Below are 72,089 nucleotides of genomic sequence, written 5' to 3'. Positions count from 1 at the left end.
TGTATGCTAAAACACAGATGCTCATTAAGATTTAGAGTAGCCTTTGCTGGGTAAGTTAATTTTTGTATTATGTTTTTGGATTTGATTAAGAGACCCTTATTAGTCCCACAACAGGGAAATTTCACCTCCGTATTTAACCTATCTGTGAAGTGAAACTCCACGTACACTCTAGTGAGCACACTTGCTCAGAGCAGTGGGCAGCCCAATCCGCAGCTCCCGGGGAGCAGTTGGGGGTTAGGTGTCTTGCTCAAGGACACCTCAGTCATGTGCTGTCGGCTCTGAGGATCGAACCGGCGACCTTCCAGTCACGAGGCTGGTCCCCTAACCTCCAACCTAGTCCCAATAATTTGTTTTATTTTATTATATGTGTTAATATAAATGGGCATGCATGACTGATTTCATATGTATGGATGGTTTTAATCTAGTATGGGGATGTATGTTTTAAGTATTGACATGGTCATGGATATTTTTATTGTAATAGATGCTAAAACAATGACCCTGAAGTGCAACTGATATCCTGGATAATGCTGTTTGAGATTTAGAGTAGCCTTCGCGGGGTAAGCTCATTTGTTTTATCTTACTAAATTTTTTTTAATAATGTATATTTAAGTGTAATGTTTATTTTTGAATTTTAAATGTTTGTTTTATTAAGTGCAATGTATTTATTTTATGATATGGCTAATGGTTTCTGTTTATGTGCTGAGGGCTGAGGGTCACGTTTTGTTCCCTTTTTTTAGCTTCCTTGTATGTATTCACTGAATTGATCATGGTAACTGAACTTATTTTACACTTGGCATGGTTTCACTTTTAAGAATCAAATTGAGTGTGTGGTGTGAAGTTTGCATGTGTGCAGAGTTTTTCATATTAAGAGAGAACAAGTGCATATTTTTAAGTAATATTTGTTATTAGCATGGAGCAGGGAGCTGTTTGAGATTCAGCGTGAGAAGAGGGGCATCATTGGATAGGCCGAGTGTAAGACTTGTGGTGGTAATTTGGTGGCCAAAAAGTATGTATAAAGAAAACGTGGATTAAACAGTGCTATGCTATGTTTATTGCTATATGACGATGACATAAAAAAAATGGCATATTCTTATTATTCTCCTTCTTATTATTCTCACTGTGTCAGGACTTTTTTTTAAGCAAAGTATTTGTAATGATCCATAATGAATTTACTCCCAATATGATGTGGCAAATGAACTGGAAAGCTCTCATCACTGCTATTGTTTGGAGCACATAAGTCACTGTTGCCACTCATCTGTGATAAAATGCACCGTTACGGTGAAATAAGATCCAGAGGCAATAAATGTTCACGCAGCACACGTTACAGCTATCTATAAACAGTGCATTTGGTTTCCTGACAAGTTAAATATGCAACGGGACAGTGTCAAACACTAAAGTTGTGAAGTTGAAGTCTCTTCTCTCTCAAATTTTCCTGTTCCACCTTAAATGGTGCCACGTTTACATTTGGCAGTTTGGTCAGAATTTAAGGTGGAACAGGAAAATTCGAACAAGAAGCTGGAGAATGAGAACTGACTTCAGCCTTGTAAAAGTCAAATGTTGTGAGACATTTTACAAGAAAATGATACTGTTCTGGTGGCACGGTGGCATGGTGGGTAGCGCTGTTGCCTCATTGCGAGGAGGGCCTGGGTTCAATTCCTGGGTCCTCTCTGTGTGGAGTTTGCATGTTCTCCCCATGTCTGCGTGGGTTTCCTCCAGGTTCTCCGGTTTCCTCCCACAGTCTAAAGACTAAAGTCAGGCCAATTGGACATGCTAAATTGCCAGAGTGTGTGAGTGACTGTCTGTGTCTGTCTGTCTGCCCTGTGATGGACTGGCGACCTGTCCAGGGTGTATCCTGCCTTCCGCCCAATGACTGCTGGGATAGGCTACAGCACCCCCCGTGACCCTGACAGAGAAGTGGCTTGGAAAATGGATGGACTAGGACTAGGACATGGCACACACTGGCCATAAATGTTGTGGCTGCCAAGGTTATATATACAGTGCCCTCCATAATTATTGGCACCCCTGGTTAAGATGTGTTCTTTAGCTTCTAATAAATTGAGGGTTTTTTTAAATAATATAGGACCACGATGGAAAAAAGAGCAAAATCCAACCTTTATCTCAAGTGCATTTATTCAGTAGGAAAAAAATCCCACATTAAGAAATAATTGTTTAACATCAAATAATGTGTGCCACAATTATTAGCACCCCTGATGTTAATACTTTGTACAACCCCCCTTTGCCAACAAAACAGCACCTAATCTTCTCCTATAATGTTTCACAAGATGGGAGAACACAGAAAGAGGTATCTTCGACCATTCCTCTTTGCACAATCTCTCTAAATCATCCAGCGACCTGGGTCCTCTCCTCTGCACTCTCCTCTTCAGCTCACCCCACAGGTTTTCAATGGGGTTAAGGTCTGGGGACTGAGATGGCCATGGGAGGAGCTTGATTCTGTGTGTGGTCAACCATTTCTGTGTAGATCTTGCCATATGTTTAGGGTCATTATCTTGCTGAAAGACCCAGTGACGACCCATCTTCAGCTTTCGGGCAGAAGCCACCAGATTTTGTTTTAAAATGTCCTGGTATTTCAAAGCATTCATGATGCCATGCACCCTAACAAGGTTCCCTGGGCCTTTGGAAGAAAAGCAGGCCCACAGCATCACTGATCCTCCCCCGTATTTCACAGTGGGCATGAGGTGCTTTTCTGCATACTCAGCTCTTGTGTTACGCCAGACCCACTTACAGCATTTGTTGCCAAAAAGCTCTATCTTTGTTTAATCTGACCAAAGCACACAGTCCCAGTTGAAGTCCCAGTACTGCTTAGCAAACTCCAAACATTTACGTTTATGATTGTGAGTGAGAAAAGGTTTTTTCCGTGCATGCCTCCCAAACAGCTTGTTGGCGTGTAGATAGCGTCTGATGGTTGTTTTGGAGACTTCGTGACCCCAAGATGCTACCATTTGTTGCAGTTCCGTAACAGTGAGCTTTGGAGAACTTTTTATTTCTCTTATCATCCTCCTCACTGTGCGTGAGTGGCAAAATAAACTTGCGTCCTTGTCCAGACTTGTTTACCACTGTTCCAGTTGTTTTAAACTTCTTAATAATTCCTCTGACAGTAGATACGGACAGGTGTAGGTGAGTGGCTATTTTCTTGTAGCCATTGCCTGACCTGTGAAGGTCAACACACATCTGCCTTACTTGAATGCTATGTTCCTTTGTCTTTCCCATGTTGAAGAGAAATGGCCTCTGTGTCACGTCATAATTATACCCCAGGGAAACAGGAAGTTGTGAATTGCTAATTAAATGTTCCTACATACTTTGATTAACTTCGTAAACTACTGTAGAAGTGACAGAAATTCTTTAATTACATTTATTTCCTAAGAATTGTTAGGGGTGCCAATAATTGTGGAACAGGTGATTTTATGAAGAAAAATTATTTCTTAGTCAGGGATTTTATTTTCCCCCTAAAACTCTACTTGAGTTAAAGGTTACATTTTTCTACAATTTTCAGTGTGACAGTATGTTTCCACAATAAAAACTGAATTTATTTTAAGGCTTTTGACACATCTTAACCAGGGGTGCCAATAATTATGGAGGGCACTGTATATATATATATATATATAGAGGCTGCTGGTCAGATTTCTCTTATCCATGTGTATTTTTGTAATGTGCTGCCATGGACTGTCCGGGCACTGCACTTGCCCACTTCTGCCCTTTGCATTCAGTCAACATCATATTATAAATTAAATATTTAGAAAATTGATTTTTGTTGTTTGTGAATAATCGTTCACGTCTGCATTGCGATGCATCTGGGAATCGAGTGTTTTTTTGTTAGCAGCAGCAGCAGCAGCAGCATGGAACTACTCTCCTCGTAGATCACTCAAATGCAAAGAATCACATTAAGACAGGAATGATTAACTGTCATCTATCACTTTCAACACACTTGCCTGTACTATTCAGATGCTCCTGAAAGCTTTTATCAGACTTGTTTAGAATGTAGTTGGAACCACACTTTCCAGGTCAGTAGAGTGATATTGTCACTGATGAAGTGTCACAGCAGTGGCTTCCCAGCAAGTTGGCACCACCTGAGAGAGCACAGCAGTGGCCTAGTTGTATTAACTAGGCAACCAGTTGGAATAGCATGAAAATAGAAATGGCATAGCAACACACCTAACAACCACTAAGCAAAGCCATAACAAGGATGAGTACTTTAGAAAGCTCATAGCAACACCATAGGAACTACGTAGAATTATTGTGTAACCCCAGTTAAGTTTTAAAAGCAATTTACAGTTGTCTCTAACTGCTTTAACTTTTGAAGCATTATTTCTGTCTTAAGATCTTTTTTCAAGTTTTAATTAATATTTAATGTGAGCATTGCTAGACAGTTGCTAAGGTATCCCTGTTGGTTGCTGAGGTGTTGCTAGGCAGGTTCTATGGTACCCTAAATCCTAAGGTGTTGCAAGGTGGTTGTTATGCAATCACAGGTGGTATTGCTAGGGTATCCCAATATTGTCCATGTTGCTCCTACATGTGATTGTGTTCACAGACAGATGTTTTCACAAGTGTTTAAGCTCATGCAGTGATTTCCACTACAGAATCATGTCTGTTTTTAATGCAGTGCCACCTGAGGGCCCAAAGATCTCTGGATTCTCAGAATCTTTTAATGTTATGTACCATAGATGATGAAATCACAAAGATCTTTTCTACATTATGCTGAGAAACGTTATTCGTTAGAAACGTTATTGATAGTATGCCACTAGATGTGAATGAGTCCCTCCTCGTCATTCAAAACATAAAGTCCCCCAGTACTAAAAGCACAAGCGACACTGAGAGCTTACGTTGTGACTGTGTCACTGCCGTGACCCCTAACCTTCAAACCACAAAGAAGAGAAGCCCCCAAATGGGAAGCACTAACTCCAGAAAGGTGTGCTCGTCATTGGACAGCATTAATCTTCATGACAGCACCTGTATGACCGCTTTAGCGGCCTTAACACCAGCTTAAATGCAGCCTGACTCATCTGATCACTCGTATACGAGTGAGAGAGAGCACATAGAGCAGTGGCTACTCGATAACTTCACTGTTCCAGAGGAAGAATTTGTAAGTCAATATGGGGTCTATCAGGGTTCACATTAGATGTTTCCACTCACTCCGGTCAATATGCCAAAACCAGAAGGTGATCATTTTGAAGCTGCAATACAGAGATTGAAATCAAAATAGCCACTTATGTGAATGCATAACTCTGCAGTATTATTAAGCAGCAACACCATACACGGCTTTCATCACTGTCCTGACAGGATCTCATAACTCTTGATTTCTTAAAAATGTTTTTATTATTTGAAAACAACAGCTGTCCCTTTTATCATGTGAACACCTTATGTGAATGGACCAATGGAAATGGTCTACAATTACTTATTACATGAACTTGCATATCATTAAAAAAACTGAATTTTCTCACTTATTTGAACCAAATGTTTGATATAGTATGTAAACACAGTTAGAGTTCACTGTTTTTGTGATGTCATGAAAACCAACCATATAGCTCCACCTTTTCTGTCTTTAGCCGTTTAGCCCTGCTCTTGTTGAATTAATAAAGAGCCTCACTGCTTTTTTAATAAGGCACACTACATGGCAGCCAGTCGAAACAGAGCTCATTTACATAAGTCAGTCAAAAAGACACAGTAACTTAAACAGCTTGTTTAAAGAATAGAAAGAGCTTGCAAACTCTGTTTTTGGTACATCAAGCCATACAAATGTTATAAGTGAACTGCAGTAAAATTAGAGTTTAGAATCTGTGAGCTTTTAAAAGTGAAGAATGTTTGTTTTTTCTTCTCCTATAAAGTTGTCTTTTCAGCAATACAGTGTTTTGTTCTTACAGCAATTGTTTGCAGTGTGCATGGATAAAAATATGATAGTTGTGTGCTAAATTGTACTGAAGTAGGTATGTGGTTGAATATGGTTGGTTGGTTAGTGTAGTGGGCAACACCTCTGCCTTCTACGCTGTAGACTGGGGTTCAGTCCTCACCTGGTAAGCCCCCTACACTATACCAATGAGAGTACTTGGGCAAGACTCCTAACACTGCCTTCGCCCACCTGTGTAAAATGATCAAATTGTAAGTCGCTCTGGGTAAGAGTGTCTGCCAAAATGCCATAAATGTAATGTAATGTAAATGTTATTCATGAATTTACCCACAGTCTTTCACAGAATGGTGAACCCCTCCTCATCTTTACTTCCCAGCCTGTCTGAGATGCTCTTTTATACTCAGTCATGTTGCTGACCTGTTTTTTTTTTTTTTTGGTGGCATTACACAAATTTACCAGTCTTTTGTTGCCCTGTCCCAACATTTTTTAAATCTGTTGCTGGCATCAAATTCAAAATGGCCATATTTCTCAAAAAAATAATACAATTTCTTGTTTCTACATTTGATATGTTCTTTGTACTATTTCCATATAAACATAGAGTTTAAATGATTTACACAAATGCATTTTGTTTTTATTTACATTTTGCACAGCATCCCAACTTTTTTGGAAATGGGGTTAGAGAAATACATAACCAGTCAAAATAATAAACAGTATGTCAGTAGACTGTCCAGTTTTCTGCTCTGACTAGGTAAAAGTTCATTTGTTGGCCATCCCAGTCATTTTCTCTGGGTGCAGTTTTTTTGTGCCACAAATTCAGTTTTAAAAATGATAATCATACTGAATTAGAAATTAACTTTTTTTTTTTTTTACTTTTTGCACTTTTTTTATCTTTGTTTTATCCTTCAGATTTTGGGTATTGAAATAAACAATTAACTTAGTGAATGCCTTGATTAAAAAATGAATAGATTAATTTAATCCTAATAAATTATCAGCAGCACTATTTTCTTTCGTGATATTATTACAGTTGAATTTCATAACTCACTGCTGATAATGTTTTTACACAAGATAGTTGGGGCATTTATTGATAATGGCACAAGATATTACAAAGCAGAAGCATATTTAATTTTGTTATAACAATAGCCCATAGGATCTTTAAATGTGAATGTAAAGAGTTTGAATTGTGCTCACATGTATGTGTGCCATACACTGATTTTTTAGCAACTTATGTTTTTTCATGGTTCTATTGACTTAAAGGACAAAAATCAAAAACAAACAAACAAACATGTATCAGACTAGAGGAACTAGAAGTACAAATGCTGAAAGGGTGTAGAGAATGACATCGGATCGGTCATCAAAAATAAAGGCAAAATAGGAAAAACAGTATCAGCATTTTCTAGCTCCTCTAGTCTTGAAGAAATCACATTACACTTATTGATTTAAAGGAACTGCTTCCTACACACAGTTGTTTTTATTTTCCCCACATTTTCTAACAGTAAAGCACAATAAAAGCTCAGATGGCTTCAAATGGGGCCTGAAGTTAACATTTGAATCCATTGTAATCCATTCAAGTGGCATTTTTAGACTTTTATATTGCCATTTTGCAGTGAATCATATCAAAAGTATTTTAATCCCCAGTGTTCATGATGGCATTGTTTAGCATGTTTGCTATCTTTTAGCCTGTTAGCAATCTGACCGGCTTAGTTCTTGTTTAGAAGATAAGTTATCAGCCCTTCAGTTTAAAAAAAAACAAAAAACAAAAAACAAAAAAAAGGTTCTTACCTCATCAGCACACTTTAGGTGGTCAAAGATTGTTCCATTAACAGCACACATTTTAGAACTGTAATTATCCGTTTTATAAAGAAACTTAAATTCTTGATTTATTAATAATAAATTATTTTCTGAAAAAATGATTTTATTCTATTGTTTGTTGGCCCTGCCCCTCATGGCTTATTGCTTTAATATACTTTTGTCTGTCTGTTTTGTTTTCCTTTAGCAAACAACATTGATGAATGTGTTGAAGCATTACTGGAGGATGCTGAAACACCAAAAAAGGACTAACCATGACAAGAGCCTTCCAAAAGGAAAAAGTATCCCGAAATGCAGTAGTCCAGCTGGCTCCAATAGCTGAGCTGAATTATTGTTGACCAGCAGCAATTTCAGTTATTGTTTTGCATCTTTTATCTAAGATTTAAATACGTAGAGTTACATGTAGCGTTAGAGTTATATGTCCTAGAGCAGAAAGCTCTGTGTTGAAATGACAACGCATTGAGGGTTTGTTACCTTTTTGAACTGTGTATGTAAATATTTTGTTTAACTAAATAACTAAAGTCTGTTAATAATTTACTGAATGCACTTGTTTTTCACTTTCTTTGGAGTGTCCACATTCATAACTGTACATGTTTATCTGAAGCCACTGAACATGTAACAGGTATAATACATGTCATATCTAGGTACTGAACAAGCAGTTATGTAACTCCAAGAACATATCACTTAATGAAACCCATCAGCATTATATCTACTTAATTTAAGTAACATATCAAAACATCTACTTAATGTAACATACAAACAAATGATTTACTTAATGTAAGTAATGTCAACAACAAAAAAATCTACTTAATGCAAGTAATGCATCAACAGCTACTTTATGTAACATCAATAAAACATCTACTTAATTTAAGTAACATCATCAAAATATCTACTGAATGTAAGATCAACAAAACACCTACTTATTGAAACATATAAACAAATCTACTTAAAGTATGTAATGTCAACAAAAAATCTACTTAATGTAGGTAATGCCTCAACAAAACATCTTTAATATATAAAAAAATCTTAATATAAGTTTTGTATTAACAAAACATCTACTGAATGTAATGTATCAACAAAAAATCTACTTAATGTAAGTAATGCATCAACAAACCAGCTACTTAATATAAGTAATGTCAACAAAACATATTTTATATATAAAAAACTACTTTAAAAATCTACTTTAAACAACATATTAACAAAACATCTACTGAATGTAAGGTATGAACAAAAAATCTAATGTAATGTATCTTACTGTAAGAAATGTCAACAGAATATCTAGTTAATGCAAGTAATGCATCAACAAAACATCTTACTGTAAGAAATATCAACAAAACATCCACTGAATGTAAGTAATGTATCAACAAAAAATCTACTTAATGTATCTTACTCTAAGAAATGTCAAAAAAACATCTACTTAATGTAACATATCACAACATATCTACTTCATGTCAGTACGTTAATTAGAAAGAACTGTCTACAAACTGTAAGAAAATGTTCACTTGAAAGTTCCTGTTCATCATTAAATTTACAAATTTACACATCTTGTTGATATGTTATTTATAGCCTTTTGAGAGTTTATTGATCATCTCTGAAGGACCACTCAAAATAGTGTGTAACCAAACACACAATTAAACATTCAATTTTGTCACTTCTAAAACAATGATAACTTTACCAAAACTTTACTAATGTGTCAGTAGTGGTTTCTTCAGTAGTGACAATTTTGGCCAATTTTAAGCAATATTTAAAAACACCAACCATTACAAGACTAGTACACACAGATTTGACCATTTGTACACACATAAATTATGTTTTTCATTAAAACACTAAACACAAACACTGAAAATATGTTTTGGTAGTGACAATTTTTAAGGTTAAAAACTGATTTTAAACTTTGGGACACAATTGCTTCAAAATGGTGAGATTTAACAGCTCACCATGTGACAATGAGGGATAGGGGTGCAGTCTCGTTTGCAGCTGTGTGGCTAAAATAAGGCTATGGCTCTGCCTATGAAAAGTAGTGACATGAAAATTTGAAGCAGCATTTTTTAAACAAAGTTTTTGTTTTAAAATTACTATCATTATTAATCTAATCTTCTAAATCAGCATCACTTTAATTGTACTTTTTTTTATTGTAAGCATTATTTTCATCCAGTGATGGTTTGGAACAGCCACCTCCTAACAGAAAGTACCCTATAAATGATGAATTTGTATATGTGTAATCCTTGCAAATGTTGCCAAATGAGCCATTTTTACAGTGTTGGATATGTATCACTATTTCCTGCCCAAAATATTACTTATGGGTGTCACGATTGGCTCCTCACAGTCCTGCTCCTCACAGTGCTTTTTATGTTTCTTCTGCCCCTCCCAGTCCTCCATGTGCTTTTGTTTTGGTCTTGTCCATGTGCTTTCTTTGTTTTGATTCTTCCCTGTCCTGCTCCCTTGTTTCTTGACTCCATTGATTGTTCTCACATGTGTTTACCACCTGTGTCTTGTTAGTCCTGCTGTATTAAAGCCCTGTGTTTTTCCCTAGTACTTTGCTGGTCTTTGAGGTATATTGTTTGATATTTGTGTTCTCTTGTACTGTATTCTTGTGTGGTGTTTTGTTTCTTCCGGCCTCCGTGGTGTTTCCCGTCTGTGTTTATTTTAGTTATGTCTGTCCCTAGATACCCCCCGTGTTGGCTCCTAGACTCTGGACTGTTTTGACCCTGAGTATGGATTTGTCCATAACAAATCTCACTTATCTTAGCATATGCTGCTTCTGTTTGTTCCTCCAGGTTGGTGCAGCAGTCCGTTTCTGGTGTTGTGGACACCATCCGAGTTCCTGATCCCATTGCCGTACCCCGTGGCATGCCTGTTCCCTTGGGCACACCCCTCGGAACACCTGTTATTGTGGCCGCGCCTCCGGACCCACCTGCCTCCGAGGACGTCACTGCAGGCCCGCCTTCTGTTCCGCATATGTCTGCTACTGTGTCCCCTGTTTTGCCTGCTCCTTTATTTTTTCAGTACTCTGTTTCTGGTTTGGTTTTGTTTCCTGTAGTTGTGTCTGTGCCCATGCTTGTTCCTGTTGTGGTACCTGTTCCTGTCTGTCCTTCTGTTCAACTAATAGTTGATTAGTTGTTAAATAGCTGATTAACTGTTAAATAGCTGATTAGCTGTTGTTGAGTGCGCTCTACTATCCCTCACTTGACAGCACCCGCGTGTTCATTGTATCTGAAGCTGGCCTACTGCAATACCCTGGTTCCTATAAGCATATTCAGTATACTATTACCCAGGAGTAAATATTGCTACAAGAGAGAAAATAATGCTAAGCAATTTCAATATTTCCACACTGTTAAGATGCTAATTTATTATTGTTAAATAGCTGATTAGTTGTTGTTAAATATATCATTAATTGTTTTTGTTTCCGTATTTGTTTGTATCTTTAGTTATATGAATTGTGGTAAACAAAATGTGCACACAAATTAAAGGTATGTCAGAATAGACAGATACAGTAGAATGATGTGCGGAAGGTTGGACGTATGAGTAATTTACAGTGATTACTATAAAGGACTGACACCATCAGAAAATCTGTTGATAAGACAGACACTCAGTCTAAGAACCAACTATAAATGTACAAAGGCCAAAAAAAAATTGACACACATATACATTACATAAACATATATAATAGTTATCAATGCATTATTATTATTGTTATTATTTTCATTATTATTTTTTTAAAATAATATTTAAAAACAGCATTTATTGTGTGAGTGGTAACAAAGCACTGCAGTGCTGCAGCATTAGCTGCACTACTGTGGGTGTGGTCTGAGGAAGATGAGTTTCAGTTTCATTTTCAGGACAGTGACTAAGAGTCAATGGTGAGGCACTTCAGTAAAGAGCAAATTACAGCAGTATGAGCTCACTGCCATACTGCAACATTAGATGTAACACCCCTCCCTCTTAGGTAGGTGTGGTTGGTATAAAGCATGCTGTCGCAGTGAGCTTGCTTTACTTTGCATTTCTGGATGAAGGAGAAGACAAAATGCCATTACACAAAGGTAAGCAGCAAAATTCTCAAACACATTTTTACATACAGTACTGTGCGAAAGTTTTAGGCACCCAAGACAGATTTTCAAAATCTATTTATTTGTGTAGTTAGTGTTTATTTGCTGAGAAAAGTGTTAATATTTGAATAAACAAAAAAACCTATAGAATATCAATTGATAATGTTTATATATATATTTATATATATATAAATAAATAGTGATGTTATGGATGTTAGTGTGTTTGTTTACCCATTTTCAAACCTCTCCTCGAGGAAGTCCAGTATTATATGTAGTTAAAAAGCAGCTCCTGGCTTGACCAATCAGTGCTTTAGTAAATTGAGCTCATGATGTAACTGATGATATTAACAAGTCTTTGTGGCGACTGTGAAAGTGTCAAGGAAAAAAGGCAGTCATGGGCTGGAGGTTAGGGAATCAGCCTCATGATGCTCACTAGAGTGTATGTGGTGTTTCACTTCATGGATGGGTTAAATGTGGAGGTGAAATATATATATATATATATATATATATATATATATATATATATATATATATATATATATATATATATATATATATACATGAAATGTATTTGCATGATATATTTAACCAGGCTGAAATATTTTTATTTTGATTGAAATTCAAATGAGAACTTGAGATTAATGTTCTGTTAACTTACAGGATCCCAATACTAGTCCTGGAGAACAAGTAGTTAAATATTTAATAACAGTTGTATTTGATCTAACACACCCACCTTAATACAAAGGCTTTGTAATACAAAGGATTTTGTTTTCGTGATATTGCTGATTAGTTGTTAAATAAATCATTTATTGTTGTTAAATAGCTGATTCATTGTAATTTAAAATTAAAAGCAATACTGAAGTGCTAAGCATTACTGAAGCCTTTTGAAATATACACAAATGAAGGGAATGTCAGAATAGACAGATCCACTAGAATGATGTGAGGAAGGTTGGACGTATGAGTAATTTATAGTGATTACTATGAAGGACTGACACCATCAGAAAATCTGTTGATAAAACAGACACTCAGTCTAAGAACCAACTATAGTGCAGAATACTGTAAATGTACAAAGGCCAAAAAAATTGATAGCTACATAAATATCCATTACATAAACAAGTGTTTATCAATTTTAACAACAAGTGAGCCCCCGTGACACACATTTCTAAATGAACAATGCTCTATTTCTATATTCTATATGCTCCATTTTTTATACTCTAAATGTTTTTTTTAATACTGTGACTTGCAGTTTACTAAAGAGCTAGTGAATCTGTGTAATTATACCATCTAGGAGTTTAAGCGCTTTAAGAACTAATGTTATTAACATTACAAGGTACAAAGAAAACTTTTCTATCTGTTTTCGACATGTTCTGTATGTTTCAATGACACAGCACAAATTTATTACATTCTTATTAAAGGATAAGTTGTTAAACTCTCAAATAGTACAAAATAAAACAAAATTTGTATTTACCCTAAATAACACAAATATCAATACCAGGTAATTATTCCAAGCAAGAAAGCAAGCAATTAATTAATTACTTAATGAGATATTAGGCCTCTTGCAAAAACTATCAATATAAAAACTCAAAATCACTGTGTGGGCATCATTAAAAGTAGCCAAGTTTAATATACCAAACAGGATCTAATTTTCAGTATAAAATGCCTATTTATATATAAAAAAGAGAAAGAAGAGGGATCATGCAGAATCAGATGCCACAATGTGACTCAGCTCAGTCCTTCAAGGCCTCCAGCTCTCCTCCCAGCAGCTCTTAGCTTCTCATACTGATTATAGAAGAGAAATAAAAATGAGAGCAGTAGTATCTGACCAATAGTGAGCAAACAGTCATAGTCTTTCTAACACACAACAACATGTACATTCTCTATATTACACACTTTTAACTCTGGGCTGTGCCACACTTTTAACTCTGGGTTGCTCCAGCCTTTTAAGTCTGGGCTGTGCCACACTTTTAACTCTGGGCTATGCCTCACTTTTAACTCTGGCCTGCTCCAGCCTTTTAACTCTGGGCTATGCCACACTTTTAACTCTGGCCTGCTCCAGCCTTTTAACTCTGGGCTATGCCTCACTTTTAACTCTGGCCTGCTCCAGCCTTTTAACTCTGGGCTGTGCCACACTTTTAACTCTGGCCTGCTCCAGCCTTTTAACTCTGGGCTGTGCCGTCCTTTTAACTCTGGGCTGTGCCACACTTTTAACTCTGGGTTGCTCCAGCCTTTTAAGTCTGGGCTGCTCCGCCCTTTTAACTCTGGGCTATGCCACACTTTTAACTCTGGGCTGCTCCGCCCTTTTAACTCTGGGCTGTGCCACACTTTTAACTCTGGCCTGCTCCAGCCTTTTAACTCTGGGCTGTGCCACACTTTAACTCTGGGCTGTGCCGCCCTTTTAACTCTGGGCTATGCCACACTTTTAACTCTGGGCTGCTCCGCCCTTTTAACTCTGGGCTATGCCACACTTTTAACTCTGGGCTGCTCCGCCCTTTTAATTCTGGGCTGTGCCACACTTTGAACTCTGGGCTGCTCCGCCCTTTTAACTCTGGGCTGTGCCACACTTTTAACTCTCGACTGCTCCAACCTTTTAACTCTGGGCTGTGCCACAATTTTAACTCTCGACTGCTCCAACCTTTTAACTCTGGGCTGTGCCGCCCTTTTAACTCTGGGCTGTGCCACACTTTTATCTCTGGCTTGCTCCGCCCTTTTAACTCTGGGCTGTGCCACACTTTTAACTCTGGGCTGCTCCAGCCTTTCAACTCTGGCCTCCTCTGCCCTTTTAACTCTGGGCTGTGCCACACTTTTAACTCTGGGCTGCTCCACCCTTTTAACTCTAGGCTGTGCCACACTTTTAACTCAGTTGGCGCGCTTGTGTTTTTAATGGCTTTAAACTGACGTCAGACTCAAAGAAGCGTCCTTCACATGCACTTATAAAGGAAGACGTCGTGCTCTGAGACTCATAAGCTGCCGTCCGTCCCGCCGCCGTCTTTTAAAGCTCAGAGTATAAACCTCGTCTCCTCTGCAGACCAGCTTCAGCTCCGCCATGATGACCGGTATAAACCTTTCGACGATCCGATCAGAGTGTAATTGGATTCAGGCGTTTACACGGATATTATTCTAATATTTAACGGATTATTTAGAGGTTAAGCCACCTAGAAACTGTATTCCGATTGGCCACAATAGGATTAGTCTGTTTCGATTGAGATGTTTACATTGACGCATTCTGTTCTGATTGAGCTATTAGTCGGATTATTAACGGATTATTAGGCTGCACCAATACCAGCAGATCACATGGGACCCTAAACCATCACAGACTGCGGAAACTTCACACTGGACTTCAAACACCTTGGATTCTTTTTATCTCCACTCTTCCTCCAGACTCTTAAGACCTTGATTTCCAAATGAAATGCAAAATTACTTTTATCTGAAAAGAGGACTTTGGACCACTGAGGAACCGTCCAGTTCTTTTTCTCTTAGCTCAGGTAAGACACTTCTGATGTCTCAGGTTTAGAAGTGGCTTGATTTTAGGAATCCAGGAGTTGTAGCCTCTGTCCTGGAGATGTCTGTGTGTGGTGGCTGGTGGCTCTTTATGCACTGACACCAGCATCAGTCCACTACTTGTGAAGCTCTCCCACGTCCTTCAATAGACTTTTCTAAAAAATCATCTCATGGTCAGCCCTGTTTCTCGTGAACCTTTTCCTACTACATTTTCCCCCTCCAGTCAACTTTCTATTAATATGCTATGATAAAATTTGGCTCTGTGAACAGTCAGCCTTTTCACCACTGACCTTCTGTGGCTTACCCTCCTTGTGGAGAGTGTCAGTGATCGTCCTTTGGACAACTGTCAAATGATTGTCTTCCCCATGATTGTGGTTGTGTGAGCTAAACTAGACCAAGAGATCCACATTATTTACACTGTTTGAATAAGGATTTACTCAAACTTGAAATTAAGTATTGTAATAATTTGAGATACTGAATTTCTGATTTGCATGAAATATAAGCCATACTGATCAAAATTTAAACAGAAAATGCTTAAAATGTCACTCTAATACACAATATAAGATGATTATATTTTTGAAATAAATTATGAAAAAAAGAACCTTTTCATGATATACATTTTTTTAGATGTATCTGTATAGCTGTTAGTTATTGTGTATGATAAGAAGAACACAGAACATTCAAAATGAGTTAGCTCTGTGGCATGTGGCATGCAGTAAAGTAAAAGTAAATCTAGGTACATTTTCAATTAGATTTACAGGACTTGCATTATTACATCAGTAGCGTTCAACCATACTTTGCAGTCATCACCCTGTGCTGTAAAGGAGCAATAGTGCATAAATCTATGTTCTCCATGTCTTTGTTTGATTCTGATATGAGGTCTACTGCTGTGTATGGAGTAAATTTTGTGCTAAAAGTTTGAGATAAAATAATAAAATGAAGAAAAAAAAGCAAAATATTAAGTATCAAAATGTCCAACAATATGCACAGATACCATGTTTAGATACATGTTTAGGACATGTATGAGGATAGTGAGACAGTGGTGAGGTGTGCAGTTGGAGTGACAAATGGTTTCAAGGTGAAGGTAGGGTTACATCAGGGATCAGCTTTGAGCACTTTCTTGTTTGCAATGGTGATGGACAGGTTGACAGATGAGGTCAGGCAGGAGGCTCCATGGACCATGATGTTTGCAGATGACATTGTAATCTGTGGTGAGAGTAGAGAGCAGGTGGAAGAGAATCTGGAGAGGTGGAGGTTTGCACTAGAGAGGAGAGGAATGAAGGTCAGTAGAGATGAGACCGAATACATGTGGGTGAATGAGAGGGAGGCAGGTGGAAAGGTGATGATGCAAGGAGTAGAGGTCGTAAAGGTGGATGACTTCAAATATCTTGGGTCAACCATCCAGAGCAATGGACAGTGTAGAAAAGAGGTGAAGAAAAGGGTGCAGGCAGGATGGAGTGGGTGGAGACGGGTGTCAGGGCTGATGTGTGACAGAAGGATAGCAGCAAGAGTGAAAGGGAAGGTTTACAAGACAGTAGTGCGTACTGCTATGATGTATGGTTTGGAGACTGTGGCTCTGTCTAAAAGACAGGAGGCTGAGCTGGAGGTGGAGGAGATGAAGATGCTGAGATTTTCGTTGGGAGTGACAAAGATGGACAAGATTAGAAATGATCAGATCAGAGGGACAATGAAGGTGGAGCAGTTTGGAGATAAAGCCAGAGAGGCCAGGTTGAGATGGTTTGGACATGTGTTGAGGAGGAATAGTGGATATATTGGGCAAAGAATGTTGGAGATGAAGCTGCCGGGTAGAAGGAGAAGAGGTAGACCTCAGAGAAGGTTTATGGATGTAGTGATGGTGGACATGGAGATGGTTGGTGTGAAAGTAGAGGAGGCAATGGATAGGGCAAGATGGAGGCAGATGTGTCGACCCTTAAAGGGAGCAGCCGAAAGAAGAAGAAGAAGACCATGTTTAGATACCATGACATATTCAGTCAGGACTCAATTTAGGACAGTAGCTATTACTGAAGAGCATTTCATAAATCTATAATGTTATACTAACTCCAGATAAGAAAAGAGTATTAATAAACATCCTGACATGGCAGAATGTTCTAAATAGAATCCTAACATTAGGATAACTTAACCTCTGTTTTAAGTGCACTAGCTGTTTTTATTATACAGTGTCCTTGAAACTATACAGGTGTACTGAAAGGTGCTTATCAAATTATCAACATATTATTATTATTATTATTATTATTGTTGTTGTTGTTGTTGTTGTTATTATTGTTATTCAGTTCAAACTGCGACAGGCAGCACAAGTTTACTATAACTTTTATTCATATTGCAAAACAGTGGTTTCACTTGTGAGAATGGTGGTTTTGTGCAGTTTAAAACATCCCAGACTCAACTGACCTGTTCTCCCCTCTTTAATCTCTTTACCTATAGGTTGATTAAAATGTGCCAAATAAAATACTGCAGTGAGGTAAATATGTGGCTATTTATTAGGAAGAATAACATTAGCTTATTCCGTGTACCTGCTAAAACTTTGATAAATGGAAACTGAAACTGGGGACAGTGACTCCCTCTTAAACAAAAGGCAAAAATGCACCTTTATTTTGCTTTTTATAAATGGCATTGTAAAGATTATTTGAAATAATGAGCATGATTCGTTTAGAATAATATTTTTTAGAGAAAATATTATTATAGAAAATAGTATAGTATAGTATTCTATAATGCACATTTTTTTCTGAATTAAACTTTACCTATTTATTATCTAATGTCAATTACTGTCCTTTTTTGTTCAATGTTTTATCTGTTGTTCTCTTAAGATTGTATTCATATTACTATGTATTTGTTAAGAAAATGTACAAAATATATATTGATTGTCAGCGATATTATGGGTACTTCTGCTATTAAAAGATAATAGCACTGTACATTTTTAACTTCTTATGTCTTTAGTATTTTATTTTTATAATAGTTTTATGCATTTCTTAGAATTTAAAAAGTATGAACCTCACCTAGATGTCTGTTTGTTTCTCTTTCAGTGTCTGAGAGGCTGAACTTGGTTCTTTGTGGGAGTGATGGAGCAGTGAAAGCCTCCATATCAGATTTCATACTGGGTCAGAGAGAGCTCAGTACAGAGTCCAGGTCAGTGTGTGTGAGGAGGGAGGGAGAAGTGTGTGGACGTCTGGTCACTCTGGTGGAGATGCCGGCTCTCTACAACACTCAGCTCTCAGAGGAGGAAGTGATGCAGGAGACTTTCCGTTGTGTCTCTCTCTGTGATCCTGGAGTTCATGCTTTTCTCCTCCTCATTCCTGAAGGACGCCTCACTGATGAAGACAAAGAAGAAACTGAGAAGATCCAGAAAATCTTTGGATCTACATTCAACAACTACACTGTATTCCTCATCAATACAGTCAAGTCTCAGCAGAAGACAGCAAAGTTTGATGATGCCTTTAAAAATATTATTGAAACCTACAAACGACAAGTTTATGTTTTAGATACCAGTGATAATTCAGTGCTTTTACAGCAGGTTGAGCAGGTGGTGGTACAAAACAATGGAAGCTTCTACACAACAGCCATGTATCTGGATGCACAGATGAAAACACAGCTGAAATATAAGGCTGAGATCAAAGAACTGAATAATACAATCAGTTATCTGAGAAAGGAAACTAAAATTCAGAAAGAAGGTAAGGGTATTTTGCTTTAACTTTAAGAAGTGTATGAAAAAATGGTCTCTTCAGTTTCCCAAAATTCATTGGTCTATTTACTATGTAACTGTAAAAAATGATAAAGTAAAAATATAGCTGCAAGCAACCATATACAGAAGACTGGGTCCTTTTCCAAATAGAGGATAAATAATAGGTAGTCAGAGTTTATCAGGAGTACTTCATATGTCATGATTATTGATCACACCATTGAAGAAGATATTTTTCAAGTTTTTATTTTTATATTTTTAGCTTTTTACTATATATATATATATATATATATATATATATATATATATATATATATATATATATATATATACTTTTTTTTTACCACAATTTCCCAGTTGCTCTGTCAGTCTTACAAACTGTCACAATTGGCTCCTCTCACTCCTCCATGTGTTTTGTGTTTTGGTCTTGCATGTATGTCTGTTTACATGTCCATGTGCTTCTTTCTTTGGTTTCCTCCCAGTCTGGCCACCTTGTTTTCTTGACTCCGCCCCTGATTTGTTCCACCTGTTTACCACCTGTCCCTTGTTTACCCTCATGTATTTAAGCCCTGTGTTTGGCCTTTGTTTAGGCTGGTCTTTGTTGGATATGTTTGTAGGTGTGTTTGATATGTTTGTTTGTGCTGTTTGGATGTATTGTTTGCTGTTATTCTAGCCCCTGTTCTAATTTGTTGTGTTTAGTCTGCTTTGCAGTTGGTTATGTATGCACCCCGATCTGTTTGTGATGGCTCTCTGACCATGGACCGTTATGACCCTGATTTTGGATTTGTCCACGCTAAAAGTCGCTCATCCCAGCGTATGCGTCCGCCTCCTCACCCCCCGGCGTTACACAAACCTTCTTATATATAAACTCAGAGATGCAAATTTCAGCTTGATCGGATGTGACTATGCTGAGAAACAACTACTTGGCTTTCAAAGTTTTGTATAACTGTTTACAGTATAACAAGGGTTTGGGATAGCTAACCTTAACATTACCTATGCTCAGGTCATCCAAAACCACTGAAACATCTGGTAACATTAGCCTCTGGCCACATCCAAAACTACATACTGTCACATCAAATAGTATGTAAAAAACAATACCACCATTAGAAGTGCTTTTGGTACTGTAGTATGTAAAGTTTAAAATGTGTTGTTTAGGACCCAGCCTCACGTTAGTCTTGTCTGAGTCTTTTAGCAATAGAGCTTTCTCAGTGTTAAGCTAATGTGGTTGGTTAGTGTAGTGGATAAACCTCTGCCTTCTACGCTGTAGACTGGGGTTCAGTGCCCCGCCTGGGTAATCACCCTACACTATACCAATAAGAGTCCTTGGGCAAGACTCCTAACGTGGCCTTCGCCTACTCGTGTAAAACAATCAAATTGTAAGTTGCTCTGGATAAGAGCGTCAGCCAAATGTAATGTTAATTTATTTTGTCATTTAGCCTAAAACCCTATTTGGGGGGAATTCTATTTTCATGGTTCAGTGGGAAAATGCCATCTAAACCTTTTGTTGGTAAATTTAATATGTTCTAAGTTGTAAATGAAACATAGAATAGGAATGTTACATATCGGCCTGACTTTAACCACAGAACAATAAACCTGGGGTCAGCTTCCTATTCACCAGCTTCTTGTTTGAATACCCATTCTACCTTAATCGGTACATCAGCTGCATTCCAGGGTGGAACAGGAAAATGTATACAAACAGCTGGTAAATAAGAATCTGATTTCAGCTTTGTCAGACAACATAAGTAAGCTCTTCTTTGAGTGTCTCCAAACTAGTCAATGCCAGTTTCTGAAATCAACAAATAGAAATAATACTGTATGTTTAGTTTCTCATAAGCCTCTTGAGTTCCCTTCAGAATTGTTTTAAACAGCTTTTCAGCTCTGTGACTTCAGTGGCAGATTCTTGGTAAACCTACCAATGGCAAACTCACTCCTATGCTGTTGAGAATCAGACAAAGCATTCATTAGTTAGAACTGTTTTAGTCAACAGTGCTCTGATCCAGAATGATGGTTGATTTTTTTTGACTGACCCTTGATCTTGGTGATCATCTATTTTATCTGTAAAGGCTGGTGCTGGTCTGTGTTTTTCTTCCAATTAACAGACTTTACTTTCTATTTAAAGACTAATGGGATGTACAATTATAAAAGAACACCTCTTGGATCCTAAAATTTTATTGAGCTCTTTTGTTGCGATTTATTTTTTGAGAATGACAAGGAAGCCTTTATGGCAATAATGACAAAGTAAGATTGTGGTTTGTTTGTGTGCACCTTTCTAATTCAATCTTTATCTTTCCTGTTTTACATGGATTTTTTAATTATTATTATTATTATTATTTATTTTTTTTGTAGAATTTTATCCAGGTAGAGGAGATCTAAGACTTGTGCTGCTGGGAAAGACTGGAGTGGGGAAAAGTGCAGCGGGAAACACCATCCTGGGGAAAAAAAAAACTTTCAAAGAGTTACTTTGCGCTAAATCAGTTACCAGTGTGTGTCAGAAAAAATCAGCTGACATCAGAGGGAGAAGGATCTCTGTGATTGACACTCCAGGACTGTTTGACACAAATATTTCTAATGTGGAGATCATGAAGGAAATTGCTAAGTGCGTCACGATGGCAGCTCCAGGTCCACACGTCTTTCTGCTGGTTCTTGCACTGGGACGCTTCACAGGAGAGGAACAAGAAGCAGTGAAGATGATCCAAGAACGGTTCGGTGATGAATCCAGAAAATACACCATGGTGTTGTTCACCAGAGGAGATGATCTACAGGAAATGGAAATGAGCATTGAGGATTTTATTGAAACTTCTGAGCGCAGCTTACAAAACATCATTCACAAGTGTGATAACAGATACCATGTGTTCAACAACAGAAATACTGAAGACCGCAGTCAGGTCACTGATCTACTGGAGAAGATCGACTCCATGATGGTAGTGAATGGAGGAAGCTGCTACACCAATGAGATGTTCCAGCAGACAGAGAAAGCTCTACAAGAAGAACAGGAGAGAATACTGAAGGAGAAAGAAAAGAAATTGGAACAAGAGAAAGAAAAACTGAAAGCCAAATATGAAGTTGAAATTGAAGATATGAAGAGGGCCATTGAGGCAGAAAAGCAAAATCTAGAAAAACAGAAAAGAGAAAAGGAGAAAGAGTTTAAAGAGAAAGAAGCACAAATTAAGAAGGAAACTAATGAGAAACTTAAACAAGAGTTGGAGAGAGAACTTAAAGCACAGAGGGAGAATTTCAGTAAGGACATGGAATTGAAAGACAAGATGCATAAAATACAGGCGCAGAAAGACCTGGAAAATGAAAAAGAAAAGTATGAAAGGGAAAAAGAACAGATAAGGAAGGATGCAGAGGACAAGGCAAGAATGCAAGCAGAAAAGAATGCATGTGATAAACTGGATTCATGTGCAGGGAGACTAGCACAAGACTGGAACAAAAAAATTCCTGTTTTGGGAGGAGTAGCAGGAGGATTCTATGGAGGCATAATGGATTTATTTTTTTAAAAATAGTGAATTTATCTATTTTAAGATGCACACATTGCTGTCTCAGTTCAGTTACACACACAGCTTGTTTGATAATCATAGAAAATTATTGACAATTGTATAGGTATTAAAAAGCAATTACAACAGTCAAGTCCCACGTCAGTACAAGCAAGTATAATGTCAAGTTTTAAACATTGTTCTCTAAACAAGTTGGTTTATGTTTTTTTTTTCAACACTGAACACATTAAAATGATTGCAAAAGTAATAAATATTATTGAATGATAGTTTATTAAAATATCATGTTAAAAGTAACATTTTAAATAAATATTAACACGTTTTTGTGTAATAACTTTCCAAATAAATAACCGAATTCATTATACGTGGATAATGACAAACCCAATGCTATACAAACACAACGTGGTGAAATTACACATTAAAGTTACTTTAAAGCTTTGGACATATAGTGTATATCAGTGATTATCAAACTTTTTACAGCCCTGTGCCTCCTCAAGTATTAAACTTTCTGCTGCATGCAACTTCTCTCTCCTTAAATCAACATATCCATGATGGATATATAACATTTTTAGCTTTGTAAAATCCATCTCTAATGATATAGCAAACATGTTTATAACAAAAAAATGAACAGCTAAACAGTTAACAATGCTACAACCTGAAGTAGCTCTATAAACACATTATCAAAATGCTAATGGCTAAGCAATAATCACATCAGCTACAAGCTAAACTCACTGCAGAGGCAGACTAAACTACATTTGTGAAACTAATTGGATGTAATGACTACATTAGCTACAAGCTAATAAAAATGCTCAGTTTATTCAGCATGCAACAGCAGACACAAAAAAAGTAAAAATTAACTCTGCTGTCATTAGTTTCTCCAGAACGGGCGACAAAACAGAAGGAATCAGAACAACTTCTCAAAGTTGTAGCGGACACCACCAATCTAGTCGAGCCAGAATCACACTGCTTAGGACTCCACATTCCTGGACTGTTTCAAAGGTCAAGCAGATGTCATCCAAACAAGATTAGGGTGCCTACAACTTTAATAGTACTTATATCCCTTTCTACTATTGAGTGCTAGAAATACAGAGTGTCAACTTTAATAACCAACAGCGACAACCATCTAATTGTAATGAGTTAGACCAGTGACCAATATGTATCCTGAATGTGGTTTTCTTTTATTTCCTTTGGTCCTTTCCTTTCATGGTCAATTTTATTTCTTCAACATTTATACAGTCTATAGTATAGGAAAAGCATTACCCATGTTCTTTAACATGTGTTGTGTATCAGGTACCAAGGGTTAAACTCTCCCTTATGAACATATCTGGATATTCTGTTCATTCATTGATTCTGAAAGTTTAACCAATTTGATGATATAAGAATGTTCCTTTGTTTAAACTAACTGAAACAAAGAAGGCAGTGATTCTGGGGAAGGTGTTCCTAAAATTATGGACAACCAATCAGGGTTAGAAACAAGGAATAGCTAATTAAGTGTTAGTTTAGGAATACCTATCAGCACTCTGATTCCACCCCAAGGGGAAGGGTCAGCAGTTGAAGCAAAACCCCAGGGCACGGAACTTTTGAGGAAGACAGAAGAGACAGAAAGAGAGACAGTGAGCAGGAATCAGCTTTCTCAACCAGAAAATAGCTGAACTCCTTGTGCCGGCCTTAGTCAGAGAGACAGGCCAGAATTGGAACACTCCAGGATCGGATCTGCTTAGATCAGTCCGTCTACAGACCTTCAGTTTAGACCACCCTCAGAGAAGGAAGGTAGATGTTTCTTGTCTGCTAAAGAGAGGTAGTTAGTTAAGTTAGCGTCACCAGCCTCAGAACTTTGACTGCAATCAAACTGGACACAGGAAAAGAACAAGCGGTTCAGACGCCACGTAGACCCAGCAGCACACCCAGAGCCACGCACTAATTTGTGAGCAGATTAACCAGCGAAAGATGGCCCTTTGAGACTGCCATGAGACACCACCCTGAGACAGCCATGAGACGTCACCCTCAGATGGCCACGCAATGCCACCCTCAGACGGCCACGCGACGCCACCCTCAGACGGCCACGAGACGCCACCCTCAGACGGCCTCGAGACGCCACCCTCAGACGCCCACAAGACACCTTCACCAATCCCTGAAGGGAAGTGAAGGCGCGTGCCCGCACGCCCAGTGGGGAGACAAAGCAACACGTGAGCTCCAGCCTCAAAGACGCCCTTTGGAAGTCAGCTGATTCCCACGTAAGATGCAGATAACGTTTGATAGGTACATTAATTCAGGCATATGTAGTTACTCCCATCCATACTTAGGTTAGCTCTTTACAGAGACTCTTTCAAGTTTAAGTTTCCCATGTCTTCCTGAGAAGAAATTTAGCCAATAAACTCTTTTATCATTTATCATTTAGCCAATAAACATTTTATCGAAGCATCCTTGGTGCGAACGTCTCTCTCTCTTACCCTGGTCTGTGGACTGCATAAATCCAGGTTACCTCACTCCCTCATCTAAAGGTTTGAGCAATAATAAAATTAATATTGCATAGACCGCAACAAAGTGGAACCATTAAGGTTGATGGAAATGTGTTCACATCAGTTTTTCCTGAAGTTCACAATGAGCTCATTGGTCTTAGTCACGTGTTAAACAATATATATATATCTCTCTTTTCGCTCACTTTTTCATTCAAAAGTTATTGTCAAATATGTGAAAACTTTCTCTTTTAAGCTCTAATTTCCATATATTAATTTCAGGACTTCACCAATTGTACACCAGGAACAAGAAAGCCATTCTGTTTGCAGTGAACTGAATTCTGTACATGCACTGTTTCAAAACCTTTGCCTCAAAAACAAGCTAAAAAAATAAACAAAGATCATTTTGCTCAATTATTTGTTCTCCAGCTCTGGTTTCTTGTTTTCGTTCCTATACTGTGTCCACAACAGTGTACTATACATGCTACTTTACTGATTGCAGAACACTGAATGGTTTGCTGTTTTATATTTGTTCAGTTAAGTACTTTGTTTCCATAGACTGTTGTTCTAGTTATAGCTTTTACTTTTGTTTATGATTTTCTAGCATTTGCTACTGCTTTCTTGTTTCCCCTTGTTACAGAATGCTAAGCCACACAAGGATGCAGTGGCTCAGATTCTTTCACAGGAACACAACAAACGTGATCATGCTCTATTCATATTTTCAAAATAACCAGAAATTATGTCAATATAAGCCAGGGTAGGACTTATTTTTAGATCGGGAGTAACGTGATGCAAAGCAACCCACTCCTAACTCTGACTGTATTTTACACACACACACACACACACACACACACACACACACACACACACACACACACACACACACACACACACACACACACACACACACACAGAGCATAGCCTTACTGCAAAATAACATTTTACAAAATTTTACAAAATAACAAGTGTTACATTTTCATTTTTTATTTGGTACTTTTTATTGGTACACTTTGATATGCCAATCACTTGAAGCTGACTCTAGTGCTTGTACAGGCATTTGAATGTACAGTTGTACAGTAAATATTATTATTTTGTTATTGTTATTTTGGCTGCCCAACATAATGGAGTTTAAATTTATAAGGAAAATGAGCTCAAAGTGCAGACCTTCAGTTTTAATTTGAGGACATTGACATCCAAATCAGGTCAACTGTGTGCAACCATTTTAATTTATCACACAGATGTGTTTTACTTTTTGTCATCATTAATATTTCCTGAAATTAAACACCATTTTCCCAAAACTACAAACACAAAACCAGAACAAAACCTCAAACTTCCACTCCAAAATCAAATACTGCACTCAAAATCATGCCATTCTCCATTTAAAAAGGGCTTACACAAACCATTAAATACTGTAGCCAACACCACCATTTGATTGAGCTAAAATCACTCCTGTTTAGGAGAACTCTCCACATTCCCAAACTAAAAGCTTTGGCTCCACAAAGTCTGAGGTAGAAGCAATAAAACAGGATTAGGTTACCAACAAGTTTCATAACTCAAAAGGATGTTTTCTTGGGAATCTGGACACTGTGGCAGGTTAGCAACCCCTTTTGTTCCATATGGCATACCAGGCAGCCATAAATCCTTGCCTGGAATCCAGCTGCAGGCCTCACCAAACTTTAAGTAATCTTATGAATTACAAGAAATCAATTTTTTATAGTGTGCACCAATACAGAATTGTCACCATTCAACGGAGTTCATTTCAAGAAGTGTAGAGATGCCAAGAACAAGGTTGTTACTAGGATCTGTAACAGAGTTAGCCATTTTAGATTTTATTGATCACTTAGATACGGAGCCACAACACCCCCAAGTGGTGAGAATGAGGCACAACACACCACCACCGTAAGGACGCGCTTATAAAGAACCCAGGAAGCTTGTGGCGTTGTCTGCTTGATTACCAACATTTATATAATCTGTAAGCAACAGTACCTGTTTTAATAGTCTTATTGTTATGTGTGCTACCTAAACCCTGTATCTTTTTCTACTACTAAGTGCTAAAAATATGTAGATCCAAACTAATTGCAATGAATTAGACCAGTGACCAATATGTATACTGAATATAGTTTTCTTTTCTTTCCTTCTTTTGTTCCTTTTCTTTTGTCATCGATTTTATTTATTTATTTATCTTCAGGAATTGGGTCATATTCAGATATTATAGGCAACCATTACCTGTGTTCTTTAACGTGTTGTGTATCAGATAACAAGGGTTAAACTCCCTTTTATAAACATACCGGTAACACTTTACATTAAGGGTCGCTAATTAATCATTGATTAAATATTAATTAACTATTAATTTCCCATTATTTAGCAATTAGTTAACTCTTCACTGTTAATTGATAAGTTAGTTTTTCGTTAGTTTATAGCTTAGTTACTCATTACTTATCATTACATTATCTGTCTACTAACTGCTACTTATTACATTGCTAATGAACTAGTAAGTATTTTTATTCATATAAAGAAGTAACATGATAACTTACTAGCACTTATGCCTTAGTCCCATTAATTAGCTGTTAATTAATTTCCATCACCTCCGTTTATTCAGTTGCTTCACTTTTCTCGCATTGGTTCTTATTCATTAAAGATGCTTATGGTCACGTCTGACCGTAAGATGAGTGCACACAAATTCACTGATGGATTTGTTATTCATCACTTTCATCTTTGGCATATCTGTTCAAACTAACTCATATCTGCTAATAGTGCATGTAAATTTGGGCATAAATGCTGGATGTGGCTAAAAGCAAAACTATTATCAACACAGTCTGTAATTACAAAAATAAGAACAATAGAAAGTATCAGTTATACTAATTTGTGTGCATGACTGTCCAGTACAAAACGGGGATGTACTTACTTTACATGTGCACTGATATAAACACATGCTGCAACTATTTCATGTTACATTTAAAGACACCTTACACTGTGCTTTTGTTGTCATACACTGCAATAATACAGCATTTATTCTAGGGAATTGATTACACTAAACAATCACTCCACTGTTAATGTTAGCAACACAGAGTATTTTATTCATTTCACATTTTATTTTTTTCCAGTTGTTGTCATTCTAATAGTAGTAACTTTGGTCAGCAGGGGAGGAGTGCGCTCACTGCTGGACATCAAACTCTGCACATGAGCATGGCCATTAGCTTTCACGCCAAACACTGCCGTTTTATTGGCTGGCTACTGAAACATCTGCATTAATTAGTGTTGACTGAGACAAAACCATTTGGATATTTCCTAACAAACTATGATAACTGAGAATGTTTTGAAAGTCCTTCAGTCCGTGCAGTTATCTGGAGTTTCTCCCAGCATTGCGGTCGTCACTCTATGGGACAACATGGAGCACGAAGAGCCCATAAAAGCGCTGTGTCCCTACACAAGCGAATAATTTCATTAGTGGTGTATAAGACCGTCAGTGGTGGTATAATTTTATAGGAACATAAGTTTCACAATGTATCAGAAGCGATACTTTTTGAATTGAAGGGAATCCCACTCAGGAATCCCTTTTGCTTCAAAGAATGGTTCTTAGAAAAAAATCATTGTTTTATCAGTTGCATATACCACAAAAAAATGTTTTTATTTTTTGTTCCTGGAACCCAGCCAAGAACCGGTTTTCAAGAGATTTTATTTTTAAGAGCCTAGATGCATACCACATGTTAATTATGATAAGAGTGAGCAAGGACACACCCTGTAGCATATCTAACATACACAGGTGATGATCCTAGAAGCAACCAACATAAGGTATAACCCATTTTGTATTTATTTTAAGAATAGTGTGATGATGATGATGATGTTGAAAACCTTTTGATGAATGATAAGCTATATTATATCTACATCTCACTGTTAATCCTGTTAAAACATGCTGAAAGAGACCATGTTTAGATTGTTTGCAAATGTGTTTGTTTTAAACATTCACATTTAGAATTGATAAAAAAAAGACTGAAGCCTGACAGTATGTTGTTTTGGTGTTTAATCAAGGAAACATTTGGAGTCCAGGCAATGCTAAGTGTTTTTTTTTTTTTTGCCTACTATTGTTTGGTTTCGAGTGACACTACACTTGGCATTGGTATCAAAATCAAAATTTCAGTGTTGTAAGATGAGTTTTCATGTTATCAGGAGAGGCTGCACCAACATTGCAGGCGTCTCTTAGTAATGTTAAACAAGAAAATGCAGGTCTGAAGATCAAGATTGAACTGCTTGAAGAAAGGGTGGCATCTCTTGAAAAGGACAAGGTTTACCTTCAGCAGCGACTGGCTGATGGTACGTGCAAGATTTGTTGCTTAAGCTTTAAAAAGTAAACTTACTTAAATTTTGATTTAATTCAACACGCAATTTTAAGCACAGATGATAATAATCTTTCTTCTTTCTGTTAACTTATTATTTAAAGTTAATAAATGAAATTTACTCACATTTTAAAAATGAAAACACATTTTTTATATTGTTTTGATATTTTAGAATTCATTGGGTTTAATAGATATTTGGGTAACCATAAGAAACAAACAAACTTTGGCTGATATAACTTACTTATTACTCATAACAAGAGAACAAGATACACTGTGGCACTGATGCTATCTGCCTAAATAAATTAGTGTAAGTTTAAAAATAAATTTAGCACCACACAGATGAGTATTTGAAAACACAAAACTTGCACATCAAGGTATTTGTCCCCATATCCACTTCAGAGTTAGGGACTGGAGGATGGAGGTTGGTTTGAGGATGTGCTAAAATGTACACTTTAAAATGTACTATACTATACAGATGGCATTTTGTAGGAACAATATCTGTCTGCAGTGCTGAGCAATCAGCACAGCTCAACAACCACATTTACTGAGCAATCTCATCTAGATTATTACAATAAGTGTGGTAGTAATGTAGGATCTCTCATCACTCAACATTTTTAAAAGTTTAATTATTTTTTCCTTTTTGGGAATTTTAGTGTCTTGTTATGGTTTGCATGATATAAATGAATGAATGATCAATCAATGGTTTTAAAATCAGCAATAAATTAGTTGTCTGGTCTTTGGGCTCTGTTACCTTTGTAGCTTAGTTAAGCATCACTGGGCACAGGCTTTATGATATTGACATCATTAGTTTGTGGTTAGATGACAGAGAAATTAAGGCATGAAGTTAAGGAGTTTGTGTGCCTTAGCAGCAAAGTATTAGTAGTAATTTAATCTCAAATACAAGTGTAGCCAGTGAAGCCCGTGCCTGGCTACGAGTGTGTTGCGAGTCTTGACAGCAACCATAGTCAAGGTGATGCATTGTGTTTTTTTTGCTTTTCGGTTTCGTTCCCTATTTTATCTATTATTTACTTTTGTTTGTTTAATTTGTTTCTTGGTTGTTTTTGTTCTAGTTGAACAGATTGTATTTTGCTTTTGGTTATCACTTGATGATGGCCTTATGTTGTCTTTCTCTTTAATTGATTTACTGTTTTATTTACCTTGGCAGCAGTGTTCGGTTTAGTGTGGGATTGTTTTTAAAGTATAATTTGTTATTTTTGGGAAAACATTGTTGGCTGTGGGGTGTCCTGTGTGTCTAGTGGTCGGAGCTATGGTGAAATTCTAATTGTGTCTTTTCTTCTTGTAGGACATCTGGATGCCCCCCTTTCTGTCTGTTCACTCGTGGTTTGGCACCTTACTTGCTGTGGTGTGAGTTCACGTGCACTGCACTTTTGCTTGCGTGTGTGTGTATTGGAGACTTTAGAATACAGACAGAGCTAGGCCACCTGTAATTGGACACCCCCGGCCAGTATCCCAGTTCTTTGGAGCTTCCATATTTCTTGTATGTTTTCTTCTGTACTGTGTCTTTGCTAAATTTTTAAATAATATTAATAAACGAATGATTTTATAGGTGGGTTGCGAATAAACCTTTCTGATCACCTCAATCCTCAATACCTCAATACATCTCTGGATATTTATTCAGGTTTACCTGTGTGTCTAGGTGCCCTTATTGGCTTAGATTGACAGATTTTCAAATCTTCAAATTGTTTTTGGAAATCATGGACGTTGTGTCCTCTGGGCCAAAGAGGAAAAGGACTGTCCGGATTGTTTTCAGTGCAAAGTTCAAAAGCCAGCATCTCTGATGGTGTAGGGGTGTGTTAGTGCCCATGGCATGGGTAACTGACACATCTGTGAAGGCACCATTAATTCTGAGAGGTACATACAGGTTTTGGAGCAACACATGCTGCCATCCAAGCAACGTCTTTATCAGGGATGTCCCTGTTTATTTCAGCAAGACAATGCCAAGCCACATTCTACACGTGTTACAACAGCGTGGCTTCGTAGTAAAAGAGTGCGGGTACTAGACTGGCCTGCCTGCAGTCCAGACCTGTCTCCCATTGAAAGTGTGGCATATTATGAAGTGCAAAATACGACAACGGAGACCCCAGACTGTTGATCAACTGAAGTTGTACATCAAGCAAGAAAGTGAAATTTCCACCTTCAAAGCTTCAACAATTAGTGTCCTCAGTTCCCAAACACTTGAGTGTTGTTAAAAGGAAAGGTGATGTAACACAGTGGTAAACATGCACCTGTCCCAACTTCTATGGAACATGTTGCAGATATCAAATTCAAAATGAGTGAATATTTGCAATAAAGTTTATCTGTTTGAACATTAAATATCTTGTCTTTGTAGTGTATTCAATTGAATATAGGTTGAAAAGGATTTGCAAATCATCATATTGTTTTTATTTGTTTTACAAAACGTCCCAACTTCATTGGAATTGGGGCTGTGTATATATAAAATAAATGTATATAATTTTATATATATATATATAAACAGCAATAGCTAAACAGATAAAGAATGCTGTAGTAGCAAACATGATCTGGAAAAATTACTAGAGTTACAACTTGGACTTTAAAGGTGCCTTTTCAACAAGATTGTAAATGACAGATCTGTGAAACTTTGCAGTTAACCTCAAGTGACGCAGAGAAGCATTTTCACTCTCATCCTTTTTACATGTTAGCATTTTTTCTTTGTCTGTGCCTACAGCTTTAACATTAAATCAGGATTATGCTGGTCCCAGGAACTCTGCTGGTTCCAGCATCTCAGCTGCTGCCCACAGAATGGATGATTATGATGGCAGTGACAACAGCAGTCCAAGTTAAGGAGCAGTGATTCAGAATATAAGACATTTAGAAACAAGGGCAAAACGAGGAAAGTCGAAAAGAAGAGACGAAGTGACTGTACTGCTCAGTGGAATAAGAAGGGTGAGTGTCAAGGCACCCAGAGTCTTTTATATGTGGTACTGAAATCTGATACAATTCTAACATGTCAAAACAATCAGAGTGGAACTTTTAGGACTTTTATGTAAGTCCAGATCAACAAGCGTCATAATTTTGCACTTACAGGACTAGGAGTACATATGTAGCAAGTACAGACAGTATAAACAGATCAAAACTTGCCGTTGTGTATAGTAATCAAATGAGTGGCTATTCAGAATTTTCTCTTTAAATGATATTTTGAAAAAAAAATAAAATAAATAAAGTCAGAAATATAACCTATATAGATGTTAGAAAGTACTATTTTCCAGAGCCGACACACTGAAGAAGAGCTTAAAATAAGAAATCTGGCATAAAGTGTTACAATAACAGGCATTTTGATGACATAGCTGAAAGAGGTCTTTTAAAACATTTATGAATACTTTTATCAGAGTTCTTGTGAACAAGTTTAGGGAATATCATCTGATTATAACTACGACAACTTAAATTTAAGCAATATAAGCAAAACATGGGATTATGAAAAATAGCTAAGATAATATATATACAGAACTGAGCAAGTCTTAGACACATTATTTAAGACATCTAGGCAACATTGAATTGTGCTTTAAAAAATGTCTTATATCAGTAGAATAAATACAAATAAACAAATTATTGTTTCAGAGCTCTCCATAGCACTGAAACAGCACTAGTTAGGGTAGTAAATGACCTTAGATTGAATAAAGATGCAGGCAAACTCTCAGTCCTTTTTCTCCTAGATTTAAGCGCTGCTTTTGACACTGTTGATCATGAAATACTTATTGATCGACTACAGAGCTGGGTAGGCCTTAGTGGCTTAGTCTTAGACTGGTTTAGATCGTATCTAATTGGGCGCGATTACTACTCTTCCTCCACACGTCAAAAAATAACTTGTGGCGTCCCCCAAGGATCAATTCTTGGGCCTTTACTGTTCAACCTATATATGCTTCCATTACCGCATATCATTAACAAACATGGTATTAGTTATCATCAATATGCAGATGACACTCAACTTTACATTTCTTTAGAACCTAAAGCCCTAAAATCAATTAGCTCACTGTTTGAGTGCATAGGTGATATACAGACATGGATGTCAGACAATTTTCTGCAATTAAATAAAGAGAAGACAGAGGTTCTTGTTATTGGCAGTGACTCACAAAAGAATGATGTTCAGACTTATTTAAATCAAATGAATCTGAAGGCCAAACAATGTGTTAAGAACTTGGGCGTCACTTTTGATAATGAGCTCAGCTTTAAATCACACATCATGACTACATGCAAGACTTATTTTCACCTTAGAAACATCGCTAAGGTCCGAGATATGCTCTCTCCTGCTGATAGTGAAAAACTTGTCCATGCATTTATCACATCAAGGATAGATTATTGCAACGCTGTTTTATCTGCTCTCCCAAAGAGCTCTATTTCTCACCTACAGCGAGTTCAGAATGCTGCTGCAAGGGTCTTGACCCGGAGAAGAAAGAGAGATCATATTACACCTGCACTCCACTCACTGCACTGGTTACCTGTCAGTTTTAGAATAGATTTTAAGGTTCTGGTGATGGTTTTTAAATGTCTTCATGGTCTTGCTCCTCTTTACCTCAGTGAAATGATGGTGAGATATGTTCCTGTAAGGTCTCTCAGGTCTTCAAACAGTAATCTACTGGTGATTCCTAAAACCCGGTTAAAGATTGGCGAGGGTGCTTTTAGCCACTACGGCCCAAAGCTTTGGAACTCTCTTCCTGAGGAGCTAAGAGGCATTACATCCCTGTACAGCTTCAAGAGTAATCTTAAAACCTTCCTGTTTAGATCTGCTTTTAGTTAAGAAACTTTTGTCTGTTCTATCTTTTTCATTTTATCTTTTTCAGTTTATTTCATTATTTTATTTTGTTTCCTTCTATCTTTATTTCTTTTAATGTGTTTTGCTTATCTTTGTTTTCTTTTTATTTATTCTGTAAAGCACTTTGAGTTGCATGTATGTATGAAAGGTGCTATACAAATAAAGATTATTATTATTATATTATTATTAAATACAATAAAAACAAAAATAATTTCTTGTTTTGAAAAAAGATGACATTTTGTGAGCAAGTTTAAAGAACAAAGTTTGGTGTCAGATTTCTTCTTGTGTAACGGGTGACGGGGTGAGACGAAGGCGGAGGGACATGCACATCGGGTTTAATAAATCAGAAGGCAAAGAGAACGGTCAAAGAACAGGCAAGGGTCGATATCCAAAATCACAGTAAACACGAAGCAGTGAATAGCAGACGAGTGTGGATAAAAGACAAACGTGATTTAATGACTTTAAATCAACAGGTGTCCAAAAAGGGGCAAAACAGCAACGAAAGTCCAGGCCAACGTCAAAAACACAGATTCAAAAACAACAGCAGAGATACAAAAGGGCAAGGCAGAAGTCGAATAGTCAGCAAATGAAGCAATAGGTCAAAACACACAGGAGCAAACAGAACAATGGATAAACGCACAGTAATCTTGGAGAATCAATACTTTGCAACGATCTAGCTAAAAGCCCAGGCTTAAATACTCTATCCTATGAGTCATATGATAAACAACACAGGTGCACCATATCAATAATCAGGAGACTGAGATCACTGATAGGAGCGTTGTTGCGAGTTGGAGGTCACGTGAGATTCCCGAGTATACTGGGAAATGGAGTTCGCTTGCTCGATCTCCCAGAGCATTGGAGATGGAGTCTGTTTCCGCCATTGGAGGTTCCAAATGCGTGACAATCAATTATTAATTAAATTAATTTCCTATTGTTTGGTCATTAGTTAACTCTTCGTTAAGCATTCGCTATTACTTAGTAACTGATTAAGCACTTATCAATTAGTAATTGAGTACAGTGTTAGTTGATAAGTTAGTTAGTTGTTAGTAAGCAGTCACGTCTTAAATATTAGTGCATAATATAATGGAAAAGATTGTCATTTTACTTGGAGGGACACAAAAGCAGTAATTAATGGTTGAGTAAGAGAAATTTAAGAAGTAATTAATGATTTAACTAAGAGGAATTTAAGAAGCAGTGAATGGTTGAGTAAGGAATTTAAGAAGTAATTAATGATGAAATGGCCATTAATCACCAAAGTTGCATAAAAAGAACACTTTATTGCATTTTATAAGTTATGAATTGCTCTGTGTCTGATTCATAGCAATTTTGTACAATATGTAAACAAGTGGAGATTTGAGCATAAATGATAAATCAGCTTCTGTGCTATCAGCACCTCATTTACATATTATGTACATGAAATAGTTGCAGCATGTGTTTATATCAGTGCACATGTAAAGTAAGTACATCCCCGTTTTGTACTGGACTGTCATGCACACAAATTAGTATAACTGATATCTTCTATTGTTCTTATTTTTGCAAGTACAGACTGTGTTGATAATAGTTTTGGTTTTAGCCACATCCAGCATTTATGCCCAAATTTACATGCACTATTAGCAGATATGAGTTAGTTTGAACAGATATGCCGAAGATGAAAGTGATGAATAACAAATCCATCAGTGAATTTGTGTGCACTCATCTTACGGTCAGATGTGACCATAAGCATCTTTAATGAATAAGAACCAATGTGAGAAAAGTGAAGCAACTGAATAAACGGAGGTGATGGAAATTAATTAACAGCTAATTAACGGGACTAACGCATAAGTGCTAGTAAGTTATCATGTTACTTCTTTATATGAATAAAAATACTTACTAGTTCATTAACAATGTAATAAGCAGCAGTTAGTAGACAGATAATGTAATGATAAGTAATGATAAGTAAGCTATAAGCTAACGAAAAACTAACTTATCAATTAACAGTGTACTCAAATGCTAATTAATAAGTGCTTAATCAGTTACAAAGTAATAGTGAATGCTTAATGAAGAGTTAAATAATAACTAAATAATGGGAAATTAATAGTTGATTATTATTATATAATTAATGATTCATTGGCGACCCTTAATGTAGAGTGTTACCCTCACACCCTTTCTTAAAAACAGGGCCCACCACCCAGGTCTGCCAGTCCAAGGAACCTAATTCTGTCTCAGTGTGTTCAGTATTGTACTCCATAATAAAGGAGCACAGCCTTTCTGGCAAATGCATAATCCATACTTTTATGGAGGTCAAAAAGTTGTTGTTTTAAAGCCTCTGCATCAATATTAGTAAACTATGTAGTTAGTTCACATGATCTGTTATCATAGATAGAGATGCTTGTGTGTCTGAGGAGCAGAGAGAGAGAGAGAGAGTTTGTTTTTTCACCTATTTAAACATTTTATTTAAAAAAAACTAATGGTTAAGAAAACATGCATATCAATTTATAGTCATAAATGAATTAACATTGACATTTTCTTGTGAAATTATCCATCCATCCATCCATTTTCTAAGCCGCTTCTCCGTCAGGGTCGCGGGGGGGTGCTGGAGCCTATCCCAGCAGTCTTCGGGCGGAAGGCAGGATACACCCTGGATGGGTCGCCAGTCCATCGCAGGGCAGACAGACAGACAGACAGACACAGACAGTCACTCACACACTCACACCTAGGGGGAATTTAGCACATCCAATTGGCCTGACTGCATGTCTTTGGACTGTGGGAGGAAACCGGAGAACCCGGAGGAAACCCACGCAGACACGGGGAGAACATGCAAACTCCACACAGAGAGGACCTGGTCACCCGGCTGGGGAATCGAACCCAGGCCCTCCTCGCTGTGAGGCGACAGCGCTACCCACCACGCCACCGTGCCGCCCACATTTTCTTGTGAAATTAGATTTTTAAAAAGAAAATACTGAAGTGTCGGCACAGTAGAAAACCCGAACTCCTCCATTTTCCATTCAGGAAAATGCCCTTTATTAACAACGTAGAAAGCAACTGAACGCACGAAAGGAAATAGGGTGGGTAGAAGCGATCATCTAAAAAGTATAACATCAATATGGTGACACTACTTCCAACATGCTAATTAACTGAAAAGACACAATTTAACAAAAACAAAACACATTTAAGATATTAAACAAAACAAGCAACATCTAAGTCTAACGCAACACATTACAATTGAACAAAGGTTGCAGAGAGGCACACCCAGCTCTACTTACTAAAGACCTTATGTGGTTGATATCTCTTTCTTTTTCTCTCTGTCTCTCACTATGGAAAAATACCAAACAAACCCCTAGCTCAGTCATATCCATAGGGGCCTAGCTCACAAGAACGTCAGCAAGCTACTCATATAGTTAATCATATATTGTATAACCTTGCTGATACGTCTTGATTTCTGGATGACTTTACATGATAATGTGCTGTCTGTATGTTGGTTAATAGTGAACTTCCTCAGGGTGATTCAAGTTTCATTTGACTTGTTTGATAGGAAAGCTACACGTGAAGCAAAGATTATCCATATAACATTGATTTTCTTTATTTTTACAGAATTCAACAGCTGCCTGGCTAGACTTGATGACTTTGATTTCCACGGTGACTACCCCACACTACCTCGCAAAGGTGATAATACTCAAATACTAAATTGCCTGAAAGCACTCTAACGCCTCCTGCTGGACATCAACTAGGATCACCACAATTTCCTTTACTTAGATTCAGAGCACATTTAAGGAAAGCCTCATTGTAATGTAGCCAGAACATAAAACAATATATTAGATCAAAACACTAAAAATGTGCAAATAAATGCAGTAAAAAGATAAGAGATGTACAGGGGGATGATTATGATAAACATAAAAAGAGACCAGACAATATTTACCTAAAACATTTATACAGTGATAGTGAAGTAACAAGAAATACTACTTTTCATATTGTGCTTCTTCAGTGCTGCACTATAGTTACACCAACTTTTCCCAAAATTGCCTTAGACATAAATTTTCTTGCTTTGCCTTGTTTAACACACCCACTTTTAATTTAGTAATGGACTGTTAATGAGCTGATTAGTTGGATTAGGTGTGTTGGGAGCAGGGAGGGAAAAAGTTGAAAATGCAGGGCAGTGAGCCTCCAGGACCAGGGCTGAGAAACACTTTTATAGATAACATCTCTAAAGTATGAGTATGCACTTTGACTTGCCATTAAGCTCATATTTGATCACTTACATAGCCAGTTGTGCTACTGCATACTGATTAAAGTAGAAACATTATCAGTGAGTAGAAACATTATCAGTGAGTAGAAACATTATCAGTGACCTAAAGAAAATACAATTTCTGGGGTGTACATTTTACAAACACAAAATTGCCCACATGAACTCACCACATGAACTTGTCAGTCTTGACAGTCTTGACAGACAGTCTTGAGATGCAAGCTTTTCTGTGTAGTAGGCTACCTTATATTCATGAAGTCACTTACTTGACTTATGTGAAAACCTTTTATAATGAAATGTAATTAATGTAAAAGTAACTAGGATAGTTGATGTTAATCTAAAAAATAACACTTAGATCAACAAATACTCTCTTAATTACTAATAAGAAGCTAATAATTAATTTTACTACATTGTTGAAATATGGAATAATATCTAAAAGCTGACTGATGTCAAATTGTTAAAATGCTGGACAGATTTAATAGAGTACAAATTATTTTGAGAGCTTATAGCATAAAGCAGATGTGAAAGAATTTGGTGGGGGGACATCACATTTAAAGGAACACTGGTGCAAAGTGCATTATATAATTATACTGAATTCATTTTAAAATGATCATGTGCTTTATGTTTTTACAACACAGATACATCACGTTCTCGGAGCAAGGACAGAAGGACATCACCTCTGTATAGTAAGTTACACTGCATTTGCTTTCTATGTAATAGAGGTTACATTGTGTTATGTGTATTAAGGTTAAATGTGTTGTACTACCAATTCCATACTCTGTTAGATTGGTTATGGAAATATTAGCTAAAAATGTAAGGCATTCAATTTTGTTGATCACCTTTAATTTGATAAAGCACTGAGATCTTGCCTTCCAGTTTTAGTAATCCTTTGGTTCAGACAAGTTTAGTTGGCATGACCAGGTGAGGAGTTTAATGGAAGCACAGTAGTAAAACATTCCAGATGTTTAAAAGCAAAGATAAAAAAAATAAACTAGACTAAACACTAGACTAAAAACAAAACTCTCTGATGTGCTCAATGTTGCTTGCTCTTTGTGTACATAATAATAAAAATAGATAGATAATAGTAATGGCATTGGTTACCGATGAATTTCCCTAACCCTAACCCTAACCCTTCTACACATTCCCATAAGCACCATTATTTTCAAGTGTAAGGAATATCACTCTTTCATCAACTTGCCATGCACAGGAACTATCTATAATGCTATATCTACAGTGAAGTTTCAAGGTGGAAGCATCACAGTATGGGTATGTTTCTCTTCTCAAAGTACCAGAGGAATCCAAATTATTGAATGGAAGAGGAATGGAGCCGTAATGGAAGTTCACGCTGACGGAAAATTCTTGAGAAGAATCTGTGGCTGTCCATTAACATGATGAGGATGAGACAACAATATAAAATGTACTGCACAAGAGACTTTCAGTTAATTCCTCAGGAAGAAAATAAAGGTGTTGGAATGGCCCAGTCAATCATCAGACTTAAACTCGATAGTAAATTTGTTGAAGGAACTGAAGATGGCTTTTTTGTGCTGCACATTTTAATTATTAACACCATTTTCCATACAACATGTGCCTGGGATTGTACCAACATGTACTGAAATACATTTGCTATCTGTTTAATTATTGTACTTTCATCTACTCCAGGTTCCAGGTGTCATAGTCAGAGTCCAAGTGGCAAGCGTCCAAATAGTAAGTGAAAGAAATATTTCACCTACAAGTTACATTTCATGACATTTGGCTGACACTCTTATCCAGAGCGACTTACAAAATGTGTCATTTTACACAGGTAGGTGAAAGTAGCATTAAAAGTCTTGCCCAAGGACTCTTACTGGTATAGTGTAGGGGGATTGAACCCTAGTCTACAGCATAAAAGGCAGAGGTGTTACCCACTAAACTACACCAACCACAAGTGAGAGGAAACACGTATTCAGTTGCGTAATATATATCTAATACATGTATACACTTCATAGTCACACAAAGATATCAGTACCTTATATAAAGGATAATGGCTCGTAATAGGAGATTTATAATGAACAAGTAGTCTAACTGAACACATTTTGTTTTCAAATTAAATGAAAATCATTCATCATTTGACTTAGAAACCCATACAAACCTTCCTGGGTCATAAAAATCTCCAATTATCTGATATTGCTAAAAGACGTAATGAACACCACATATGACCAACAGGATCTTCAGGGGTTTTGCAACATAGTTTCCTATCACATGATTTTCTTGTTACATGAAAACAAAACAGCTGTCTGTTTTTATATTAGAGCTTTAAGTGAGCATGAAACCTGAAGACAGCTGAAAGATTTCTGTTTAAACCAGACACAGAATCCTTTACCATGAAGTTAAGAGCAAATAGTGTCACAGTAGCATATTTGCTGCTTCATGAACAGGGATAACAGATGTGTTTTATTATCACAGTATGAGGCACTGCAGCACTTTTCCTTTTTTTACATATGCTGGTAGTGATTCATAACATGACACAATCCAGCAAAAAATTCAACAGAGCCACTCTGTGATAATTTTTCTGGTAAGAATATGAATTATATGAATTAAATGACACTTTCCACAGTGTTCCAAACATGTTTGATCACATACAACAAATTCACAAAATCTCATTTTCTGCTGTTGCAGAAGTACAGAATAAGAAGAATACTTATTAGGACTTGGATTTCAGATTTGTAGATTTAACTGGCAATATAATGAAATGGCCTTTTCTTCCTCCCTCAAATCCCCCCCTCTTGTATGTGTAAAGTAGGTTTAGCTTGTAATCGAAGTAGGTGAAGAGTAATTTGACATGTTGAGCTTCTAATTACAGGTTCAATTGATTTTACTGCAAGTGGTTTCTGTTTTAAATGCTATTTTAAATTTACAATGGATTTTACAGATTTTGCAAAGAAATTTAATTTGTGAAATGTATTTATTTATTTATTTTAAGTCAAGTCAAATATCCTGATATTGAGAATGAAATATATACTAATTGAAACTAATTTTCACATTTAATTTGAATTGCTGAAATTAAGTAAAATAGGAAATAAAAGCTAAAATGTTTACCATAGTAATCAAAATTTCAGAATTTCAATCTAACAAAGAATTTACTATTTTTTACATCATGTCTTTTCCAGTAGCCATTCAGAGCTTGACTCGGCAGGTCTTTCATGTATGACTGGATTATGATTGGATCTTGCCTAGGACTGTCATGATTGGCCCCTCCCAGTCCTGTCCATGTGTTCCTATTGTTTTGGTTTAGCCCATGTGCATTTGTTTTGGTCCAGCCCCCTCGTTTCATGACTCCACCCCTGATTGTTTCCACCATTCTGACAGCATGAGTGATGAGTCCTGCTCCAAGTCTTCAAGTCTGACAGCTGAATTATTGGCTGTTCATAAAAGGGTGGAAATGACCAGATTTTACTGGAGAAACTTTTTTTTGTTTTTCATAGATTTATAGATATTATTTTTTCACTTTTTATTGTATAATCTGCCAATATATTCTCCCTGTCAAAACAAAACCTTGTAAAGTCAAAATGGTAACTTTACAGGAGAAAAAAAAAAAACAACAATTGGACATTTGTACCTTGATGAAAGAAAAAATTTACCTGCACAGCACCTTTTTTTCTGACAACATAACCTTTTACATTACAAATTTTATTAAACACCAGGAATTCTCTCACACAAAATAATTTGATTGCAATTTAAAGTCTTTAAAACTATTTATTTTTCTTAAAAAAATATTTTTGTGAAGAGTTGAATTTCTTAGAGAACAGCAAAGGAACAGCCAAGAAAGGGAACAAAATATGACTCTTTGAATGTTTTAAAATCATCACTGAATTGGTTCCTAAACTAAAATATCTCTTAAAGATTAATGGTGCTTTCATTGCAAGTACCGTTAACTAAGGGCGGGAATCTCTACACTGTGAAAAATAATTTGTTGAGTCAACTTAAAAAATTAAGTAATCTGGGTGCCTTTAAATTTTAAGTTAATTAAAACTTAAATTTTGAGTTCATACAATGTAGTATTCAAGTTAAATAAAGAAATAATTTTGATGTGATTAACATTTCAAATTAGATGGTGTTCTGTGAACACAACTCATTCAAGCCTGGGAATGCATTGAGATGATTCACAATTCTAAGTAAACTTTTAAGTACTGGTTTTACTTGTGCTGACTTTAAATTTTAGTTCGGTTAACCACAAATAGTTTGTTGTCTTAATATGCCAAGAAATTGACTTGGTTGCCTTAAAATGGTTGCCTGTAAGTTGTGTTGACTCATAATTAAAGTTAACATGACAAGACATTCTATGTATTTCTGTTCTGACAACATCACATGTACAACATACAAATACATCCATGTGATGTACAAAAACACATTCATTTAAATGTAGTACCGGAATTTTGTATATTTATGTAGTATATTAGACAAAAAAAAAACCTCACAATACTGTACATTTATTACTGTCAGAACAAAACTCTCTCCCCAAACTAAAACTTTACAAAAGAGCAGCTACTCCCTTCAAATTATGGGAAAAAAGTAAATGCCAAAAGTGGAGATACAGGGTTTTGTTCTGACAATGTGAAATACCGTCTATGAATATGCAATGCATAGAGTAACTGTTAAATGCACAAAAAAAACATGCAGCTGTATTTTAATTTGCTCTTACATAAATGGCAATATTCCAGGATATTTATTAAACATTTCTGTTATAGTCCCCATCTTAGTGTACAATTAATGACTATTTGTAGCCATAAAGTTTTTTTGGCCAACCTTTAGTCCTTCATCAATGGTCAGTTTCTGACCACAGATCCATTATTGGCTAGCGGACCATTCCCAAACAAGCAGTGACGCTGGCATTTGTAAAAACCCCAGCAACTCCACTGCACTTATACCAGTGCAGCAACTGCAATTATGATACTACTCTAACAACTACCTCTCATATAATATTCACATAACTGTGCACAGACATGATGCATGGAAACTTGTTTTGTTCTTAGAATGAACAGGATAGCTCAAAAACAGAGTATGACCAAAGAACACATGATGTACAAGCTATAGCTTGTAACAACAACTTGTAAATGAAACTATACAGCAGTTGAATTGGAACAAATTTTAGGCCACTGTCATAACAAAACTCATACTTCTAAAATAGCAATTTTACAAAAGTAGATGGAGGAATTATTTTTTTCTTATTTTTATTGATCCATTTATGATTCATATAAACAGCAGCTGGCATTTTTAAATTATGAAAGACTGAAACAGAGACTATGTTTTGTTGTAACAGTGACAATATACTACATCTTTACAAAGTTTTCTGCAGCACTTTGTTACAGTTGAGCTCATGCACTCTTACACAGCATGTATCCCCACCAAAGTTCATGATCACTTTTGGAAGACCTCAAATGTATACCTTAACTCCTTGGCATAACTGATGTTTGAGGCACAGAGAGGACCCATAAGAAGAGCAAAGGCATGAGGCACATCATTTAGGTTCTGCAAAGCAATGTGCTCCTCCACAACCACATCAATAATCTCTCTGGGAAGAAGGCTGGTAGAATTATCTTCTGTTATTACAGACTGTAGTCCATCTGTTTCTCTTCATACTTTGTTAGCCCCCTTTTACCCTGTTCTTCAATGGTCAGGACCCCCAGGACATTGACGTGGTGGTGTGTTAGTGTGTGTTATGCTGGTCACAGTGGATCAGGCACTGCAGTGCTACTGGAGTTTTTAAAGACTGTGTCCACTCACTGTCCACTCTATTAGACATTCCTATCTTCTTAGTCCACCTTGTAGGTGTAAAGTCAGAGATGATAGCTCATCTGCTGCTGCACAGTTTGTGTTGGTCATCCTCTAGTCCTTCATCAGTGGTCACAGGATGGTGTCCACAGGACACTCTAACACACCGCCATCACATCAGTTTAATTGCAGTGCTGAGAATGATCCACCACCCAAATAATTCCTGCTCTATGGTCCATGGGGGTCCTGACCACTGATGAACTGGGTAAAAGGGGGCTAATAAAGTATCAAGAGAAACAGATGGACTACAGTCTGTAATTGTAGAACAACAAACTGCACCTGCAAACTGCATAGAGTAAGCAGAGCTGCTAAAATGGACAATGAGTGCAGAAACAAACTGGTGTTCATAATATTATGCCTAATTGGTGTATATTAGCATAGTACACAACATTAACTACTTAACCCATAGTCATTGAAGGTGTCAATTATTTGGACAGAGAATGTACATTCAAAATAAATCTAATAACTTGAAGTATGGTTAACTAACATGTCAAAGGATAGTGAAGAAGATACACACCTTTCTTGAAGAACTTAGAGGCCTGCTCTCCGAGAAAATCCATTGTATGCTGAATGGAGTTCTGCAATAAAGAATTCAAATGCTCTAAACCAGTGCATCCCAATCCTGGCCCTAAAGACCCTCTACTCTGCACATTTTGGTCTTTTCCTTGCCCCCAACATACCTGATCAAAATAATCATCTTATTAACAAGCCCTTATTGAGTTGATGTATTAAAGGGAAATCACGAAAATGTGCAAGGCAAGGACAGGAGAATCTGACTTCAGACAGACATAAGACTGCCACTAAAACCAAACAAAGTTTCTCAAGAGAGGAAGAAAAAACTAATGTCAATGCTTGAGGGCAACGCTTGAACGCAAGAGTCTCGAGGGCTTCAATGACAAGTCCTTGTGCAGTATAATCTCAAGAATCTTGGCACATACCAACCCATTAAAGAAAGGTAATCTTCAGGTCTGTGGATGGTATATACTGGAATTCTGCTAAATCTACGCAATCTACAGAAATACCAAAACATATGGGAACTATTTCATAAAGATAAGAGCTCAGTTTTCTTTTTAGACAAAGAAATGTGTTTTTTATCATTTATTCTACAAAATTGATAGCTAAAGTTTATCCATGCAACAGGAAATGATATTAGCCTGTCTCTCTGTAAAAAAAGCAGACCATGATGAATAGGATATCTATATGTATACATGATAAAAGACAAGACCATCCATAATGACCATGTTTAACTTTGTAATGTTTAACGGAATTTACAAAACTTAAGAGGTCTAAAATGTGCATCGTCAAAGACATCTTTTCCACCACACTCAGATATTTCTAAGGGGCAAGAGGAAGGAAAGATTGTTTTAACATATATGTTAAGTGATAAGTTCTAATATTTACAAATTAAGCAAAATTAGACATGGTAAATAATGCATAATATAATAATAATAATAATAATAATAATAATAATAATAATAATAATAATAATAATAATGATAAAAATTAAACATCAAACAACTCAGATTAGTCTAATGCAAATTGTTTTAAAACCAGAAGCAACAATATGCTGCACAGTAGGTGGTAACGGATTGCCTCTGCATAAATTTATTTTTGAACAAGCCAATAGAGGCATACAGCCAACTGGCAAATCAAAATTTGACACTGCGCGTTTTGTTATAAAATGTTAGTTTGCTTAGCTACAATTCACACAGCTGAAATTAAGTAATGAAAACATTACATCTCCAGTAACAGTAACGTAACTACAGCCAGAGGTCTCAACAATTTTTTAGTCCCTTTGCTGATAATGAGACAAGATCAAGTCAAAATCATTAATCCAAAATCTGAGTGAAAATAAGACAGAAACCATTAATATTAAGTTCTACAGCATGTTAACCTAGCTAAATAATGTTACCAGATTTAAAAATGCCCTGAATATTGTTCTGAAGTGACATCATACAACCCACTCAATTTAAGTAATTTGTATTGACATTACTACATGTCTGCATACAAATAAACCTAGATTTTTTTACTTAAGTAGACAAAATTGTTACCTAGTTAGCTAGCTAGCTATAATGTTTGAAATAGCCAATCAACCTAACTAGCTAGCTAATTAGCTACAACTATCAGAGCTAGTAACCTTAAGTCTACAAACTAAGTGGCTAACTATTTAGCTTGTGCTTTCAGAAAAATGTACGAGAATATTAGACCATTTTGTTATTTTTTTCCCATTAATGAACCATACATCAGTCTGGATAAAAAACAGACATTAGGGGTGTACTTTGTGTACTTCTGGTGCCGGTCCCAAGCCCAGATAAATGGTGAGGGTTGCGTCAGGAAGGGCATCCGGCGTAAAACTTGTGCCAAAACTATCATGCGGATCACAGATATGACTGCCATACCGGATCGGTCGACAACGACCACCTCTGGTGCTGTTGACCAGCAGGGTGCCGGTGGAAATTGGACTTACTTCTAGGTCGAAGACCATCAAAGACATCAAAGAGAAGAGGAGGAAGGTGGGTTAGAAGGCAGCGAGAGAGAAGGAAAGGCAGGAGTGTGGAGGTTAGAGTAGGGACTCTGAACATAGGGACAATGACTGGTAAAGGCAGAGAGCTTGCAGACATGATGGAGAGAAGGAAGGTAGATATTCTGTGTGTTCAGGAGACCAGATGGAAAGGAAGCAAGGCCAGGAACATTGGAGGTGGATTCAAACTGTTCTATCATAGTGTAGAGAGGAAGAGAAATTGAGTAGGGATAATCCTAAAGGAACAGCTTGTGAAAAGTGTTCTGGATGTAAAGAGAATGTCAGACAGGATCATGAGCCTGAAGTTGGAGGTTGATGGTGTGATTTTGAATGTGGTCAGTTCATATGCACCACAGGTTGGTTGTCAGTTAGAGGAGAAAGAGGAGTTTTAGAGTAAGATGGATGAAGTGGTAGATGGTGTCCCTAGAGAGGAGAGATTAGTGATTGGTGCAGACTTCAATGGACATGTTGGTGAAGGGAACAGAGGGGATGAAGAGGTGCTGGGTATGTATGGTGTGAAAGACAGAAATGCAGAAGGTCAGATGGTTGTAGATTTTGCAAAGAGAATGGAAATGGCTGTGGTGAACACGTATTTTCAGAAGAGGGAAGAACACAGGGTGACATACAAGAGTGGAGGGAGGTGCACACAGGTGGATTATATCCTTAGCAGGAGATGCCAGTTAAAGGAGATTGGAGATTGTAAAGTGGTACCAGGGGAAAGTGTAGCAAGGCAGCATAGGGTGGTTTTCTGTAGAATGAGATTAGAAACAAAGAAGAGGAAGAGAGTGAAAACAGAGCCAAAGATTAGATGATGGAAGCTGAAGGAGGAGGATGGTTGCAGGCAGTTCAGGGAAAAATTGCAACAGGCCCTTGGGGGCAGTGAGGAGTTACCTGAGGACTGGGAAACTACAGCTAAGGTGGTGAGAGAAACTGGCAAAAATGTGTTGGGTCTTTCATCTGGTCAGAGGAAAGAAGACAAGGAAAGTTGGTGGTGGAATGAGGAAGTCCAGGAGAGTATTCAGAAGAAGAAGGCAGCTAAGAAAAAGTGGGATAACCAGAGAGATGAAGGAAGTAGGCAGGAGTACTGTAAGTCGCATAGCAAAAAGAATGGTGGCAAAGGCAAAGGCTCAGGCCTATGATGAGCTGTATGAGAGGCTGGACAGTAAAGAAGGAGTAAAGGACTTGTATTGTTTGGCTAAACAGAGAGATAGAGCTGGAAAGGATGTACAGCAGGTTAGGCTGATAAAGGATAGAGAGGGAAATGTACTAGTGAGTGAACAGAGAGTGTTGAGTAGATGGAAGGAGTACTTTGAAGAACTAATGAATGAGTAAAACGAGAGAGAGAGAGGAGGACAACGGGGGAGAGATAGTGGATCAGGAAGTGGACAGTGTAGAAAAGAGGTGAGGAAGAGGGTGCAGGCAGGATGGAGTGGGTGGAGACGGGTGTCAGGGTTGATGTGTGACAGAAGGATAGCAGCAAGAGTGAAAGGGAAGGTTTACAAGACAGTAGTGCGTCCTGCTATGATGTACGGTTTGGAGACTGTGGCTCTGTCTAAAATACAGGAGGCTGAGCTGGAGGTGGCGGAGATGAAGATGCTGAGATTTTCGTTGGGAGTGACAAGGATGGACAAGATTAGAAATGAGCAGATCAGAGGGACAGTGAAGGTGGAGCAGTTTGGAGATAAAGCCAGAGAGGCCAGGTTGAGATGGTTTGGACATGTGTTGAGGAGGAATAGTGGATATATTGGTCAAAGAATGTTGGAGATGGAGCTGCCGGGTAGAAGGAGAAGAGGTAGACCTCAGAGAAGGTTTATGGATGTAGTGAAGGTGGACATGGAGATGGTTGGAGTTAAAGTAGAGGAGGGAGTAGATAGGGCAAGACGGAGGCTGATGATCCGCTGTGGCGACCCCTAAAGGGAGCAGCCGAAAGAAGAAGAAGAAGAAGAGGATCTTTTATTAATAAATCAAATGGAAGTGATGTGGCAAGTGAACTGGAAGATTCATCAGTGATAAAGTGAGCTGTTACAGTGAAATAAAAACCTGGCAGTGGATGTCCACGCAGCATGTTACAGCTATCCTACCATTTGTCTTTAGTGATTCAATAACTTCTGTCTTGGTCTCATTGTAGAGTGTGTGTGTGTGTGTGTGTGTGTGTGTGTAGGGGGGTGTCGCTGTGTCAGTATAATATCTTTGAGATGGGACACTGTATCTCGGCTCCAAAGTGTGCAACACAGCATGAAAGCCCTGGTTCTCAACGACTGAGAATGAACACAAATCCTTGTCAATAAAAGTTGCGATACAGTTTGTAGTTTGCTTCACTATCCAAGTTGGGTGGAAGCTTTGACATCACTTGCTTGATGATCCTCTGCTTGACAGCAAATACATCCAGACAGAAAATGGGTGGAAACATATAATATGCTTTTTCTCATGTTTGTCGTTTCCAAAATATTTTAGTTTAATGTGACAGCTTACAAATAGACTGACACTTGTCCAGGTCTCTTTACCTTCCATAAAACATCATAGAAACAACGACAACCCAACAATTCTTGGAAAGAGAGTGTGAGTATTTATAGGGGGTTGATGAACAGAGATTGAAAATAGGTATGGGTGAATGACAGTCAGAATTCAGGACAGGATGACTTCTTGGCTGCTTCATGCTTTTATCTCTGGGCTGTGCCACCCTTTTAGGTCCGGGCTCCTCCACCCTTTCATCTCTCCACTGCTCCATTGTTTTAAAATATTATTTAAAATATTAGAACTCCATGTGAATTGTTTGAGTAAAACTACAAAACCATTTAAGATTAATTTTCATTAACAAGCAATTGCAAATATTTTAGTTATTTCACTCCTTTCAGTGCATAATGTCATCAAATGTCATCAGTGTAAAGGGCAAGACCAGAAATTACAACTGAATATGCATGTCCTTTGGCCTCTCAGATGACACTGCATTAGAAATTACCATGTTTCTGGGATGAATATCACCACATGGACTGTTCATCTCTGCATCCACAAATACAAGCCAAACAATAAAATGTCCAGAAATGCTGCTGACTTCTCTGGGCTTCATCTCATCAGAAATGGCCTTATGCACAGTGGAAACGTGTGTTGTGGTCTGATGGATCAGCCTTTCAGATTGTAGAAAATAATGGACGTTACATTCCCTGAGTCAAAGAAGTTCCTTCAAAGCTATAGTCTAAGCAACAATGTTACAATTCAGATTGTTTTCAGCTTAAAATTCAAAAGCAATGGGACTGTCATGGTATGGAGGTGTATTAGTGCTCATGGCATTAGTAACTTCCACAACTTTAAAGGTACCATACATACTGAAAGATATTTAAACATTTTGGAGCAACATATGCTGCTATTTAGATAATGTCTTTTTCTCGAACATACATATTTTACTGAATTAGATGATATAAAGATTCAGGCATTCATAACCAGTTCCTGTTATTAAATTAAGTGACCCCTATTAGTCCCACAATGGGGAAATTTCACCTCTGCATTTAACCCATCTGTGAAGTGAAACACCACATACACTCTAGTGAGCACACACCACCAGTAAGTCATGTGATTTCAGAGAAGTCTCCCTGCTGCCCTATATAAACACACCAGCTCTGTTTCTTAGTTACTGGAGCAGCAAGCAGATGACAAGAGCTGTGTCCTCACTCAGGTTGGGTTTCATTCATTGAACTCATCTTTACCTATTTAAGCTTTTAGGAAAAGCATCTTATTTGTTGGTGTACATAATAGACAATAATAATAATATAGAATAGACAAAAAGAAGATAAATTTATGGTATTTATAGCATGTTACATATGGAATATTTATTTGAGTCACATTGAGGAAATGTTTTTTTTTTGGCTAAAACATTTCTAGGTAACATTGTCCTGTGCTTGACATAATAATTTAAGGGAACTGCACATTCAAACCACAGTTAGACAAAAAAAATCTGATGACAATTTTATTTATTTGACAAACATCTTGGTAACATTCATCAGTAACAGGCCATGTATTTTTGTCCTTTTTAACCCAAAATTTTCTGACTAGACAGGAAAAATATGCTTTTTGATTTACCCATTTATCTTTTTGTTATGAATTTGCTGCCCTGTGAAATGAAACCCAGTGCTTGGTGGTGTGTTTATGTGGGTAGACTTCTTTGAAATAATTTCTTTTTGAAGATCTGAAACTAGTTCAAGAAAGTTGATATGACAGAAAAGTAGAGTATGTATATTTTGAAGAAAGCAACGGTATTTATTCAGTTTGTGCAATGCAGCTGGTCTTTAAACTTGCTGGGTTGTTTTTTCTACCCAAATAAAGGGTTAAGCCTGCCATTAATTTGTATATTTCTTTTTACTCATTAACTATGTACTTTCTGCTGCTTATTACATGGTAAATATATTTACAACATTTATTCACAACAAATCATCATATTCTGTTTTTATTTATGTTTTACACAACGTCCCAACTTCATCGGAATTGGGGTTGTAACAGGAGAACTAACTAGTATCTGTTAATGAATCTACTGAGTTATGATTACACTTTGTCCTGTATTGCACACCCTTGTAAAGAGTCCTTGGGCTTTCCTGCCTACCATCCACTGCTTCTGAACAACTCAGAACTGTCTTTATATTATGAACATTAATTACAGCTGCATCACCCTTCCCCTTTGTTTTGTGCAAGTATTGGCTCATGCTAATAGCATAGATATAACAGATAATGAACTTTGACATGCACAAGAAAATTCTCATTTTACTTCTTTATATGAGTAAACAAACAAGTATTTACCCTTTAGAAGTTTTCATGTTTTTTTGTCACAAAAAAACTTAATCACAGTGGATTTATTTGATATTTAACACTGATCAACATAAACTTACTCTTTAATGTCCAAGTGAAGTCAGATCTATGAAAAGTGATTTAAAATAATTAGAAATATAAAACACAAAGTAACTGATTGCATAAGTATTCACTCAAGTCAGTACTTAGTAGTTGCAACATTCAGCAGTCATATGAAAAATATAGGAAAACTTTTTTTTATTTTATTTTACTTTTACTGTTCAGCATAGAGCAGTGTAAACTCAGGATACCATCCATCCATCCATCCATCCATCCATCCATCCATCCATCCATCCATCCATCCATCCATCATCTTCCACTTCTCCGGGGTTCGGGTCACGGGGGCAGCATCCTGAGCAATGAGGCCCAGACCTCCCTTTCCCCAGCCACTTCCACTAGCTCCCTGGGAGGGATTCCGAGGCGCTCCCAGGCCAGCTGGGCGATATAGTCATGCCAGCGTGTCCTGGGTCTTCCCTGGGGTCTCCTCCCTGGTGGACTTGCCTGTGACACCTCCCATATTCTCATGTTCGCGATCTCGTTCTTTCGGTCATTACCCAAAGCTCATGACCGTAGGTGAGGGTGGAAACGTAGATCGACCAGTAAATCGAGAGCCTTGCCTTATGGCTCAGCTCTTTCTTTACCACAACAGACTGGTAAAGAGCCCGCATCACTGCTGACCCAGCACCAATCCGCCTGTCAATCTCCCGCTCCCTTGTACCATCACTCGTGAACAAGACCCTGAGATACTTAAACTCCTCCACTTCAGGCAAGAGCTCATCCCCGACCCAGAGAGGGCTCTCCACCCTTTCCCGCATGAGAACCATGGCCTCGGATTTGGAGGTACTGATCCTCATCCTGGCCGATTCACACTCGGCTGCAAACTGATCCAGTGAAAGCTGAAGTTCACGGCCTGATGTCCCCAGTAGGACCACATCATCTGCAAACAGCAGTGATTTGACCTTGAGGTCACCAAACCGGACACCCTCCATCCCCTGACTGCACCTAGAAATTCTATCCATAAAAATTATGAATAGAATCAGTGACAAAGGGCAGCCCTGACTGAGTCCAACTCTCACTGGGAACAAGTCTGACTTACTGCCGGCCATGCAAACTAAACTCCTGCTTTGTTTGTACAGGGCCTGAATGGCTCGTAGCAAAGAGCCATGTACCCCCTAGTCCCGAAGCACCTCACACAGAATACCCCGGGGAACACAGTCGAATGCCTCCTCCAAATCCACAAAGCACATGTGGACTGGTTGGGCAAACTCCCATGAACCCTCCAGAATCCTGGAGAGGGTAAAGAGTTGGTCCAGTGTTCCACGACCAGGGCAGAACCCGCAGTGCTCCTCCTGAATCCGAGGCCTTGAGGAACTCGGGACGGATCTCATCCACCCCTGGAGCCCTGCCGCCAAGGAGCTTTTTAACTACCTTAGCGACTTCGGCCTCAGTAATGGACAAGCCTATTCCCGTGTCCCCAGACTCTGTCTCCTCACTGGAGAACGTGTAGGTGGAATTGAGAAGGTCCTCAAAGTATTCCTTCCATGCCCAATGATCGCTTGGCCTGTCGATACCTGCCAGCTGCCTCTGGTGTCATACAGGCCAACCATGCCCGGTAGGACTCCTTCTTCAGCTTGACGGCATCTCTCACCTGGGGTGTCCACCACTGGGTTCAAGGATTACCGCCCCAACAGGCACCAACTACCTTGCGACCACAGCTACAGTCAGCCACTTCAACAGTGGAGGAGCGGAACATGGCCCATTCTGAGTCAATGTCCCTCACCTGCCCCGATATCTGGTCAAAGTTCTGATGGAAGTGTGAGTTGAAGATCAATCTGACAGGTTCTTCTACCAGAGGTTCCCAGCAAACCCTCACTATATGTTTGGGTTTGCCTGGTCTGACTGGCATCTTCCCCCACCACCTGATCCAACTCACCACCAGGTGGTGATCAGTTGACAGCTCAGCTCCTCTCTTTACCCGCATGTCCAATACACATGGCTGCAAGTCCGATGACATGACTACAAAGTCAATCATTGAACTGCGGCCTAGGGTGTCCTGGTGCTATGTGCACTTATGGACATCCTTGTGTTCAAACATGGTGTTCGTTATGGACAAACTGTGCTTTGCACAGAAGTCCAAAAACTGAACACCACTCGGGTTCAGATCAGAGAACCCATTCCTCCCAATCACACCCCTCCAGGTCTTACTGTCGTTGCCCACGTGAGCGTTGAAGTCCCCCAGTAGGACAATCGAGTCTCCAGGAGGAGCACTTTCAAGCACCCCTCCCAAGGACTCTAGGAAGGCTGGGTACTTTGAACTGCTGTTCGGTGCATAAGGACAGACAACAGTCAGGACCCGTTCCCCAACCCGAAGGCGTAGGGAAGCTACCCTCTCGTCCACCGGGGAAAACCCCAACATACAGGCGCTGAGTCGATGGGCTATGAGAAAGCCCACACCTGCCCGCCGCCTCTCACCATGGGCAACTCCAGAAAAGAAAAAAGTCCAGCCTCTCTCAAGGAGATTGGACCCAGAGCCCAAGCTGTGTGTTGAGGTGAGCCTGACTATATCTAGCCGGTATCTCTCAACCTCGCGCACCAACTCAGGCTCCTTCCCCGCCAGTGAGGTAACGTTCCAAGTTCCAAAAGCCAGTTTCAGCAACCGAGGATCAGAACGCCAAGGCCCACGCCTTCGGACACTGCCCGATCCACAATGCACCGAACCCCTACTACTGCCCCTCCCATCGGTGGTGGGTCGATGGGAGGGGGGACTCATGTAGCTCCTTCGGGCTGGGCCCGGCCGGGCACCATGAGTGAATGCCCGGCTACCAGACACTCGCTGACGAGCCCCTTCCCCAGGCCTGGCTCCAGGGTGGGGCCCCGGTAACCCTGTTCCGGGCAGGGTACACAAGTCCTGCTTTCTTGTTTTCATAGGGGTGATTATGGATCACACTTTGTCTGGCCTGTCACCTAGGACCAGTTTGCCATGGGAGACCCAACCAGGAGCTTTTACTCCAGACAACATAGCTCCTAGGATCATTCAAGCACACAAACCTCTCCACCACGATAAGGTGGTGATCCATGGAGAGGAACTCAGGATACTTGAATCCTATTTTTATTTCAGGATACTTGAATCCTATTTTGCCCTGTGATGGACTGGCGACCTGTCCAGGGTGTATCCTGCCTTTCGCCCGAAGACTGCTGGGATAGGCTCCAGCATCCCCCCGTGACCCTGACGGAGAAGCGGCTTAGAAAATGGATGGATGGATGGGATGGATGAATCCTATTTTTATTTTAGCAGGTTGGCAGTGCTAAGCATTGAAGATTTTACACAATCATAAATAATTCCTCTTTAATATGCGATGATGTACAGGTTAACATGTCTATACCTGAGAGGATGCATTTCACCCATGCAACACCACACTGCACAGGACTACACTGTTCTTTAGCCAGACTTATGCATTAATCTTTTGCCACACTGCCACTCACTGGTGAACAAAACAGTATGTAAAGTCAATAGTGCACAAACCCCTAAAGAACTCATTTTAATACTACTCTGGAGCATTTATGGTTCCACTTTACAGAGAATAAAATTTCTACAATCACTTAGAAACCCATATTTTTATGTTTTAAGCCTAAAATGTTGCATTATTTTATGTAGGCTATGGTGCAGGAGGCTGAGGGAAAATATGGAGGATATTTATTAAAACATGGAGGAAACTTATAAATAAGTTTAATGGACATCCCACCAGGAACAGGTGAGCTCTCTGATGAAGATAAAATCAGCAATAACATGAGAAAAATAACAACAAACTCCAAAGAGATACTGAAAAATGTATCCTGAACACAGTGCATAATTGATTCAGACCAAGATTCCAGAGTAATAATAATAATGATAATAATAATAAACATAATAACAATTATTATTATTATTATTATGTATTTGTTTAGTGTATTTCTTATACCTTAGCACACTTTGCAATCAGGTGACAGTTTCCCAGATTATGAAAATAAACGTCAGCGCTTGAGAAAGATTTGCAAGGTTCAATTTGTATTTTCCAACGAAAAATACAGAAAAAAACGGAAACATTAAGACAGCACTTGCAGAATGTGAAATGTATTCACATAATTTGGCTAGCCTACTGGACTTTTAATTGGATACAAACAGTCAAATGTATAACACAAGACTGATTTAATTTCACAGTAGAATAAGTTTCAGCAGATGTTGAACTGTCCTTGGAGTCTGTGACAGTTTTCTTCTTTGTTAAACCTTTCCAGAAGTTTTTAATTTAACTTGAAAGGTTTAGTTTAAAATGACAGCAGAATGGATTACATGAAATAGAAGATCAAACGGTTTTAGTCACTGAAGAACGTGCCAAGTTCATTCTTTCACTTTTGTTTACATTTTATCAGTTTTAGAATTTACTTTACAAATCTAAAGATAAAATGAAGCAAATAATAAATTTAAAATGGTCTTCGTTTTAGGATAATGAAGAGAGAAAGAGGATGATGTTACGTCTCAAGCTGAAATAAACACAGCGTCCATACAGTCCCAAGCGGTAGGGACAGCATTCCAAGGTGATTTAAAGCAGGACATAGAAAAAAACAACATGGCCTCCAAACCATCACAAGATCATCACTGTCCCCAAAATACTGGCTCATCACAACAATTTCAAGTGGGTGAGCTTCCAGTAATTACCAAAAGAAATGGATGCACAGAGAAGACCAACACATCAATAGTCCACAATAATGAATGTGAAGAAATGACCAGGATGGCCCCCAAAACTACTCAGAAGAAAACCCAAGCTGAAGGCCATTTATTTAATATAAAAATGGAATCCTCACAAGCAGAATTATTTAAAGAAAACTCCAGCGCAACACTTGAACCAGTGGGCAGCCATCCAGAAACTGAAGTGGCACCTAAATCATCCATTTGTAACATCCTATCCTCCAGTGAATCAACAGTCAATGTTGTGCTGTTTGGAAACAGCTCTGCAGTCTGCTTTGGAGACGAGAACATCTTATTAGGAAAAGAGCATGTTCATCCAGAGCAGGACAAGTTCCCCAGAAGAAGAGAAATATCAGGACGTGATGTTTCAGTGATTAATATACTTGACTTGTATGAAGGTGAAATGTACCTTAACCCAGTGGAGTACATCACCGGTCAGCTACTCAATGAAAATAACATCCATTCTTTCATCTTTGTTCTGCAACAGAGGCGTTTTACAGATGCTGATAAGCGAGGAATAGAATGGCTACAAAAAACATTTGGTGAAAGTGTGCTGCCTTTTGTGATGATTCTCTTCACTTATGAAAGTGAGGAGGACAGTGACACCATCATAGACGACCTGAAGAAAAATCCTGTTCTAGAGCAGCTGCTTCAGAAGTGTGGAGACAGATACCACACCTGCAGCAAGAGCATGAACAACCAATCAGAGATGAAAACACTGCTGGAGAAGATTGACCACATGGTTTCTGAGAACAACCAGCGCTGCTACACTGCAGAGATATATAATACAACGTCAACACAAAAGGGACAGCTACAAGACAGCAAGACTCAGCAAACTGGTAAGTGATTAACTTTGAGTTTTTAATGCATACATACAGAATGGCTGCCATCAGGACGTTTTGTTCTGTATGCTTGAGAAAGAGATATGTGCTGTGGAGCTGGAGCTAGGGTTCAGCAGTTGTGGCAATTTCGGGTTTGGTGGACATTATTAATTAATGGTGGCCATTAATTAATTAATTAATGTTAATTTGGTGGACATTAATCATTTCTATTAAAGTGTGAGTCAGCAAGTATTTTAATCTTTTGAACTATTTGAAAATTTAAATCAAACTTTTTTCTGTTTTCACAGGAATAACAATAGTATGTGGTAAATTTTAATGCAAAATTTTATTTGTATGTGACCTTGTATGTTCGATTTTTGTGTTGTATCAGTCTATAATTGGTTATGGTAATGGAAAATTCATTGTATCAAGCAGTATCAGAGATTGTCTACACATTTGTATTCAAATATTTGTGAATTTCTTAAGATACCAATTTGAATTAAATATGAATAACAGTCTAATGTAATACTTTTATTCTTTCATTAGGATTTCACTAAATATATTACATTTAACAAAGTGTTTCTGTCCTTCCTTTCAGAAGATGAAGCTGCAGGTGCAAATCTAACTGTAGATAACTCCAGCGAAGCAAAGACTGAAGAGCAAACCAAAATAATAGAAGGGGACAAGGTAAATATTGACTATAAGGAGTAAAAGATATCAAAAAAGGATGGAAACAAACATTATATATATATATATATATATATATATATATATATATATATATATATATATATATATATATTTTTTTTTTTTTTTTTTTCCATAACATATAACCCAAATGATAGAATGCTGCAGACCAGATTAGCTCTAAACTGGTGTCATATCTGGCACTGCTTTAATAGGTCTCTGTTGCAGCTGTAGTTCAACCCTTTGGCACCTTTATATTTAAAAGGAAATGTTACAGGCTGTTTTAACCAAAATTAGTTAAAGTGAAATCATATGCTATAAATTTATTGATGTTATTTGTAATTTGGGGATGTGCACCAATAAGTTAAGTACACTTGAGAAAAGTGAACATACTGGAAAAAAGAGACAAGCTCTGACTCTGAGAAAAATTCAGAAACAAATTATCCATCAACTGCTGCTCCACCAATTAGTAACATAAATGAGAATATGAAATCGTTCTGTTTGTAGATAAATCAGATGCTTAGTAGCTAATCTCTGCAGAACATATGTGTGTTAAATGTAATACAGTTAAAAACTTATTCACTGACGGTTCTGCAGCTCCTTCAGAAATAGCCGGTTGGTGCTCTCAGCAACACTGTCAGATTCATAAAACACAGTGTTAGATAAACCATGACGTTAAGGACAAAGAACATTATGGTGACACATTTTCTCATTTACAACCCAAATTCCAGTAAAGTTGGGATGTTGTGTAAAACATAAATAAAAACAGAATACGATGATTTGCAAATCCTTTTCAACCTACATTCAATTGAATACAAAGACAAGATATTTCATGTTCAAACGGATAAACTTTATTGTTTTTTGCAAATATTCACTCATTTTGAATTTGATGCCTGCAACACGTTCCAAAGTAGTTGGGACAGGGGCATGTTTACCACTGTGTTACATCACCTTTCCTTTTAACAACACTCAATAAGCATTTGGGAACTGAGGACACTAATTGTTGAAGCTTTGCAGAATGTGGCTTGGCATTGTCTTGCCGAAATAAGCAGGGACGTCCCTGAAAAAGACGTTGCTTGGATGGCAGCATATGCTGCTCCAAAACCTGTATGTACCTTTCAGCATTAATGGTGCCTTCACAGATGTGCAGGTTACCCATGCCATGGGCACTAACACATCCCCATACCATCAGAGATACTGGCTTTGCACTGAAAACAATCCAGACAGTCCTTTTCCTCTTTGGCCCGGAGGACACAACGTCCATGATTTCCAAAACCAATTTGAAATGTGGACTCGTCAGAACACAGGACACTTTTCCACTTTGCGTCAGTCCATCTCAGATAAGCTCAGGCCCAGAGAAGCCGGCGGCGTTTCTGGGTGTTGTTGATATATGGCTTTCGCTTTGCATGGCAGAGTTTTAACTTGCACTTGTAGATGGAGCGACGAACTGTGTTCACTGACAGTGGTTTTCTGAAGTGTTCCTGAGCCCATGTGGTAATATCCATTATAGAATGATGTCGGTTTTTAATGCAGTGCTGCCTGAGGGATCGAAGGTCACGGGCATTCAGTGTTGTTTTTCTGCCTTGCTGCTTACTTGTAGAGATTTCTCCAGATTCTCTGAATCTTTTGATGATATTATGGACTGTAGATGATGAAATCCCTAAATTCCTTGCAATTGCACATTGCATCTTAAACTGTTGGACTATTTGCTCACGCAGTTGTTCACAAAGTGGTGAACCTCACCCCATCCTTGCTTGTGAAAGACTGAGCCTTTCGGGGATGCTCCCTTTATACCCAATCACAACACTCACCTGTTTCCAAATAACCTGTTCACCTGTGGAATGTTCCACACAGGTGTTTTTTGAGCATTCCTCAACTTTTATTGCCCCTGTCACAACTTCTTTGGAATGTGTTGCAGGCATCAATTCAAAATGAGTGAATATTTGCAAAAAACAATAAAGTTTATCCGTTTGAACAATAAATATCTTGTCTTTGTAGTGTATTCAATTGAATTTAGGTTGAAAAGGATTTGCAGATCATCGTATTCTGTTTTTATTTATGTTTTACACAACGTCCCAACTTCAAACTTCATTGGAATTGGGGTTGTATATCTGCTAATTCACAAATTTGGGTTGTATAAATGAGAATATCAGCTTGTTTTACTGTTTGTGTGATGTGACACTATATTCTCTCATTTGGATGTACCCTTAGCAATTCATTACAAACTTCCCTGCAGAAATATTCCCAAGTGATCCTAGAAAAATATGTTTTAAGTATTTTGGGTATGTTTTACAAATAGAAAAAATAAATAATGTAGAACTTCTGCTCAGGAACACATAGAACCTTCTGTGTTAAATTGCCCTTGTCCCAACTTGTTTTTGGAATGTGTTGCAGGGCACAAAGGATGTATAAAGGGCAAGAATGGATGTATATTTCATCTCATTTGAAATTTTATTGCACAGGAGGAAAATCCAGAGCATGGAACAGCAGAAGACAGATCACAGCAATTTGAAGAAAAACAGAAAACAGAGCTATTCATTAAACTTAATCTTACAGGAAAATTAGAACAAAAAATTAAAATGGCAGATGTTCTCCAAATAACTAAACCCTCTTCAGAGAATGATTTAGTTCACACTTTTCTACAAAGACTGCTGCTGATGAACTACACAGCAAGATGTGGAGAAGGCAGTAAAATCAATCAAACACACTCAGACGGGAAGATTAATCAAACTCACCCAGTTGCTGAAAATGCTGATGAGAATGATGTTTATAATGATATCTTTACATTGGAAAATATAGAAGCAGTCCAGATCAGTCTTGTTCATCCTATGGATGTTCAGATGGCTCTGTTCCACTGCTCAGATCATTTCCTAAGGCAGTTGATGGTCACAAAACTATCACAGTGTCAATACGCAGTTCCTTTACTGGTCCCTAATCCCTTTACCAGAGAGATTGAGTTCCCGCTGTGGACGTTTCGCCAAATCAAGAAAAGCTGGAAAACCACTGATAAAATATCCAATGTCATTAGCAAAGAAAAAACTACAGTTACTACAGACGATGAAGGTTTAACCAAAATCACATGCAATGAAAAGGCTATTGCCACTGCAGACACTCCAATGGTGGCATTCTTCAGGCTTGGTGATGTGTCATCATCAAAATCTCAGCTGATAGACAGTGTAATCAATAAAAAACACAGTACATTCTTCCATCGGCACTGCCCTGGCAGTAACACAAACCGTCTACTGATGGATGGTGTGGTGGAGATTGGCTGGTATCTTCCATCAGGGAAAAGTATGGATCACTTCACCGATTGTGTGGCATTCTGTAATCTGCATGGTGATGCAGGAGCCCAGCAATTGGAGAAGCAATTGGAGATTCTGAGTGAAATGTCATCTGTGAATGTTGTATTTCTACCCAATCTTAATAAAAATGACAAAAGAATGGCAAAGTTGCAGAAGCTCTATAAGCTCTCCAAACCAATGATTTGTCTGCTTTCTGAGGAATCTTCCCATGTCACTCAGACGAAGGCTGGGAAATACAGAATTGGTCTTAAAGACAGAAATCAGTCAGACATATCTGGAGAACTTACAACAACAATTAGAGAACTCATCTCTAAACCTTCAGTTACTTTCAAACTTGAAAATGTAGCAAAACACTCAGGGATCCAAATGGATGAGGAACTTGAGGACTGCAAAAAAGGAAGAGAAGCAGCAAAGCACCTTACAAACTTACTAGAAGGAAAAGACTTATCCAGAAACAAAGAAATACACCTTCCCTGTCAAGGACGACTGTGGAAAAAATGGTGTCAAATGAATAAAGAACTGCACAAACCACAAGGCTACAACATAGAGCTCAAACAGAGTAAAACACAAATGGAAATGAAGAAATTGCGTGAGCAGCAGAAAGCATGTCGCCTCAGAGAATTCATGAAGATGTTTATAGAAAAACTGAATTCACAAACTACTGATGAGATGGTGTTTGTTCTTAAATGGATCACAATTTTTTTGGACAACTGCACTGCAAATATATCATCCTTTCATAATGAGTATTATGAAAAGTGATCAAAGATCTTGAACCTGAAAAAAAGTCATGACAAATCTGGGCAACTGGAGACAGAACAGGCAGAACTGGAGAAGATTTCAGAAAAAATTAATGCTGCATCCTTTGGTTTGGAGCACATCTTGAGAGAGATTGGTCAGATATATGAATCAAATACATGTGTACAAAAAAATAAAAAAGAAATAGGAAAATTTAATGTATCTTCCTTACCAAGGCTTGTAGCAGACTTGATGATATCTGGATTTCCACTGGAGCTGATGGATGGAGATACAGCTCATGTTCCTCAAATATGGGTTTCTGCTGTTCTCGATGAAGTCAGAAATAAACTGGGAGATCAGAGAGTTTTTGTCCTGTCAGTTCTAGGAATTCAGAGCTCTGGGAAATCTACCATGCTCAATGCTATGTTTGGACTCCAGTTTTCAGTCAGTGCTGGAAGATGCACAAGAGGAGCCTTCATGCAGCTGGTCAAAGTGTCAGAAGAAATGAAGGAAGAATTGAAGTTTGATTACATTCTGGTTATTGACACAGAGGGGCTTCGTGCTCCTGAACTGGCTGGAATGTCAACAAGACATCATGATAATGAATTGGCAACATTTGTCTTAGGACTTGGAAACATGACATTGATCAACATATTTGGAGAAAATCCAACAGAGATGGAAGACATCCTTCAGATTGTTGTTCAGGCCTTCCTGAGGATGAAGAAGGTCAGACTAAATCCCAGCTGCATGTTTGTGCATCAGAATGTTGGAGACATCACAGCTGGGGAGAAAAACATGGAAGGAAGGAGACGTTTGCAGGAGAAACTGGATGAAATGACAAAGCTGGCAGCTAAAGAAGAAGAATGTGATGCAGAATGTTTCAGTGATATCATTACATTTGACGTGCAGAGTGATGTGAGGTACTTTGCACAGCTCTGGGAGGGCAGCCCACCCATGGCTCCACCAAACCCATCATACAGTGAATGTGTTCAGGAGTTGAAGAATGCTATTCTCAGAAAAACATCTAAATCTCGTATAATGACACTGTCAGAATTTAAAACAAGTTTAAATGATTTATGGAATGCACTTCTTCATGAAAACTTTGTGTTTAGCTTCAGAAACACTCTGGAGATTGCAGTGTACAGGAAACTGGAAACTGAATTTGGGAAATGGACCTGGAATCTGAGAAGCACCATGTTGAGTACTGAAGACAAATTACTCAATAGAATATTGAATGGAGACCCTCAAGTAACTGAAAAAGACCTCATAGAAAATATGAAGAAGAAAAAAGAGGAAGTGATGGAATCAATGAAACAATACTTTGAAGAGGACAAGGACAAAGAAACTCTGATTCAATGGCGAAGCAGATTCACTAACAAAATTGAGGAACTTCATGATGAACTTGTCGGGGAAGCAAAAAAAAAGTTACATGAAGTTCTTCAACAAAAGGAAACTAAAGAGAAGCTGGAGAAAAGAAAGAAAGAGTATGAAAACAAGCTTTTTAATCTGAGTAAAGAACTCGCTTTGAGGCTAAAAAAGGAAGAATCAGATGAACATGCACTCAAGAAAGAATTTGACAGTGTTTGGGAAAAATGGGTCACTGAGCTCACGCAAAACACACCAATGATGAAAGACATTAATTTCTGGGAGGATGTTAGACAAATCCTGTCTGAAAGCTGTGAACTGTCTTTTTTGCAAGAGCATTTTAGTCAGAAAACCTATAAAAAACTAGGCAGTGTTGGAAATTTCACTGATTATATTATTTTGAACAAAAATGACAAGAATTTAGATGAGTGCAAACAACCAACATGTTTTCAGAAGTTTCACAATTTTGCCTCTTCACTGTATAATAGACTACATGTACGTATGACAGGCAAACAGACCGAACAACTTGAAAATGATTTATGTGCAGAAGACAACATGTCAATAAGGAAACTGGTCAATGACATTGCTGAGCAAACATCTGACTTACTCAAGGTAATAGACAGTTCACATCTGGGTTACAACATTGGCCAAGTTCAGGAAATAACAGGCTTTATCCAAAATGCTGTAAAATCATTTCAAATTGAGAACCACAGATTTGTGTTAAAGAAGGAGTTCACGCTGAATCTGTGTCTGTATGTATGCCAACATGCAGAGTCCACATTTGTCGAATGCCACAAACAATTCACAAAAACAAATGATCCAAAACATTATCTGGAGAGTCAGAAACTGCAGTACTATAAGGTCTACAGGAACTTCTGCCAAGATGCTACAACCGCAACCATATTTGGTGATCTTATCTGCAGCAAACTTGAACAACCAATCCTGCAAGCAGTCTACAATCAAACTGCTATTGATGTGGCAGCAGATATGAAAGATTCAAGCCGTGCATTTAGCAGTAACAGATCCAACTTGGAGAAGCATATCCTGAAATCCCTTGCAGAAGAGGAGGACTTTGAGAAGTACAAAGTGTACATTCACAATCCCAAACAATACTTCAGGACATTTATAGCAGATCAGGCTGCCAAATACCTCAACCGTGAAAACAAAAAGGTTCAGATCATTTTTAAAAACAAACTGAAAAATAAAAAAACAAGAATAACCAATGCAGTGCATGTAGCAACAGAGGAGGTCAAGAACAGTCATGGAAATACCAGCATGTGGCTGAAAAGCTTCTCTTCTAATCTAATAGATGAGCTGAACTTCACTGAAATATTGCGTGTTGATCAGTTGGAAGTTACAGACTTTGATTTTCTTAGTGAAATTTTAAATGAAGCTCTTTCAGAGACTGTAGAGTTACATAGTGCAGACATTAAAATGGAAGCATTCCAGAAAAGGTCAGTTGAGATTTTGACTGAACATCTGTCTCAGTGCTGCTGGGCACAGTGTCCTTTCTGTAAAGCCATCTGCACTGGAACAATGAAAGGCCATGATGGAGAGCACAGTGTTCCTTTCCATCGATCAGATGGAATCAATGGGTGGCATTACAGACATACAGAGAATCTTAGTTTTGATTTCTGTACAACTGCAGTGCAGAGTGCTAAATGTTTTCATCCTAGAGTAGACTCAGATGAGTCAGTGCCTTTCAAACAATACAGATCAGCAGGAGGAGTGTATGCTAAGTGGAACATCACCCCCGACTGCTCAGAGTTACCATATTGGAAGTGGTTTGTGTGCAAATTCCAGAAGGACCTGGAAAACCTCTATGGTAAAAAATTCCAGGGCCTGGGGGAGATTCCTGGTGAATGGAAGACGTATACTAAGGAGGATGCTATTGAGAGTTTGAACAGTTACATTTAAGTAGGAAGAAAAGATATTTGTATTATTCTTAGAAATGAAGACAATCACAGTAAAATATCTGTGCAATATCAGCAATAGTAATCAAAAGACAAATAAGTAGACAATGAAAACATATAAATAAGGACTTCTTGAACTTTTAATCAGTTGCATTGCATTTTTTTTTCTCTCAGTTTTACGTTTGTATGAAAAGTTAATGATTTTCATGATTCTGCAGGTAAGGACCCTTAATAAGATTTAATTTAGTCCAAATGTTATTCTAGAATCAATTTAACTTGTTTTCCTATTCATGTCTCTTTTTAGGTAACATTACTTTGTGCATTTTGTTGTTAAACTACACTGTCACTATAAATGTAAATTCTGTACCATGTATTCCAATTAGTTTCAAACATCATAAGCATGGCATAGTCTCTGTTAAATGATACAATGTCTAGAAAAATTTACAGTTTTTAACTTCAACAACTGTATGCTTAATAATCACTGAGTGTCAATATTCAATATTCTATAAGTTATTCTGTTTAATGAAGTATGATTCACAATGGTGTAACAAATATTTCTTAATAAAGTGAATCTATGTTTATTTCTGTTGTTCCCTTGCATAACTAATACATTTGCAATGTAGTAGATTGCACATATAATTGGTGGGCATTATTTACATGATTTGCAAAAACAGCAAACTAGAAAACTACTATTTTGTCCTGATCTGTGACTATGAACATACTTACTGTGGGATATTTTCTTACATTCCTAACCTTTAAGCTACTTCTTAAATTAGAATTCTTTTAATTTCTGGTTTTATGCATTGAGCTGTTTTGTTTTCTCCTGTCTTTCAAATGACTCACATTTCAGTGAGTGAGTGGGTATGATCAGTGGAGGAAGGCATTATAGGAAATATGAAATGATCATTTTTAACTGAAAACTCTACAAATCAGGGTGGACACTGAAAATACAATGACAGCAGCTATAGTGCAAAAAGCACACCTGATTAATACAAAGTATGAGACTGCTTTACCACAGAATGTAGTAAGTTATCGTTTACAACATCTCCTAACTACTGGGCAATAATGTAATTTTTTAATAATAATTTGTGGAGTTGTGTAAAGGAGGCTGTAACATACTATGATATATTAACAGATAGCCTAGCATATAGAAGCATAGCAGTCACTCAAGTAGCAACCAGAACAGCAATGGAATACAGTATTTAGTTGATACAATAATTCTAGCAGCTAACAATATTAAAGTGAAATGTGCAAAAATGCAAAGTCAGATACTGCTGAGGAAATAAAATGTGCAAAACGCAAGTAGTCAGATCTACAAGTTATTGGGGCCTGACTGTGGTAAGCAAAAGTTACGGTGGTTTCCATGTACTCGCGTTGGAAAGAACATGAAACTCAAACTACTAAAACAGAAATAGCACCATTTGTTGGACCCAGCGAGGCTGCTGCCGCCATCAAGTTTCAGTGAACCAAAATGTTAAGGTATTCTTTTGTATGCATTTTATTCGGCTATTCTAGGACACAGTACAATAATTCTGTAGTTCCACTGGATTATCGTATGTGGATATACTATTAAAAGAGTGTTCTTGGAGTGAGATCACTGAAGAACCGCTATGAGTTTCTTAAAAAAAGATTGTAAAAGATTTGTGCATGTGAAAAAAGCTTTCAAAGCTTTAAAGAATTTCACATAATGTAGAAGTTCCTCACTAATTTAAGGTTTTCTTCTAGAATCTTTAGTTTATATGGAAGTTCTTCAGTCACATATGTCATTTCTAAAAATAGTTCTCTAAAGAACCGTCCATTGAAAGGTCATTAAGGGGAACCAAAAGTGGTTCTTTAATAGTATTGAGTAGATAACTTTCTATTTTAAAAAAAAAAAAATAGAGAGAGAGAGAGAGCGAGAGAGAGAGAGAGCAGTCTGGTTGTTATCTGCATGCCTCTTCTTTTAATCTGACTATCTGTCCTGTTTGTAGGTCTGTCTGTCTGCTCCAAAATCCAATAACATGAAGACAAAAAGCTACCAAATAAACCAGACAACCGTCTCCTACAGCTTTCAGTAAATGAACTGTTTGGCATGACTACTCAACAAATAAAGGCTGGTAATTAAAATGCATTGAATGAAGAACTCTGCTAAGTTAGGATACAGTCATACAGAGAACGTTTGGGGAATTTAAAGACCTCTTGGTGTAATTGGATGGAATATCTAGAAGCACTTTTTATAATATCATTTGTGCTTTGGATAACAGAAAGAAGTTGGTGAAGTTTAGGGTAAGCCATCTGCTGTAACAGTGACAGAATAAATAGTGAAGTGTAGCTCACTGTCAGCACCTGCACCTTACAGTTTGGGAAGAAATACCAAAGAAGAATTAGACACTTAAGTTCTGATAAAAATGATATTGAGTTGAAAAGCTCATGTTCACTAGAGCACATACACTAAAAAAATCAGTAAATTAATCAATCAATACACTGAGAAAGGTAAACATGAACAATCAAGAAGCTACTCAGATACTGTAGAAATAAGGTCCTGACCTTTATGTAAAGTGTTTAGTGCCTCATCTCACTTGATTTGGAAGACCAAAGAACTGGTGGTGGATTTCCGCAGGCGCCCACATCCCCCTCCAGCAGTGAACATCCAGGGAACGGACATTGAAAGAGTGGACTCTTATAGGTACCTGGATGTGCACCTTAACTATAAACTGGACTGGTCAGACAACACTGCTGCACTTTACAGGACAGGACAGAGCAGACTCATTTGGAGTGCAGAGTCCACTCCTGAGGACCTCTTTTGACACAGTGGTGGCATCAGCTGTGTCCCAGGTGCACTCTAAAAAAGGGTCTTCAAGGAGTTTTTAGTAAAGACAATGGTTCTTTATAAAAAAATACTCTCAAAAAAGCATTTGCATCCTTAAAGGGTTCTTTGCATCATTAACTGTCTGTGAGCTCATCTGGTCTGTTTAGTATGTTACATGTCATACATGTGATCACTCACCAAGACAAATGTGTTGTATGTGCAACATACTTGGTGACATGAAGTGATAAAGATTCTGATTGTGTCTCCAAAAAATGCAGTTTTGCAATATGGTCATATATGTGACTGAAATGGCCTTCCTTCTGGAATTCTAGCAGGAATATTTGACCTATCTATTTTCCACCTGTGTTCCTGCCTGTGTTCCTGCCCACCACCCACACATCACCTGCTCTATGGGGTCCTGACCCCCACAGAGATGGACTAGTCTGCAACTGTAGAACCACAAAGTGTTCCTATATAAGAGGACCTGATTAAATGGAAAATGAGCAAGTAGAATAGTATCAAGGAAGATAGCTATAAATAATAAAGTGGCCAACAAGTGTACATCAAAGTACAGTAGTGTACTGCACATTTCAGTCTAGTTTGTATTTTTCATTAACACCTGTTGATTGGTATATGGTAGCTGATTATTTACCCATGTACTGACTATTCCATCCATTTTGTCTGTGTTGTGCACAAGTACTCTATATTTAAGACAAATAAAGCAATCATTCCCAAATATTTTCTAGTGTTGTCATTGAAATTCATACATACATACATTCAGATGAAATCAGGTGAGCTTTAAGAATTGGTGAATTCCCAAGCATGATACAGTACATACTGGCTTAATACGTTATATTAAATTTGGGGCAGACTATTGATTGTTAAACTATTTACCTATGCTGCACTGTCACATTGATGATTGGGTGAATTTGTTTACTTTTTATAGTTGTTTACTTTCTCCGTTGCTAGTTCTAAATAAGTAAGTGCTAAATGCTAGTTCTAAATAAATGTGAATGTTAGGCTACAAATGCTTTGAGCAAAAGCTGTGCTTTGACTGAGGCACCTGTGGTTAATAACTAGAGGTTTGGCAAAAACTATCTGAAGTGAATGAAGTGAGGTATATATTGCTAGCTGGCCAGGGGAGTGTTAATATGGTGTAACCAGATGTGAGCCTAGTATTTGGAGTCAAATTCAGTCTACATTCAAACCAAAGTCTTGGCCAATGAGGTTTAAGATTTAAGTTTCAAAGTTGAAAGGCAAGATATTGAATCAACTTTGTGATATCAATGTTGATTCAAACAATATCCAGCGATGATTCAACCTTGACCCACAACATTGATTCAATGGTGAATAAGCGTTTAAATATCTGCTGAAACCGCTACACAGTTTCTGAATCCTGATTTGAATAAAAGCAACTTGCACTTGCATCCCACCTCATGTGTTACAGGGGTGTTGTAACTATTGTTGTTGCAGTGGCAATATGTGAATACTGGGTTGTGGCGAGGGGTGAAGGGGAACTGGTTCTGGTGGGAACAGTCACTGACCCATAGTCTAGCTACATACTGAATTAAGGTCTTGTATTTTTTTTTATTTGGTTCAATTGGTTTCACTCAGCAGTTGCTTAATTATACCAAATTACACATGAATGTTTTAGTCAGAAGGTTTGCAGGGATTCAAGCACTGTTACACTTAAGTTTGATTCCATTTCAGCCAAAAAACTTAGTTTGCATGTGTAGCATGCCCTGTGCCTAGCCAACCTGTTAAAACTTGTAAATGCACAGCTTAAGGGTTTCCAAGCACACACAATACGCTCAGCCAATGTCTAATATACTTGTACAGTTCAGTGTAAAACCCATATGTATTCACTGGCACCTAGCACAGCATGTTTGGTGATTGGCAGTTAAGCTTATGAGATGAGGATGTTTAGAAAACACTATCAATGAAAACAGTAATATTTCCAAACAAAGTCAACATAATTAAACAGGATAATTAGCAGTATAATTCTGGGCAAGACTGCTTCATTCTGAAATATCCGTCCGTGAAGGCCTGCAAGCACTGAAATGTTCAATGATGTATTCGGGTGGACTAGTGGACCCAACCCATGCCATGAGAACACACCCCACACCAATATATAACCAACATAACTTCAGAAATGGTATGTCCCATCTGTCTGGCACCCAGCCCAGTTCAAACTCGATAATTCACGTTGCTTCGCCATGGGCACGCTGGCCACGCTGGGTGTTTTGCATAGGACCATTGCGAATTATTGTATCCACTGCGTGATCTACTGAGCGTTCATTCCATTGTATGTTTCTCTTGTGTGACCTTTGCCTTTCGTTTCTTGACTTAGCCCTTTTTGCTCTGCCCTTCGGATTATTCGCCCTGGTCAATGATTCAGATTTTTTACCTTTTGCCTGTTTTCCCAACTATGTTTTTGCCTTTCCCTTTTTGGACATTTTCTGTTTTTCTCTTGTGCTTTCTGGAATTGACCCATGCTTGTTTTCTGATGATGACTTTGGATTGTGATTTTATCAGTAAAGCCTCCTTTGTGTTTTACATCTGCGAGCATCTGTATCTGCTTAGCACGTTACAGTATGTATGTATATGTACAGGAGCGTGTATGTGTGTGTCTGTCTATGTATGTATGTGTGTGTGTGTGTATATATATATATATATATATATATTTCACAAAGTCATGACCTGACATCTTGGGCAGCAGGGACTAATTACGGGAAAAAATACTAGCTGTACTGCCCACATGCAAATTTGAACCCTAATCTACAGGCTGTTTTACATTCTCAGACTAAATTTTAAAAATCACACAAATATTTTAACATACATTACACGTGTTAGTAATTCTCTAAACATACTACATATAAGCATACACCCAAAGCAACATAGCCAAGGAGGAAAGACAACACAGAGGCGGAAGTGAAATTAGAGAAACAGCATGCCTGATACGCAAAAGGAGCTTAGAGCCAAGACAGTCCTCAGCATATCTCACCAGATGCTAATGGTAACAGAATAAACCACATTTTAACATGTTGATTCAAATCAAGATCCCATTTGAATACATCGTTAAAACATACCCCTAACCAAACTATCTGTGTAATGTGGAATATATCACACTTTAAATACAACAGATTTTATTTATTTTGATATGCCTCTTGTGATACCAGGTGGAAGTCCCAGGAGACTTAAACACAGGTCATTTATTTAATGCTTGGGATTTATGTTCTTTCAATGATAGCATTTTAAGAATGTCTTTAAAATGAGTCAACTGAATTCATATCAATTTGTTTTTATTTACTTAACTCCCTCCACCAGAGGGAGTGCTCAAGCGCTCCTATAGAACCTAAGCTGACCCATGAGCTCTGTTCTTAAAAAGATCTTGAAGAATGGCCATGTGATAATAGTTTAGTACATAATAGTAATAAAGTTGTGATTTTGTTTTTGATGCAATGCTTTGACAAATCTTGTCCTTATTCTTTACAGCTATTTTTACCTTTTGAAAAACTTTAAAAAAAAATTTTGCCCTAACTGAAGAATCACTTTAAATGTTAGTTTTAACATCAGAAATCAGCCTAATTAAATGGCAGTAGTACATTTATCCAGTCTAATAAAGAATGAATTAATGAAAACTGTTTTTGGAAAAACAAATAGAAATGGAAAGAATGTTTTTTCTGCATGTTTGTGGTGTTTTTGTAATTTACTGGAGCTTTGTACTCATTTTAAACTGTGATAAAAGATGAAACACTGATTGCGTTCTATGTTTGTTTTTCTGCAGGTCTGAGGGCCGTACTCTGTGACTTTGGCCAAATTTCTGATGTGGGTATTTAATACTCAGTGACACACCTGAGTTCAACTATTTTAGTGTCACGCAGAGACACTAACATTCCTTTATAACATTTACCCTTGTGTGGTGTTGATGTTTTTGTTACTCAGTGGTCTGGTGGATCCACTGCATTATTGTTTTTTACAATGCAACCATAACAATTTATGTAAAAATATCAGATGTTTAAAATATAATAAGCCTCCAGCGTAATGTTCTCCTTTAGCAGCCAGTCAGCAGCCTGTCCATGTTGTCCATCCTCACACACATACACACTCACACATATACAAACACACACACATACACACTAACAGCAGGCCATATAGGAAGAGAACAGAGTGAAGGACACAGCACCTCCACACTTTTATTCCCTGCAGGTTCACCCCAACACTACAAATGTGTGCAAAAAATGTGTTATTTTATATTTTCTTCAAAGAAAATGAGCAAAGGCCAAGGAATCTGAGGTTGAAATTGCGTAGTTTTCTTTTGGTAAACATTAAAAAATAGGTCCTACAGACCCCAACACTACCCAGGCATTAAGTATTATATTAAGTATTAAGTAAAC

The 72,089-nt window shown here is 37.7% G+C and overlaps 2 protein-coding genes across 2 annotated transcripts; both read left to right on the top strand.

The window, feature by feature from the left end:
* Positions 1-11,596: 11,596 nt before the first annotated feature.
* LOC119263851 (GTPase IMAP family member 8-like) lies at positions 11,597-22,590 on the top strand. Its single transcript, XM_037540426.1, has 3 exons — positions 11,597-11,706; positions 18,252-18,896; positions 21,251-22,590. Exons 1-3 carry the CDS (start codon positions 11,691-11,693, stop codon positions 22,402-22,404), a joined length of 1,815 nt encoding a protein of 604 aa, XP_037396323.1. The 5' UTR covers positions 11,597-11,690; the 3' UTR covers positions 22,405-22,590.
* Positions 22,591-50,171: 27,581 nt separating this feature from the next.
* On the top strand, positions 50,172-65,159 carry LOC119263842 (interferon-induced very large GTPase 1-like). Its single transcript, XM_037540383.1, is given in 4 exon segments — positions 50,172-50,195; positions 55,838-56,920; positions 57,501-57,589; positions 60,052-65,159. Coding segments are annotated over 3 exon segments (5,904 nt in total). The 5' UTR covers positions 50,172-50,195; positions 55,838-55,962; the 3' UTR covers positions 64,909-65,159.
* The last annotated feature ends 6,930 nt before the right edge of the window (positions 65,160-72,089 follow it).

The sequence above is a fragment of the Pygocentrus nattereri genome, chromosome 1 (genome assembly GCF_015220715.1).
Source record: "Pygocentrus nattereri isolate fPygNat1 chromosome 1, fPygNat1.pri, whole genome shotgun sequence".
NCBI lineage: Eukaryota > Metazoa > Chordata > Actinopteri > Characiformes > Serrasalmidae > Pygocentrus > Pygocentrus nattereri.
The sequence above is the reverse complement of the archived record's forward strand: the minus strand, read 5'-3'. Positions and strand labels throughout refer to the sequence as shown.

Excerpts from the sequence above, each read along its gene's own strand:
- LOC119263851 (XM_037540426.1), top strand. Across the intron at positions 18,897-21,250 it reads AACTAAAATTCAGAAAGAAG|AATTTTATCCAGGTAGAGGA; the intron begins GTAAGGGTATTT and ends TTTTTTTTGTAG.